The 72,089-nt window shown below is 37.0% G+C and overlaps 4 protein-coding genes across 13 annotated transcripts in view; 2 read left to right on the top strand and 2 right to left on the bottom strand.

The window, feature by feature from the left end:
* The first annotated feature begins 14,523 nt into the window (after positions 1-14,523).
* LOC111916007 (protein PIN-LIKES 3) lies at positions 14,524-17,860 on the top strand. 6 transcript variants are annotated; one of them, XM_023911644.3, is made up of 11 exons: positions 14,524-14,894; positions 15,544-15,691; positions 15,762-15,841; positions 15,928-16,052; positions 16,118-16,239; positions 16,374-16,535; positions 16,622-16,711; positions 16,802-16,902; positions 17,095-17,147; positions 17,237-17,425; positions 17,502-17,860. In XM_023911644.3, exons 1-11 carry the CDS (start codon positions 14,545-14,547, stop codon positions 17,624-17,626), a joined length of 1,545 nt encoding a protein of 514 aa, XP_023767412.1. In that variant the 5' UTR covers positions 14,524-14,544; the 3' UTR covers positions 17,627-17,860. The 6 variants fall into 6 exon arrangements, with proteins under 6 accessions (XP_023767412.1, XP_023767411.1, XP_023767413.1 ...); XM_023911643.3 differs by having other exon boundaries at positions 15,541-15,691; XM_023911645.3 differs by having other exon boundaries at positions 14,525-14,723; positions 15,541-15,691.
* Positions 17,861-37,841: 19,981 nt separating this feature from the next.
* On the top strand, positions 37,842-40,882 carry LOC111916009 (protein PIN-LIKES 3). Of its 3 annotated transcripts, none has more exons than XM_023911649.3 (11): positions 37,842-37,975; positions 38,144-38,291; positions 38,587-38,666; positions 38,777-38,901; positions 38,968-39,089; positions 39,175-39,339; positions 39,409-39,498; positions 39,585-39,685; positions 39,800-39,852; positions 39,945-40,133; positions 40,219-40,882. In XM_023911649.3, the coding sequence occupies exons 2-11, from the start codon at positions 38,157-38,159 to the stop codon at positions 40,341-40,343; spliced, it is 1,185 nt and encodes a 394-aa protein (XP_023767417.1). In that variant the 5' UTR covers positions 37,842-37,975; positions 38,144-38,156; the 3' UTR covers positions 40,344-40,882. The 3 variants fall into 3 exon arrangements, with proteins under 3 accessions (XP_023767417.1, XP_023767416.1, XP_042755171.1); XM_023911648.3 differs by having other exon boundaries at positions 37,877-38,010; XM_042899237.2 differs by lacking the exon at positions 37,842-37,975 and having other exon boundaries at positions 38,017-38,291.
* Positions 40,883-48,715: 7,833 nt separating this feature from the next.
* On the bottom strand, positions 48,716-49,950 carry LOC111916010 (protein SRC2). Its single transcript, XM_023911650.3, has one exon. The coding sequence runs from the start codon at positions 49,687-49,689 to the stop codon at positions 48,877-48,879; it is 813 nt and encodes a 270-aa protein (XP_023767418.1). The 5' UTR covers positions 49,690-49,950; the 3' UTR covers positions 48,716-48,876.
* A 20,918-nt stretch (positions 49,951-70,868) lies between these two features.
* Positions 70,869-72,089, bottom strand: part of LOC111916011 (diacylglycerol O-acyltransferase 2D) — a 5,832-nt gene continuing 4,611 nt past the window's right edge. For all 3 annotated transcript variants that reach the window (XM_023911652.3, XM_023911653.2, XM_052768477.1), the window contains exons 6-10: positions 71,866-72,021; positions 71,668-71,754; positions 71,415-71,512; positions 71,236-71,323; positions 70,869-71,155 (exon numbers count right to left, since the gene is read on the bottom strand). In XM_023911652.3, coding sequence (XP_023767420.1) covers positions 71,054-71,155; positions 71,236-71,323; positions 71,415-71,512; positions 71,668-71,754; positions 71,866-72,021 — 531 coding nt within the window. In that variant the 3' untranslated portion in view covers positions 70,869-71,053. The remainder of the gene's footprint in view (positions 71,156-71,235; positions 71,324-71,414; positions 71,513-71,667; positions 71,755-71,865; positions 72,022-72,089) is intronic.

Raw genomic sequence — 72,089 nt, 5'->3', positions numbered from 1 at the left:
GCTCACGCTGCCTGACGACCTCCTGTAACTCTAACAGTGTGTCACATTGCTGGGTAGCAACAAACTAACGGATTTCAGTCTTGAGCATGCTCAGATAACGTGTCATCCGAGCCTGCTCAGAAGCAAACTTCAGGAAAAACATCACCCTCTCCATGAACATACGGGTGATCTTAGTCACGGTCTCACCATCCTGTCTCAACTCCAAAAACTCATGGGCTAGCTTCTCCTGCTCGACTTGTGGAATATAGTGAGCGCGGAAAATATCCTTGAACTACTCCCAAGTAACCGCAACTCTCTGGTCATCCGAATAAGACGCAATCATTAGCTCCACCAATCCTTTGCCTTGGACCTTAGCAGGTTCATGGCACATCTGATGGTCAGTACGACATGAGCACGTGAAGAAATAGCCCTCCACATCAGGCAACCACCTCATGGCTCTGATCGGATCCTGAGTACCATCAAATGTCGAGGGCTTTGTGTTATCGAAGTCCCGGTATTGAAAAGCTCGGCTAGCTCCTCCTCCTGCCGCGGTTACAGCTGATGTAGCTGTTGCGGCAGTCGTCTCGGCTAGGGCTGCATATCTGTCATCAAAATACTCCATTATGGCGGTCTTAATAGACCCAAATATCTCCGGAATCTGACCCTGGATAATCTCTACCACCTCCTTGAGGATGTTCTCCCTGACACGATCCTCTGTCACTGCTGGCCCACCCTGGGCGATAGCCTCGGGCTCTGTTGGAGAACCCTGATCGCCATGCCCTGATCCCGATCCGGATCCGGTCAGAAAACGCCTCGTAACCACCATTCTGAAAATATACCAGGAATATATCAGATAATCCGCATAATAACAAGGAACCAACTCCCAACTAAACCCTAGGGATTGGGACTTCCTTGCTACGCATATGGGTCCTGTGTTTTCAGTAGTACGGGCCCATACTACCTTCCACACCTACCCATATTTGTCTCAAGTATCACCACAATGCCCTAAAAACATACATATGCATGGTGGTCGCTCATTTCTCACTCCTAGTGGAAAGCTAACTATCTCGCAACTGACCTACCAGTCTTACACAACCCACCCATGAAACATCCACCAACCCTGCAACACTCGTGTATGCTAGCCACACATAACGCTAGACCCTATAGACTTTCAAATACCTGATCCTACCCTAAGCCCTTCATCAAACAAGAACAGAAAATAAGGCTAAACCAAACATTCTCAGGCTATAAGATCTTAATTATGTACAGCCGTGATGCATACACAAGTAACTACAGTAATCATGTCAATTTCATATAGGAAAACCCTAGGCTATCACACATCATGTAATCAGACAATTCAATCATGCAATTCCTGAAGATTCCTAGCCTAGTACTAGCATGTTGTTCTAACATATCACAATATCAAATAACTGTATGGTATTTTGGGGTCTACTTACTAGCTCCGGCTAATCGTACACCATGCATCCTCCTTTGATATTTTGAAAACTTTTTTGAAAATAATTTTGAAAATCTTTTCCTTAGTTTGAGACTAGATTCACACAAGTGTTCCTCCAATTCACTCAAACCAAGGCTCTGATACCAACTTGTAATACCCATAAAAAAATCATGCTAAATTTAAACTTTTAAAAACATTTCAAAACCATTAATCATTACAAAACTTGTTTTCAAAATAGTATAATATCAGAGTATCCCAGAAAAAAAGTCATAAACATGAGGAGTTGTACGATCATGCCTTTGCCTTCCCGCGATCATCTGATGTACCATAAACAAAACTGAAACTGTAAGCCCAAAGCTTAGCGAGTCCCCCCAAAATACCGATACATAACTAACAGTTACCTAATAACAACATGTAATGGGTCTACAACTCTACAGACTGGATTTTCCCCTGGGCTCACAGTGTGAGTCTGGTTTGCCTTCTGGGCTCACAACTCACGTCTGGCTTGCCTCCGAGCCCACAACATAAGTCTGGTTTGCTTTCGAGCCCACAGCTTATGACTGGCTTTCCTCCTCTTCAGTCCTAAAACTGAAACATAACTGACCTGCCCTCAGTACGAGTCTGGCATACCACTTGGTCCTCAGCTCGTATCTGGTATGCTAGTGAGTCCTCAGTATGAGTCTGGTTTGCCTTCCTGGCCCTCCGCTCATATCTGGCATACTCCCGGGTTTGTTGGTCACTACACGAGATAGTCCAACCTCAACCCTACCCACACAACATGTCTACATATACATCTAATTGCACATACAGATAATCAAATGGTAACACAGGTAGTCCTACAGATCTACCTAACTTGCATAGCAAACTAGCATGTATAACTATCTCATACTCAACACATCATCAACTACTGGGATATCAAATCCAACGGGCAAGCCTTGGTGCCTTAGACCCCCTAGTATAGTAAGGATAACTCACATCTCAATTGTAGAATCGAAGTGATAATATCAAACTCTCGAACCACGGCCACAAACTCCACCACCTATATTTACCATAGGACCATTTCCATGAATTTCCAATTTACTAAAATACCCCAGAAGTTAATTAGTCAACCTTTTATCAAAGTCCAAGTCAATGGTCAAGGTCAACAGTCCATGTTGACCCGACTCGTCGTGTCCTTCCTGAACTCGGGAAGTCGTGAAATCCCCCGTTGACTCGTCGAGTTTCCCTGCAACTTGCCGAGTTTATGCACGTCCAAATGTCGGGAAAACCCTAGCCGACTTGCCAAGTCATCCTACTGACTCGCCTAGTCTGTGCAGAAATCCTTGCACGACAATCTTTATCGGACTCGCCGAGTTGTCCATGCAACTCATCGAGTCCCTTCAGTCCTTTCTCCATCAAGACGATTTTTAGCCACTTTAAAGCTCCATAATGCAAATACAAGCTCCTAAGGCATACTTCTTACGTAAAGTTGCAAACTTTACCTACATGCAAGGTGATAATGGCCCAAATCAAGATAAAGAAAGGTTCTAAGGGATGAAGAAGGTATTAACTCACAAAAGGCTGAAACTTTATGATCTTGCAGACCAAGATAAGCCTAGATCTGAAGTTGCAACTTCAGATCACGCGTAATACCCAAAACAACATATCAACATGGCCAAAATGGCCCTAATCTCATACATGCATAGATCTAGATAGAAGAAGGTCAAGGTAACAACTTGTTACCTAAAAAATGATGCTAAGATGAGGAAGAACTTGGATCTACAGCCTTCCTCTTGTTCCAAGCTTGAGTACTTCATGATCTTCCTTCCACAATCCACCACAAGGCTTAATATCACAAAACAAGAGAGAAAAACAGAAATTTAGGGGTTTCTGGACTCACAAGGGGCTGTAAAGGAGGCTAAGAGAGGCTAATAACCCTTTAAATAGGGTGCAAAACCCTGGAAAATAGGGTTTCATCCTCCAGCTCCAACTCATCGAGTCACGCCTCCGACTCGCCGAATTGGTCACTTAAACACGGGGCGAACGTACGTGGTGTGCTACAATGCCTAGTATGCCCAACGTACGCGGCTAACTCAAAATCGTCCTAAGTTTAAATGGTCGTAACTTCTTCGTTCCAACTCCGTTTTCGATGTTCTTTATATCCAAGAAAAGGTGTTGAAGAGCCCTACAGTATTATTTAGACATCTTGGACTAAAAACATTTCGAACAAAAATCCATATTTCATGCAAGAACCCGACCTATGACTTTCCCCTTTCTACCTTTTAGCCCAAAACACAATTCAAGGGTAAAATCTTTTAACTATCATAACCTCCTTACACAATGACTAAAATTCACCTCCTTAAGTACCAAACCTTACACGATCGACTTCTGGCCCACGACTCAAAAATGGCAGGAAACAGGATGTTACATTTCTTCCCCACTTAAATTAGATTTCGTCCTTGAAATTAGCTCTCGCTTCCGCTTCACGATGGAACCCCTAACCGAAAACCCATAGAGTTTATCGGCTCTAACCTCCTTGGCCAATCTCCGTCATGCTAATCTCGCACATAAGTGCACCATCGCGACGGGAAATAACTGGTCACATACCAAACTAGGTCATGCTCCTACTCGACTCCGATATCCCTGCTTAGCTATCTACTGACAACACTCATGCTTACCCCTGATCCACTAATCGACAACAACACTTGGGCTTACCCCCAATCCACTAACGGATGACAATACTCGGGATTACCCCTGATACACTAACCGATGACAACACTCGAGCCCAATAAGAGTTAACTAACCTTACCAGGTCTTCAGGTTGTGACTCAGACCTCCATGCCCTAATCAAACAAGAACATACAAGGAAGCCCACGTCACATTTCTCAACCTAGGCTCCTAACATCCTAGAGTCTAAAGCACAATCCCGCCCTACAGATGCAATCACAACTAAAACTAATAGGACTCAAGGGGAAATCGAATAGTTGACAATGATCTTGACGCGAAACCGGAAGATTCAACAATTATGCGGAAGTCTTGAGCTTGTAGAAATCCTACTGAGAATCGAACGTTGGCACAAGGTCTTCTTGATACGAGATTCCTCTCTCCCTCAATTGAAGTATTCTAGAATCTGACAACTTCACAGTCCTTTGATACCCAGACCCACTTGAACTCTACTACTTGATCCCAACCACTGATATCCACATACACAGGAGAATCTGAACCCACACAACATTTACAAATTCCAAAACACATTCAATCGAGGACAAAGATAATTAATACGTTAATAATAAAAATTCAATTAGAATAGATCTAATAAGGAAATTATGTTCGATTGATTATCCAAGGTTACAACTAAACTTCAAAACATAAACAGAATATACATATGAATACCAAAATTGGAACAACCGACTAAATAGAAGAACTTAAAACTCAAACCTCGTCCATCGGAACTCTCATTGTCCTATGACAACCATCGGGTAATTGCCAAGCTATGGGTGTAGGGTCCAGCACCTCACCAAAAACAAGAAAGGGAAAACGAGCTCTGATTGGCCCTCCTAGCCGCAATGGAAACAAATTCGTGCACTTCGCCTCCAAACTCTACAAAAATGACCCTCCCTGCTACACTTGTTACATACAAAAGATCTGCACCTCCCTTCATTTGATCTCGTACTCCGTTCGACAGACTTGAACCGCTTTGTTGCAGGTTGGTCTTGAACCAGAGCCTGACAATGCTCCTTTGTCTAGGTATCTATCTCAATCTCTCGCCTCCTCACGACATCCTGAAGCTCAAAGAGGGTAATGTATCATTGGGTGGACACAAACTGTCAAATATCTGTCTTGAGCATGCTCAAGTATCGATTTATCTGAGACTGCTTTGAAGCAGCGGAATCAAGACAGAGCAAATCCCTCTTAGTGAACATCTTGGTGATCTCCGTCACCGACTCAGTCGTCTGTATCAGATCTAGGTACTCCTTAGCCAATCACTCCCGCTCCATAAGTGGAATATACTACGCTCAAAACATGTATAGAAACTACTCCCAAGTTAATGCAGCTCACTCGGCTTGTGAAAATCCCTGGGTCACAAACTCCTCTCAATCCTTCACACCCCAACGAAGAAGATTCAACGCAAACTTCACCTTCTGGCCCTCAGGACATGAACACGTGAAGAAACATCCCTCCACATCAAAAATACACCTTGAAGTGATGATTAAGTCCCTGTTGTCAATGAACTTTAGAAGCTTCATATAACTGAACTATAGGTATTGCATCACCTCGCCTGTCTGAGATCCTGAAATAGTGATTGTTAATGTTGCTGCGACAACTATCTACGTGATAGCGGCATAGCGCCGGTCAAACTCGTCGATCAACATGGTCTTGACCAACCAAAACAACTCTAGAATTTCCTCCTTGAATGGCTTAACCACTTCAGCAGCAATGATCCGACGAATCTCCTCCTCACCCAGACCTACTCTCCTAGAGTCACCGGTTTCTGATCCCGAACCTTCAAAAGCCGCCATACTAAAAATATACCAAGGAAAGATCAGACATCAAAAACATAGTGCTCAAAACACCATGCCACACTCCTATTAGTTCCTTAGTAACCTAGAGATTCCTCCCGAACCTCATACGGATCTTGTGCTTTCAGTAGTAAGGGCTCATACTACCTTCCACACCTATCCATAATCGATTCAGAATTCGTCCCAAGTTCCTAAGTCACTAAACCAACTACTCCTAGGTTTGCTAACACCTACTTCTCCTACGAGACACCACTAACTTCCTAGGCATTCTTCCTAGGATTATCCTTGTTCTCGCACCACCGATTGCTTTTATGCATTCTTGTTGTACACAATACGAGATCAGATAGACTGTCGAATAATCGAATCTGCCCTAAGTCCACAACCAAACACGGAACAGGAAGTAAGGCTAAGTCGACCATTCTAAGGCTATTCAATCCCGAACATATACAACTAATCAACATATACGTAGCAATCATAAAATCAAGTAACATATAGCAAGCAATTCCCTATAAGATAAGGCAATACCAAACTCAGGTACTTCTATCCAACAGTTTCTAAAAGAACCTTATCCACTAGCATGCTTTTCTAACAATCCATATATCAGCAAAATCAAAACTCCGAAAACATAAAAGTATGAGTACTTTGGGAACCACTTTCCAGTTTGGGCTCCGACTGATTGTACACACCGCATCTTCCTGTAAAACCAAAGTTAAGTAAAGGTCCATGTTCCCGATCCCAAGCTAACAATCAAAAAAGAAAATGAAGAGAGACCGAACCTATGTTCCTAACTGTTGATGTATCCCACCAAGAATACGTCAAAAATAACGGAACCATAAGACGGTTTAAGCAAAGACTGGCGTACGCCTAACGTCGGGCCCCTGTTCTCGCCCTCGTTCTCACGACCCCAAACTCATTCCTTGGTGGCCAATCATCAAATATGGTGTCAAGAAAAAATAGTACTAGTGGTCTCCCTGATTGATAGGTGTGCCACGTAGAATGTTGCTTCTGGCAGCCCTGCACCAATGGTAAGAAACTACACGCGGAACACGATCTACCAATCAAGGACCATTTTCCCCTACCACTTTCGAAAAGGTAAAAGATTCTGTCGGGGATTTTTTCCCCTAATCACAGGTATAAAAAGGTACCTTCTCCTCCTAGAGAAGGGACTGAAAAAGAAAATTTTCTAGTCCTTTCATAAAACCTTCACATTCTCTCTAAGAAATCGACTAACTTGGTCGTGGAAGCTTCGTTTCGGGACCACCACCCGGATGAGGACTGACGAGCTTAATTCCTTTAATGTGATTCTCAGGCACTCCATCACATCCATCAGAGAGACGGAGTTAAGCCGGAGACCTATCATAACAATTGGCGCCATCCAGGCATGCACCCAGTACAACACAACACGATAAAGAACAATACGTGTCTGTGACGAAAAATACAAAGCTCGCAGCACCACAAAACGATAGCATTGGTTCTACCAGGAAAACACTGCCAGCTAGCAGAATTGGCTATCTGGCGACAAGTGTTAGGCCGACCAGCACCGTCATAGAATTTGCGACGAGTATAGGCTCCCCGCTGACCACCTTTATGGCCAACAAAAAGCCGACATCAGAAAAACAACATCGCGGACACGGAGTGTTTACAATCAATAGACCATAAAAGAAACGTGACCAGCACGAGGCAAACCACAACATCAAAGCACTGACCCGACATGTCAAGAACATCAACTTCTCCACTCAGGACCCGAAACCGCAAGGATGGAACTGCAGGGACCTGATCCTTATAACCGCGTGCATACGCCACAAACAAATCCATCATTTCTACATAGATAATGGAAGCAGAATGGATATCATGTACGAACATTGTTTCCGGCAATTACCAGAGTCCTGGAAAGCGGAATTGAAGCCCCCGATAGGTGGACCTCTAATCGGCTTCATGGGACACAACCTATGGCCCTTCGGAACAATACATCTCCCACTAACTATAGTCGGCCACGATGGAAGAGAGAGCATGACACGAACAATTGAATTCTCTATAATACGCCACCCAACAGAACAAAACATACTATTAGGGCGCCCAACACTCTTCGAGCTGCAAGTCGTGCCGTCTACAATTCACGACACACTAAAATTTGGCACACAACTCGGCTCAACTACCATTGTCGCCGACACCCCGCACAGGCTGACGTGACACCAAATAATGGCAGCACCCCAAAGAAATCTAAAGAAGACCATCCACTAGAAAAGCACACAATACACAGAGAACACCCTAAACTTGAAATAACATCAGAGTTAATCTACTCACGGAAACCAAAGTTCAATCAATCTTGCTGCTAACATGCTTTGATGGGGTATTCACATGGCAACCTGCATACATGACTGGAGTAGACCAAACAATCATCAAACACAGCCTAAACATCATCCCGTGCAACGCTCCGATAAATCAAAAAAAGGAGGGGGCATGCAAGTGATAGAAACAAGGCAATCAATGGTGAGGTCTCGAAGCTCATAAACGCATACATACTTCGAGAAGCAATGTTCCCCATATAGATTGCAAACCCAATAATGGTTAAGAAACACGATGACTCATGGTGAATGTGCATCGACTATTCCAACCTAAATAATGCATGCTCAAAATACCATTTGTTAGGGTGCAAAGTCATGCTTGGATGTAGTGTTTTAGGCTTTCCTCTTTGTATGTGTAAATGGGTTGAGTCTTTCCTATAAATAGGAAGTGAGTGACTCCCATTAGGTAAGTAAACCATTTGGAGTGTTAGACTAGAGAGAGAAATTGTATACAAACCCATTTGTATCATCGTTCTAGATCTAATAAGAGATTACAAAGATTTATTTACTCCATGTGTTCTTGATTTTACATGATGAATCACGAGATCTTTTCTAATTCCGCACATGCCATCATAATCAACACCACTACAATTGGTATCAGAGCGGGTGTTCTTGATTTTCATCAAGAATTTATCCTTGATGGCTTTCTTGATTTGGTGATTCTTATTGTTCATTGATCTTCGTGATTAGAGAGGTTTGTGTGTTCTAGAAGTCGAATTTTTCCTTGATTTTATCCATAATTCGACTTTCTCTCTCTAGAATACTTGTTTGTATCACTTTCTCTCTCTAGAAAACCCATTCAAAATCACTTTCTCTCTCTAGAATTCTTCAAGTTTTTGTGATCATGGTGAATTTGCCATACAATTCTTGGATTTTGATCATTGAAGGTATCAAATACAAAGTCAATAAAGATCAATATTATGGGTTTGTGTTAAACAAGAAGATATATTAGGGAACTATGGTTTCTTATGGAGGATTGAAGGATGATCATGGAAGCTTGATATTTCAACCACTTTGTGAGATCAAATGGTTGGCTGATATTACATGTTCCATAATATCACGTAGTAGTTATAAGATTGGAGAAGAAAAAGATTTGTTCGATAAGAAATACGTTTCTCTTATTGAATACCCAAATGATCTTCGTGCTCTTAAGGTAGTTGAAGTTCTTGACAATGGAGTTCAATGTGATGTTCTTGATGTTCAAGAAAAAGGAGTTCAAGTTGATGTTCAAGATGAAATTTTTTTTTGCTCGATTGGAGTTCAAACCGATGATATTTTGTGTTCTTGTGATTCGTTTGAAGGAACGATTCCTTATCGAAAGCCGGTGGTTCAAGAAATTCACAAATATCAAACTCCAAAAGATTTGATTCAAACTCAAAATGTTCATGTTGTTGAAAGTGGGTTTGTTCATGAAGCCAAATCTTCAAGATGCAAAAAGATGAGAAAGAAAAAGAAGAAGAAGATGAATCGGAAGAATAAGCAGGTTTACTCACAAAAATCGTCATATGTTGTGAAGCCAAAATCCGTGAAGCAAATTTGGGTTCCAAAGCAAAAATCTCCAAAGGTTGAATTGAATTTGAAGTCAAAACCCAAATGTGTTGGTGGTTCTTTTGAAGATGTTCTTGGATCGTTGAAGAACACGAAGAACAAGTTGTACATCTCGCATGGTGGGTGGTACAATGTTCGATTTGGAGATTTTCTCATTCCGAAAAAAGAACCAAGATCTTCCAAATTTGATTCGTTCGTTGAAAACGGAACTCGATTCGTCAAAAAGGTATCTCAAATTCTCAAATGGATTCCAAAACATCCATGATTTCGATTCGTATTTTACGTTTTTCATTTTTGATCGATTTGCCTCATTGGATCTAATTTGTTTCAACCCCATTGTTGATCCAATTATCTTTTGTGTAGATCAATTCAAAATCAAAATCTTATTCTAATTTTTTTTTCTGTTCATCACGTGCCCAATCAATTTCAATAAATTCATTTTGTTCAATCAATTTACTGTTCATCCGATTAGAAGCCCATTTAATTGAACTGTTACTGTTCATATCGAATCATTGAGCCCAAATTCAAACTGCTCGTACACAATAAGATAGATCTGATGAACTGCTCCTTCATAATATCTCGATTCCTGAGTCGCATGATCTGTATCGTTGTTGGTATTGATTCCATTTGTTTCATAGATTTATAAAACTCGACATTATTTCTTCGATTTCATCTCGTGTTAATGAATTTAGAACCGATCGAAAGTAAAGATCGACTTGTTCTTTGACGTATCCAGTTGTACCATCGGACATTCATGTCTCGTTCTTGATTTTTTGTGGCTTTTTAGTGATTTTTTGTGGCTTTTTAGTGATTGTTTTTTCGTGCAAGATTTTTGGTGATTCATTTTGGTACACATCAAGGGGGAGTATTGTGAAGTTTATTCCTCGGGCGCTTCTCATCCTTAATGGGTTTTATAATCAATTTTTGATTATAAAAAGGGGGAGAATTATGGGTATTTGAAGCTTCTCGGGTTTGTCGAATATTCATTTGCGGATTTGAAGACCGGTGTTACTTCGAGGGGGAGTTTGGTCTTGATCGCGCTAGCTCATTGGAGATTAAAGTCGGACATCCAATCCTAACTTTGAGGGGGGAATGTTAGGGTGTAAATTCATGCTTGGATGTAGTGTTTTAGGCTTTCCTCTTTGTATGTGTAAATGGGTTGAGTCTTTCCTATAAATAGGAAGTGAGTGACTCCCATTAGGTAAGTGAACCATTTGGAGTGTTAGACTAGAGAGAGAAATTGTATACAAACCCATTTGTATAATCTTTCAAGATCTAATAAGAGCTTACAAACATTTATTTACTCCATGTGTTCTTGATTTTACATGATGAATCACTAGATCTTTCCTAATTCCGCACATGTCATCATAATCAACACCACTACAATAATTATCTCCTCCCGGAAATAAACCAAAAGTTCGAATATCTGGAACGCTTCCGACTCAAATATTTTCTTGAGGCCTACAAAGGCTATCATCAAGTCCAGATACATCGGGAAGACAAGGAAAAGACGGCCTGCCACACTAATCTAGGCACGCTCTGCTACCAAAAAATGCTATTCGACCTTAAAAACACTGGTGCGACATACCAGTGCTTGATGGATAAAGTCTTTGCATAATAGATCGGAAAGAATGTGGAAGTATATGTCGACGACATGGTCATTAAAAGTCGCAGCGAAGCAATGTTGCTCCAAGACGTTGAGGAGACCCTCCAAACCTTGGCGTGAGCACAAATGAAACTCAACCTGGGAAAATGCACTTTCGGGGTAGAAGAAGGCCAGTTCCTAAGATATCGGATAATTGAAGAAGGGATCAAACCAAACCAAGTCAAGATTCAGGAATTTCTCGATTCCAAAACCCCACACAACTTAAAAGGGGTGCAAGAAACCAAAGGGAGGCTGAGCGCGCTAGGCAAGTTCATTGCCAAATCGGCAGCGAAAGCTCTACCACTCTTCCACACCTTGAATGGTTGTATCGACAAGAGTCACTTCAAATGGACGAAAGAAGCAGATGCATCTTTCCAATGCCTAAAGGAAGCCTTTCGCCGGCTACCAACAATGGCGATCCCCCTCCCAGGAGAAACCTTACAAATATACCTTGCAACGGCCGATCAATCCATTTCATTGGTACTAACAGTAGAAAGAAATGAGAAGGAGTTACCAATACATTTCGTAAGCAGGGCATTACAAGGCCTTGAAATTAACTACACGGTCCTGGAAAAATTGGTGTTGGCCCTAATCTACACGGCCAGACGCCTGCGACGCTTTTTCAAGCACATAAAATCGAAGTGCTAACCAGCTTGCCAATAAAACAGGTCCTTCTAAGGCCTGAAAAGTTAGGACAACTAGCGAAATGGGCGATAGAGCTGGGGGACAACGATATAGATTGCCGCCCCTGGAATAGTATCAAGGCGCAAGCACTAGCAGAATTTTCGGTAGAATTACCAGACACACTTAGAGGAATACCGGAAGCCTTACCAGCAAATTCGATAGAGCCCGACGCAAGCAAAGAAATATGGGAACTACACACTGACGACGCAACAAGTAAGGAGGGCTCGGGTGCAGGCCTTATCCTTAAAAACCCCAAGGGAGACGAAATCACATACGCCTTGATATTCGACTTTCAAGTTTCAAACAATGAGGCAGAGTACCGAAGCCAAATATTCGACGCAAAACATCTACGGGTTTTTAGTGATTCGTTGATGATAACCAACCATGTTAATGGCACACACGAAGCCAAATACCGAAGAATGCAAAAATATCGTGAAAAGACATGACAATTGGTGCATTCGTTCAATATCTTCAAAATCAAACAAATACCCCGGGGGGGGGGGGGGGTCAATACAAGGGCTGACGCTCTTAGCAAGTTGGCCTCGATGTCCTTTGACCACTTAACCAAGAAGGTACTAGTAGAGGTTATGGGAGAAAGAAGCATCGACAACAAGCAAGTCGATGTCATCGTAGAATCACCGGACTGGACCAAGCCATACCTAGACTATCCATATCACAGGTTCTTTCCGAATGATCTGGAAGAGGCCAAGACGATAACAATCAAGGCCCCCCAATTTGCTGTAAAAAGGATGCAAATGTATAAAACCGCCCCTGTTTATAGGGCCATTATAAGAAGGAACATGATTGATTGTCATAGATAATAAATTACAAATTTGGTTACTTCTATCATCGGAAGACCCATTGTCACCTGAACAATTTTCCTAAGAAATTGTTGAATACCACTTTCCATAACATTATTAAGAACGAACAATTAAATTGTGTTATGAGGCATACTACTAACAAAACTAAGAAATATCTAAAAGCACTATCATCAAGAATCTGCATAACTATATTTGATCCAGGACATTGAAAAGATGGATATATTTGATTAATGTGTAACCTGGACTTGAAAGCAACCAATATGATTAACTCAATGAAGTTGATATCATTATTTATATCTACACCAAAGCATGTGTAGTTTAGAACAATATAATGCATAGATCACTCGATACGCTGTCATTACTCTCCACTACAAACAGACACAAAAAAATTTATATACATACTCATTCTTTTAGATTACGAAACATATCCAAAAACACTGCTTGTAGACGAATTGGGGAACAAAGACACAAAAATACATGTAACTTGTGGCTTGTAGGTGAACAAAGAACACAACCACCCTATTTTAACCACCTCGAAATGTTCATACATTCTTGTGTACATTTAGAATACACTTTTTTGTCCGAAAATGTACGGGTGTCAAATTTCGACCGTGAATACTATCAACCACCACCAACTTCAGAATTAGCATAATACTTTGGAATATTGTATTCCGGAAAATATAGTCCAGAACGTACGATTGTCAGATTCTGAGCCTGATATCTACCAACCACCACAACTCCAATATATATATATATATATATATATATATATATATATATATATATATATATATATATATATATATATATATATATATATATATATATTATTAGTAAAATACTCGTTTATATAAATTAGTTTCTTCGTAAAAATAAGAATATAGAAGTAAAAATAAGAATATAGAAGTGTTACGAAACAAGTGGCATTTAGGCAGGACCGGTCCTGAAAAATGAAATATTCTTAAAGGTCTAGGACGAACAAGGAAAAAATGGCCCTTATCTTTGTTATAATTTTGTATTTATAAATAAAAATATATAATAAAAAAAAATTGACACTTGTGTAGCTGCCCACTTTGCCCCGCTTTAAGTAACCGATAAAGAAGTCTCCTAAGGTCCGGTATTTGTACATGATCTCGTCTATTTTCCATTTAACTATTTTTATACTCGCATAAAGATATAAAATATAAGAATTCGTCAAACAACACGCTACGAAACCCCTTTTTAAATCGATTAATAAAATAATATCGATCGAATTGACAGCTTACTTTCTTGAAGCAGAATCTTGATAGGGTTTGTTTATTTCTTCTTACTGATTTGTAGTTTGTGTGAACTCTATTATAAAACTAAAAAATATATTAAATATAATTTAACTTTTATATTTAGATTTCCTAACCTCGTCAAATCAAGAATCTCGTTTTACTAATAAAAATATTAACTCATGAATCTCGTTATATTGTTGCTATTATTTGATAATATTATATACATTATTAATGTTAAGAATATTGTTTTATTTTTATATATAAAAATAAAACTTGCGGATATAAACCCGCCGTTCTCCCAGTTTTCCATGTTCAGGCTTCTCGTCATCAATATTTACTCCACCCATTTTCTTCCATATTTTGAAGCAATCGACCGAGATAAAGCTTTCAGAAGCCATACACAGGAGCAAACAAGCTTCCAGCTTCAAATATCGTTTTCCGGCGACACCCTCCCTTCTTCGCTCGGTGGCTTCTCGTATTCTACCGGGTACTTCTTGTTTTCCGGTGACTCCCTTCTTATTTTTCCGGCGAAGAGTCCATTCACACCGGTGTTTGCTTCTTTCTGTGTGTTTTCAATTTTCATCCAAGTAAAAAAATATTTTCACTTTCTCGAGTTCTTCAAATTATCCATCAACGGTAACATTCGGTGTAAAAAAAGGTAAGCCACAAAAAAAACACCGAAAATTAATGTGGTTATCATTTTTGAATAAAATAAAGAGGAAATTTCGAAAACATAAATTAAGTGGGACCCACTGCATGAATTGTAGCTAATTCATAAATGTTCAAGGTCCACGCCTCCTATCATGAACCAAAATCCCCATTAATCGAGATTAAACTCTTGGGCAATTTTGAACAAAGCATGGACCATTAATTTATTGAAGATAGTTGATATTTTCATGCTTTGAAGGTTATCAATGGAATAAGATAGCTTACTTTCTTCACGTCTGAATCTTAATAACTTAACTGGACTTCTTACTTCATTAATTTTCTGTTTAATAGCTAGTTGGAGTAAGTTCTAATCTTAAAAGGGTTTGTTTTCTTGCTAAAATTAAATGAGAAAATAAATTGGGTAGTAGTTGTGTATCTATCGTTCTATCTACTATTGTAATCAAATGTGTTTCTCGTGTATTTGTTTTGTTGATATTTTTTTTTATGATGATCCATGGTCCCTACAACTACAGACTTCAGTTCATCATATTTCATTATCCCCCATTGCTTGTTGTCTTTAAATTGCTATATATATACTAGTCGTATACTTCACAATCTGAACGTTTTTTTTTTTTTTTTATTTTAATTTCTTGAAGCAGTTTTGTTTTAAAGATGGGGTTTCTTGAGCTGTTTTCTGCTGCTTCTACGCCTATTCTCAAAGTTCTGATAATCACTGCAATTGGCTCATTTCTTGCTTTTGATTCTGTTGATATCTTGGGACCAATAGCAAGGAAACACGTCAATAATGTAAGTTTTTTGATTTTCTATATAGGAAATCGCTAAGTTTGATTAAAGATTCGATTTTGAATGTGAACAGGGTGTGTTCTTTGTGTCGAATCCAGCACTTGTGGGAAGCAATCTTGCTGAAACAATCACTCTCGAAAGCATGATTTCTATGTATGTTTTCTTTAATAAGTTTATCTATATATTTTGTTGATTCCTATGAAAATGTTTGAAGATTAAAAGTTAGTTAAAAACTTCAGGTGGTTTATGCCTGTGAACATTCTTATTACGTTCATAATTGGAGCAGCACTTGGATGGTTGCTTTTGATCATTACAAAACCATCTCCACATCTTAAAGGCCTCATCTTAGGCGTCTGTTCAGCAGGTAAATTACCTAAAATACCCCCGTATAAGTTGAAAAAAATTTAAAATTTCGATTGTGAATTACAGGAAACCTCGGAAATTTGCTTTTGATTATCGTTCCAGCTGTATGCAAAGAGAAAGGAAGTCCATTTGGTGATCCTGATGTTTGTCATGGGTATGCCATGGCGTATGCTTCAGTATCTATGGCAGTATGTACTTTTTTGTATAACTATTTACAATAGTAATCCTCCAACTATTCTATATTTACATATAAGGCCCAATAGTTTCAACTCGTTTAGTTAGTGCGATATTTATTTATCTCACCTAACCACATGTTCATCAGATGGGATCATTATTTGTGTGGACTTTTGTGTACAACCTACTAAGGGCATTTTCTGAAGATTCTGGTAACAATGTTGTCAAAGAAACAGTAACCACACATGAGGATTTGACTGAAAACTTGCTTCCATCATCTACATCTACTGAAAAAAAACCGAAACTGAAGGTTGTTTTTTTCACTTTCAATGGAGTATTATTCAATTATTCTTCCATGACTGATGAATTTAGTTACTTATAAATCGTATCCATCAGGTGATGTTAGATAAAATGAAGCAACAATTGGGGAACTTTTCAAAAGCTGTTAATTTGAAGGATATATTGGCACCATCAACCACCGCAGCTGTACATTGCTTTTTTCAACCCTTAATCAATACGTATTATTTACCCTGAAATGTATACATACAAATAACGAATTTTCATTTATAAAAAAAGATTATAGGCCTCATAGTTGGAATGATTGGGCCTCTGCGTAGGCTACTAATAGGCACCACAGCTCCTCTTCATGTGATCCAAGATTCTGCATCTTTAATCGGGTATGATGATGATGATCCTTTGTACCATGTCTAGATTTTTCATTATTATTTTGTGGGTCCCGCCCACAAGTCTAACACAAATAATGAATGTAAAATATATGTGGAGTCCAAGATTGTCTTTCCAAAAGACACTTATACGACTTTGTCACACCGATATAAGATACACTAACAGGACTTTCCATGTTGTTTCAGGGATGCCGCAATTCCAACTATGACATTGATTTTGGGTGCTAACCTCTTACGAGGTAACTAAACTTAGATTAGTTATAATTATAAATCGAGTTTTTATGTTTTCAATTGGTTGAAATTAGTAGACATAATTTGCATTTTGTAGGTTTGAAAGGATCATCTCGTGTCTCGTTACCAATTGTGTTTGGAATCGTAGCAGTTCGATTAGTTTTGTTGCCAATTATTGGCATTTTTATTGTGAAAGGAGCGATTTACTTGGGCTTAGTGCATGCAGACCCTCTTTATGTTTACGTTCTTTTACTACAATTTGCAGTTCCACCCTCCATGAACATTGGTATGAGAGTACAAATTGTGAAATTTATTGTAACAAGTTGTGAAATTTATTGATATGATATGATATTGTTGTATAGGTACAATAACACAATTATTTGGAGCTGGTGAAAGTGAATGTTCGGTGATTATGATGTGGTCGTATGGTTTGGCGTCGGTTTCACTTACCGTATGGTCCATGTTCTTTATGTGGCTCGTGGCTTGAATTGTTTCCATTAGACACATCAAATATACAAATATCAAAGGGCCCCACCCAACTAGGTAATGGGGTTATTTTGCGGGAATTCAAATCAGAATTATCATTTATCATCATTTATATAATCTTTTGATTTATATTTTTTTAATAGAGAATAAAGTTAGCTCAATTTGAATTCTTATCGAGTTTCATTGGCTCTATGTAAGTATTAGTATTTATGTAATATCAAGGTTTGTGGAGTTATTGATGTGTTCATTAGCGCTTTGTTATTATATAGAGGCTAGAAGAATAAGCGTTTGAGTCAGAAGCTAAATATCAACATCACAGGAACAAACTTACAATAAATGGTAGAAACACAGTTCCAGAATCCAGACAAACCGGGACCAAAAGCCAAATATCATCATTAAAGGATTGAACTGGCAACCAGAGACATCAACATCATAGGAGCAAAACACTACCCAAAAACACCAAACATCCCACAATGAAAGATCCAATATAGCACACGATTTTAATCCATCATACACATACAAATATTCTACCTACCCACACGGCAAAAAAAAAAAAAAAAAAAAAAAAAAAAAAAAAAAAAAAAAAAAAAAAGAAAAGAAAAGAAAAACTCTACCTACTCACACGGCAAATGAAAAGAAAAAAAAAATCTCGGATTGTCTATTATTATTATTATTGTAGAGAAAATCAAAGGCTAATCTTATTTAACGTTTTTCAAGATTTAATAAAAAAACTAGAAGGTTTCTAAAAATAGTCATAGATCAATTTCGCAAATGATATGTACGAAATTAGCGCTGTGATAAGTTAACATTTTGTTTGAAAAAATTATAATTATTTTAGAATGTCATGCAAAATGACACCTAATATTGTGAAATTCTTACGGGGTGTTTGGATTAGATTTTTAGCTTATTGCTTATAGCTTATTTGTGGTGTGAATAAGCAATAAACAATAAGCATGGAGAGGAATGCTTATTAAAATTAGCTTATTTAGCCTAATAAGCTGGATTTTATCCAAACACTTAAATTAGCTTATTGTGGGAATAAGCAATAAACAACTCTTTTTTTCCTATCCAAACACCCCCTTAATATTTTCGTTATTTCATAGATTGATCTATGAAATTGTCATAAAAATAGTTTTTTTAGTGCGATTATAATTATCTATACAATATTAATGTCTTTCAAAACAAAGGACAATATTGCTTTCCATCTATCTTTTTTAAGTGTACTATATAAATAAAGTGTTTTAATCATAACATTTTAATATTCAATGACATGAATTCGTATGAATTTAGTGTTTGACATTGAGAATATGAAGATTGTTATTTTTGTTCCGATATTAATCCATTTCTTGATGGTCTAAAATTAATCACTGCCAGCTAAGATGTCTGATTACATATTCAAAGTGATGACGTAAGTTGAAGAAGCCAACCAAAGGGACTCGGAAGAGAGTTAGGTACTTAAACCTACATACGTTCTTTAAGTAGAGGTGCAAGAAAAGCTAGAATGAGTAGTTGATACTAAGAAAACAATTAAAAAAATGAAAAAAATTGGATTGGTGTTGTGAATTTATAAGCTTAAGGCAGAATTGAGTCATCTTGTTGGGTGTTATTATAATTAAAGAATGTTTTATTGACCGCGAAAAAGCAATGTATCCTTTGCAATTTTCCAATGTGCACTTGTAATCAATGTAATCAACGCAAGTAATGGAAATGAAAAATATTGGCATTCATAAAATTGTAGGTCGTTGGGCGAAAAATGTAAAACGTAATCAACGCAAGTAATGAAAATAAAGAATATTATTTCATAATAGTAGTGATATAATCAAAAGTTTTAAATGATTTGGGGGAAGGAGACCTGGTTGTGGCTTATTTAGCAACGACTTATTTTAGCAACAGATTCTCTCCTAATTGGTTTAAATCAGCTTATGATTAGGAACTGCTGGCTTTAGTAATGGAAGTACAAAAGTGGAGTCATTACCTACTTGGCCGGCATTTTCTCGTCCGCAACGATCGTTACACCTTGAAATTCTTACTTGAGCAGCAGATTACAACTACAGAATAGCATCGTTTACTACTGAAACTTATGCCTTATGACTTCTTTATTATTCAAAAAACAGGGAAAGAGAATAGAAGGTCAAATGTCTTATCTCGACGACCCCATTCTGGTGAACTATTGGTACTTATGGTACCCTATTGTGTAGAGGTGGCTAACATCAAACTGGGACTCTAAAATGAGCCAGTTACCAACAATATATTAAACAAATTACAAGTTGATCCATCATTGGTTGCTATCTTTTCCATTGTTAATAAATTTTTATTCTATAAACGACGCTTCATGATACCAGAGGTACCTGATCTCAAGCATAAATTGTTATAGGAGGCACTGCACACCCTGTCTAGAGGTTATTTATGTGACGTCCCAATTTTCAAACTATATTTTTTTCATTTATGAATAAAATTATTTATTCAAATTACAACTTCAAAGATCTAGATAGAACCATTCGATTCAAAAACATTTATCAGAGTAACGTAAAAAATTATTATATGCGGATCTCTCCAATGGATGTGATGCAGTCGAGCCGTGGTCCTCCTTTAATATAAGAAAAACCTGAAAAATATTTAAACCACAAATCGTAAGCACAAAACTTAGTGAGTTTTCTCAAATACCACATACAATACAAATCAGTGGGCCCAACCCTGGGGTATGTTTCAACCCAATACACGTCAGTGGGCCCAGCCTCATGGTATATTTCAACCCAATACACATCAGTGGGTCCAGCCATGGGGTATATTTCAACCCAATACACATCAGTGGGCCCAGTCCTAAGGTCCAACCCTAAGGTGTATTCCAACCCAACATACAGTATTGGGCCATGTAACGTCTCGAAAATCATGGCATAAAATTTCTTGTTTTTAGATTAATATACGTTAATAAAGCTTATTTCCATAAAACTAGGGTAACTAATATTTAGCAACACATCATCAAATCAGAGTAATTCAGAGAATGCGGAAACATGTGGTGTGTGCTCTGCAATCATTCTGAGCTCTCCCATTTGAAAACCAAAGTACCTGAAACATAAACTGAAAACCGTAAGCACAAAGCTTAGTGAGTTCCCCAAAATACCATACAACATACAACCACAGATTAACATGGAACATACATATAGTTGCCATGGGCTCCCCCATGGTCTAATAGCCAAGTGTCACGGGCTACCCCCGGGGTCTTCCATGCAAGTATCACAAAGATAAGTAACGTACCACATAACACGTAATGGGTCGGCATTGGTGCCTTCGACCCATGGATATAATGAGAAGACTCACCTCGCAGTCTGAAAGAATAGTTGCACTGATCACTGCTCTAAAAGCTATATCTACCGGTCACCTATACAATTAACAGGAACCCAAATCTCAACTATAAATCAAATTACCAAAAATTCCCTTAGGTTAAACTTGGTCAAACCTGGTCAAAGTCAACAATCAAGGTCCAAAATTCAATATTTCTTCTCAGCGAAGTATGCCTTGCGTACCAAGAGAATACGCCCTGCGTACTCTGATGTTGACCAAAAGCGGGTCGATGACTGCGTACACGCAGCGTACCACCAGGTATGCGCAGCGTACGCAGCCCAATCCCACAACCCCATTAAGAGCTTATTCCATTAATTCATACATCCAAAACTCATATCCAAGCCCAAAATGATGTCCTAAGTCATAAAGTTTCCAACTTTATGACTTTGCATGGCTATAAAGTGCTTAATGTTCAAAACCCTAAGTTCTTAACCCAATAAGACATCACAACTCTTGCATGGAAGGAACAAAAGGGCCAAGATCACATTTTTATGGTTCATGAGAGCTTTATAATGGATAAATTTTCTAACTTTATCCATTAGAATGGTCCCAACAAACAAGATCTAGTATTTAAGTCTCAAAGGGACCCCAAAAATTCGTATTTTTTAACTTAATCCATTAAGTACAAGTCTCTAACCTTCATATTTGAATCCAAAAGATATTTAGATGGATAAAGTTTCCAACTTTATCCATAACAAGGTTACAAACTTTCAAGATTTAAACTTTATGCACTAAAACAACCAAAAGCTCATAACCTCAAAAACTAGCCAGATCTAAGAAATGCATCATCAAGACTCAAACTTTATACCTCTAGAAGATAGATCAAGGCGAACAAAGTCCAGATATACAAGCTCCAATGCAACCAACACTTCTCCAAGAAGTTCCTTCTTCTCTAAGTTCTATCATGCATACTCAAAAGCACTTAAAAACACCTCCTTTTAGCTTATAAGGCTCAACTAGGGTTAGGATTTCATGGAAGGGGGTGTTGAAGGGGTAGAGTCTAAGAATGGAGTGGGCTTGGGGGAATTAAGGAGCTTAAACAGAACTCAAACCATGAAAATAGGGTTTGGGTGATGGGTTTTTAGCCATAAGAACATCCTATGTGCTCATGCAACCTTAATGCTTGGATCTAGGTTTCTCTATTGTACATACAATTCATCCAAGACTTTAAACTCTAGTTCTAGCATACAATTAATCATATTAACATGTTGAATGGTTTTTAGATCTTACCTTGATTGTTATGTAGCAATAACAATCTCAAATCCTCCTTGTAATGACTTTAGAAAGCTTAGAGTCACAAGTGTCACTCCTCTAATGGTTCACAAACACCAAGAGCAAGAGGATGAAGAATAAGGAGAGAGGAGGCTGCCCAAAACATGTGGAAACCCTAGTGGAACTCTTAGCCACGTTTTTGGGGCTTAAGGGTACTATATATACATGTAGGCTATTAGGGTTTTCAACTAGGAAACCCTAATTTGACTTCTTAAGCCCTAAGCAGCCCATGGACCCTTTTAGAATAACCCTTTGACGATTTCTAATGGGTTTCCCTATAGAATTCGTCCAACCTATTATTCCAAGGTAATCCATAGCCCAAATGCAATTATCTTATAATTACAGTTCCAGTCCCTTAAGTTTAATTAATCTCTTTTAGCCACAAAATTAATTATCAATTAATTCTTGACTAATATTAATTAAACAATATGATTTCTCCTTTAATATATTATTCTCATAATATATTAATAAATCATAATTAATATTCTCTCTCCATAATTCATCCTATCAAGTTGCTTTGGTGAAGGCAACCCAAAAGGACCATGCACCATCGGGTCAAGTACATACCAAAATACTTATGGACTTAGACAATAATCCAACAGTCTCCCACTTGGATAAGTCTAATAACTATTCTGCGTATGACTTCAGATCCCGATCTGCAATCGTAGCTTTCAAAAGCCACTGTCAACTCTGATCTTATCATATATACGTCCTTTAGATAAGGGATCATATATTCCTCCATTCTAGATATCGTATAGACTGAGACATGGATTTAAATCATTCTCTCTGTCTATGTGTTGTTTCCCGATTTCCGATTTATGACGACTGACAACAGACTATAATTGAACACATCAATTTAGTCCCGGCTTAGCCAAGCGCTTATGTGTCATCACTAAATCATCGAGGGGCCCACAGATATCGCTTTCATCCCACTTTGCATAAAAGGAACGGATAAACTTTGATTCAATGCTTGCTTGCACTCACTCACCGAATCACACACAACAATATGTTTTATGACACCAAGTTACTGGTGCGGTTACATATTATCAATCTGTAACCGACTCGCAAGATACAACTCACACATCTCGGTTTCAAGAATATAAGATATTATCCACTCACCAATCACTCGTGATAAAATCCATGAAGTGATCCAAGTGATCGTGGGTTTAATCCAATGCTCAAACTCATATTCATAAGCACTCATGAACGTTGCAGCAAACATTTGCTTATGTCTAATACACTTTATCCAAGACATCACAACTTTCCACATTTGATGAATGTTATAAACCTTCTTAAGACTTGTCACTCAATGTCACAATCTTAACTATAAGTCTTGTTTTTGGAACGAAGTATGATTGACTTCTTGATTTAACCATTTTTTCAATTCTTGATTCCTCTTCTCAGGCATACAATTGTACTAAGACTCATTTAGATGATCAATTGAGATATGGTTCTTAATCATTAAGACCTATCATAAAACATAATAAAAGGTACTCTCCCTTCTTCTTAGAATAGAGAAACTTTTATCTTTCTGCCTACTTGATTCTTCTTTATTCGTTCTGCTATTGATTGAAACTCTTCCAATCAACTAAGAATTACACTTAATCTCATAAGTATAATCATATTTACTTAACCTTAGTAAATCATGACGAATATCTTTGTTACTCTTGTGGTGGACTTGATCAACACACAACCTTGTGTGCTTGATCTCCTAGTCCTTCACTTGACACTTTGTCAAAGAATTAGTCTAATTTCCATATATGAAATTTCTCATTCATCATGCAACCAAGTTGTATGATTCCAAGTTTCTGTCCAATTGAAACTTGGGCGATGAGAAACTTTCCCCATTTGGTAAATTCTTGACCTTTCCACATAATTAAGAATCAAATCCATTATTGCTAATAATAGAAACTTACAAACATCAATTTTTCATATACGCCATTGCAAGGATAAATAAATAATATAAAATCAAAATTTATTTTATTGCGGAAAAAATTTGTCCTTACAATGCAATTTAATTGAAAAATTATGTTAATACATATTTCTTAGCAATCTTATTCTAACTCCAAGTAGTAGCTCAAGATTCTAATCTTCAAGTAATGCGATCGAAATCCATTTCTTCACGATTAGATTCCGCTCACTTCTTCCCTTAAGCTTCCTCTCTTTTCTTTGATCCTACAAAACATCGAAATGCATTCTTATCACATCATGTATTAAGAATCTAGAATAGGAACTTAAAAGAGTTAGTTAATGGAATTTACCTAAAGTAGAGCCATATGTTTTGACTCTCCCATCTCTTAGATCTCTTAGGTAAATAAGGTAGCTTCGTCTCCAATGCCCCTTCTCTTGGCAATAAAAGCAAATTGACTCTTTTGGAACAGCACATGGAACTACTTCCGACTTTTCCTTTCTCTTATGATCAAACTTTTCGATCATGGCATGCCTTTCGTTGCCATTGGCTATATCCATATAGGTCTGGAAGGCAGATCCACCAATCAACTCTGCTTTTCTAGTGCGCCAAATCATTGCTGATTCAACAGCAATAAGCATATAGGTGAGATCAATGAGTGTTACGTCGTGGTTTATCATACAATACTCTCTTACGAACTCACTATATTGAGTCAGGAAGTGATTGAAGAACCCAGTCAACAGCCAACTCCTCACAGACAACAGATCCCAACATTCTTAATCTATCAATGTGTGACTTCATCTCTAGGATGTGTGCACACACTGACTTTCCTTCTTCATGTTTACTTGCCAAAAGGGCTTGAGTGAGTTTGAACTTTTCAATCTTTTGAACTTGTGGGTTAGGGAGAATAATAGGAGGAGGTTGAGGAAGTGAAGCATGATCTCGTGTTCCTCGATCGAATCGTGGAATATCATCTTCATGTGAAAGGCTTGTTCCACGGGATTTGGGAAGACCACAGTTGTCATACTTTGACATCTACAAAACGGGAGAAAAATTAAATTCAAGTTATTTAAATTGATTGAGTCCTTAATAAATCACCCAAATGAGATATTAAGGGTAGGACCCAACACAATACTCTACAACCTAGAAAAGGGATGTCATAATCTAGTTGCAGAATATTTGAAGGTAAGTGAATGACGATTCACTAATTTCCACCATGAAAAACGAAAAAGAAATTTTAGTTTTAAATCTATTGAAAATTCCTAGATCTTTTGAGATTCATTGAACTTTTCAATGGCATGTTTAAATCTCGATATGCCCCTCTAGTTTGTGACTGGGATACCGAGGATCACAAAGCGGGTGTGAATAACCATGCAGACTTACATGGTGCCCCTACATGTTACAGTCACCTATTCGATGTGCCAGTTAACCACACACGCTCCACCGAACTATGACAAACATTGAGTCACCCTTTGCTACCTTTGCTTAGAACCATTTAGTGTGCCGGTTAACCAAACACGCTCCACTAATGTCTTCGCAAGGGCACAAAGTGTAATTTCATGGAATTGCATCAATTCACTTTTGCCTAAAGTAACTCAAATTGGGAATTTGTAAAAGCATTTGGTTACTTTTGTACTTCATTATACTTATAATGGAAGGTTTCTGTCCTATCCTACCCGTTCGGCTAACGACCCTCCACTAGTCAAGAGTGCGGTGGGTAAGAGTGGATACCCATTCAATCGCCATTTTATAGGCAATTTCCTTAAACACCCCTTATAGACCAACTTCGTGAATGAGGCCTACTAACGGTAAAACTGACTTTTACTCATACATATATATTAGACTTTTAATGTTATATATAGTATAGGGTGTATTTTACACTTTTAAAATACTAGGTGTTCTAATTTAATAAATTATACTTTTAATTTAATTAAATGTAAACCAAAACTTTATGGGTTTATTAAGTCTCTTTTAATTATACACTTTAATCAATTAATAGAACCATAAGGGCGTGAGTTGAACTTTTCAAAACAATACTAGGGTTTTAGAATTTAACATTTCTAAATTAAACTATTAATCAACTTTTAAATTCCAAAACTTGAGGGCAAGTTTTGAAACATTTCAAAACATTAGGGTTTAACTTATTTAAATTTCAAAACAAAAACTTTTAAGTTCAAATTTAAACTATAAAACCTAAAGGGATTAATTTGAAACTTTTCCAAACTTTATCAAGAATATTCTAGATCACATAATTCAAATAAGGCAATTAACAATTAATTGGTAGTTATCTAATTAGATCTAGTTCAAATTCTTGCAAGATAATGATCAAATAATTCAAATAATTTAACATTTATCAAATAAGGTAACAATTATCTAATTAGATGACCAAAATCTTTTATTTTGACAAAGATAATCATAAGGAATCAATAAAATTCGAATTTTGTTAGTTTTAAACAATTATGGAAATTATCCTAAGTCAAAATAGGTAAAAATCCCGAAAATTCGCCTGTCTGACAGCTAAACTCGTCGAGTCCCCTTATGGACTCGCCGAGTTCACCCTACTCAACGAGTCCACATTGGAACTCGACGAGTTTGTCTGGCAGATGGCCAAAAACACGATCTTGCAACATGAATGAATGTACTAGGCATCAATACAATAGAAACCAATCAAGGCTCTGATATCACTGATGGGTTTTTAGCCATAAGAACATCCTATGTGCTCATGCAACCCTAATGCTTGGATCTAGGTTTCTCTATTGTACATACAATTCATCCAAGACTTTAAACCCTAGTTCTAGCATACAATTAATCATATTAACATGTGAAAGGGTTTTTAGATCTTACCTTGATTGTTATGTAGCAATAACAATCTCAAATCCTCCTTGTAATGACTTTAGAAAGCTTAGAGTCACAAGTGTCACTCCTCTAATGGTTCACAAACACCAAGAGCAAGAGGATGAATAATAAGGAGAGAGGAGGCTACCCAAAATGTGTGGAAACCCTAGTGGAACTCTTAGCCATGTTTTTGGGGCTTAAGGGTACTATATATACATGTAGGCTATTAGGGTTTTCAACTAGGAAATCCTAATTTGACTGCTGAAGACCTAAGCAGCCCATAGACCCTTTTAGAATAACCCTTGGACAATTTCTAATGGGTTTCCCTATAGAATTCGCCCAACCTATTATTCCAAGGTAATCCATAGCCCAAATGCAATTATCTTATAATTACAGTTCCAGTCCCTTAAGTTTAATTAATCTCTTTTAGCCACAAAATTAATTATCAATTAATTCTTGACTAATATTAATTAAACAATATGATTTCTCCTTTAATATATTATTCTCATAATATATTAATAAATCATAATTAATATTCTCTCTCCATAATTCATCCTATCAAGTTGCTTTGGTGAAGGCAACCCAAAAGGACCATGCACCATCGGGTCAAGTACATACCAAAATACTTATGGACTTAGACAATAATCCAACAGTCTCCCACTTGGATAAGTCTAATAACTATTCTGCGTATGACTTCAGATCCCGATCTGCAATCGTAGCTTTCAAAAGCCACTGTCAACTCTGATCTTATCATATATACGTCCTTTAGATAAGGGATCATATATTCCTCCATTCTAGATATCGTATAGACTGAGACATGGATTTAAATCATTCTCTCTGTCTATGTGTTGTTTCCCGATTTCCGATTTATGACGACTGACAACAGACTATAATTGAACACATCAATTTAGTCCCGGCTTAGCCAAGCGCTTATGTGTCATCACTAAATCATCGAGGGGCCCACAGATATCGCTTTCATCCCACTTTTCATAAAAGGAACGGATAAAATTTGATTCAATGCTTGCTTGCACTCACTCACCGAATCACACACAACAATATGTTTTATGACACCAAGTTACTGGTGCGTTTACGTATTATCAATGTGTAACCGACTCGCAAGATACAACTCATACATCTCGGTTTCAAGAATATAAGATATTATCCACTCACCAATCACTCGTGATAAAATCCATGAAGTGATCCAAGTGATCGTGGGTTTAATCCAATGCTCAAACTCATATTCATAAGCACTCATGAATGTTGCAGCAAACATTTTCTTATGTCTAATACACTTTAGACAATCCACACACCAATTCACGACAGTCTTCATTCATACCTACTTCCAACATATGAACGACTGTGGTCCGTTCAAATAATTTGAATTTTCTGAATCAATTTACTTATTCAGGAAGTCAAAACATGCAAAGTGAAACACAAGAATAATACTAATCCCATATGGCCCCAAACTCTGGGTATAAATAAAACATTTTATCATCATATTGATTACTCATTATTTGTTGTTTCGGGTAATCAACTTCTTACTTGAATTATTACCACACTTGTCCCATGCTCTCAGCATGCACATAATGTTTACCTACGGTCCTTACTTTGTGAAATAGATCAAATGAACATATTTCCAATCATACTCATTTCACAACTCCCAATCCTTATCATAAGTATAAGAATATCAAATTCTTGTTACTTATGTTAGATTCTAACATTTTATGCAATGATTCTTTCGTAAAGTCATAGCTCAAAATCATCAAGACTTGGCTAATCTCTATCAGAAACAATTCTATAGATATGATGTCTCTCACTCAAAGTACATTCCTTTGAACATCCTTCTTGCATAATAGTTTCTAATCTAGATATAGATTCTCAATATCTAACTCCCAATATGGAAACATTTCCATATTTTGCGATACGACAACTTATTCTTAATAGAATCTTATCTATTCATAATAATGTCGATATGGTTCATCCAATACCATACTTCCAACTACTCACAATCGACTAATCCTCAGTGAGCTTTGGATCGTCTTTTGATAGTTGTTTAATTATTTTAGTCAAAACCGATTCTTGTCATTTTTCCCTCAAAATGCGCTAGACATTTGGAAAATTTTAGAATGGTCAAATATTATAGCATTTGCAATCGATCCTATACCCGAAGCGTATGGGACACGATGCATAATGTCTTACATGAAGATCTGATACTTTATCAATCTTCTGCCATAATATTTTATGTGCCATGTTCTCACAATTCGAACTATGCCATAATCATAGTCGGAATTTGAGAACACACTATGTATCCTTGACTAAATTTATTAACATTCCACAACCTAATCCTTTAGATTTGAAATGAAGCATAATATTCTCTCCCTTAATTATAGCAAAACAATTATTTAACGCTTACGACTTTGCAAAGTATAACTCTTGTTTTCTATAATTAATATTGCTAACTTGCAATACTTGCCTTAATAATCATACAAGCACAACATTTATGCTCCCACTATCATGATGATTATTGTCATATAAGCATAACACTTATGCTCCCACTAGCTTTGACATATATTCAGAAAACAACTAAACTTCCAGAAAAAAATACTTATTTAATTTTTTAAGTTCATATTTCTAATACCTAATGCTTTAATAATCCTTTATCTAAGCTTCTTAAACTTATACACCTTTGCCTTAGATAGCTCATATGTGTGTCTAAACAATTCAGACTAATTGCCAAATCTCATAATTCGAATTATGGTAAGGGATACTGTAACCATAACCGAATTCGAGAATACAATTTCACAATCACTATCTTCTTAAAATCTCTCTTAGTGAAAGCATTTCCTCATAGTCATTTTCATGAAGGATGGAATCTTATGACACTTAGATTTTAATGGTGTATGTGTTCATATCCATGCGAATTTGTCAAAACCAAACTTTGCGACAAACCCAAACTCATGTGGACCGAACCTTCTCAATCTTGATTTCTTGCCTTATGGTAACACGGCTGTCCACCATGTCTTCCAAGTAGTTAAGTAGCTCATCCTTTCTTATCAATGTACTTTTCATTGAATACCCCCCAGAAATCTCAAAGAGCTCAATATTCTCGAGCACTTTCCATTAATCCACTATAAGTCCTTTGTGACTTTATCAGATGACGAAGAACAAAATATCAACTATCCAAATGGGTACCCAACCAATTCTACGACCTACTTGCACTAGAGTAATTCCCATGTGAAGATGCAACTGACCACACTTCAAAGGTATGAACTTGACAATTACCAATCTTACACCCACGATCAAACCAATTCCTCATTGCCCCGTATTCCCGAATGACTCATACAATTCCTGAATTCAAACCCAACATGCCCACCTTGAGGATTCCTTGAGTTCTTATGTTGGCAACTAAAAACCATAACCCTTGCCCTAAACTATCAAATCTTCATTCCAACTCCCACTCTTGATGAATTAATGAATCCTACTCGACTGCAACTTGAGCGAATATAAAACTGTTGGGTTTTGAGCACTATAACATCCCTATGGTGCACATACAACCCTAATGCTTTGGATCTAAGTTTTCTCTAATTATACATGGAATTTCATTTTTCCAAAGCATGAAACCTAACTAGCACACAACTTTGATAATTAAAACATAAAAACTAGTTAGATGATTACCTCTTTGTTGTAGCTTCTTCTTAGAATGCACATGTGTCGATTTTAGGGCTTAGGGGGTTACATATATAGTGTAGAATTACAAATGTCATTTGTAAACCCTAATCCATTCACTTAGGCTCTTGATCCAATAATTCATTTGGACTAACACTTCATGAACTTTCACATAAGTTTAGCCCATCACTAATCAATCATGGATCATTAGCCCAAACTATATATATCATTGATTTACATAATCAGTCCCCGTTAATTTAATTAGTCTCTTTTGATCACTAAATTAATTCCAAATTATTTTTTGATCAATACCAATTAAATAATATGATTTCTCAATTAACATATTATATTTATAATATATTAATAAATCAGAAATAACCTCTTTCTCAAATATCCATCCTATCAAATTGCTTCGGTGAAGGCAACCTAAATGGACCATGCTACTATCGGGTCAAGTACAAATACCAATTATAGTTATGGGCTTAGACACCTAATCCAACAAAAACTCCCTTGACATTTCCAATGACCAAACAACTCATGCAACTGACACCAGCATCTTCCTGCTACTGCTCCTCTCCCAGCAACGATAGTGTTTGAGCCTAACAATTCTTCCATAAGCAACTGTCACTCCTACCAAAACAAATACTAAAATCAATGAACCCTGGCGAGACTGGAGAACTAGCCCACTGAATCCTAACTATAGACTTCCACACAATACCCCCGAATTGATCTTCACCAAAAACCAGAATAACGACCGAACACATTGGAACCCGTTACACGAGATACAACCCCTCAATAACCCACTAATGATTTATGACATACAACAGTCATAAAACAATTCTCGAAGATATAACCCAACAATAACAGAGAATTAATCCAACGATAACGCTTACTCAAACCAATATAATATTCCATGCGACATATATACTAATGACAACCGAAGAAAAAGCAAAAGACAACATACCTACAATATCACATGTTGGAGCATTGGCCTCCCCCTGTCTGACACTGAAATGACTGGCTTCTTTCTGTTGGGGCTTATGCCCTATCCTCATGAATATCAAAGATCCTTAAAATAGTCGAAGTAGGTGTACTCACTGCTCCTCCCCTCCTCATCGTACATACGGCCCTCTTGTGGCCCACTTGGTTGCAGAGAAAACATAACGAGCTTGCCCCATGAGGATAACCTCTATTGACATGATCAATCCTGCTACACTTGTAGCACTCCATACCCCTGGAACGTCAAGCTCCATCGTGTAATTTCCCGCATGAGCTGCACTGACCCCGACCCTGTTGGCTTCTCAAACAATGATCAGAAGTCTTGGGTCTCTTCCCGGGACCCTCCACAACTTGCACCTGATCCGGCCCCAAATCGATCTCCCGTGCTTGGGCTCTAGAAATCATATCATTCAGGGTCTTGTACCCTGAAATATTCACAAACTCTCTGATATCATCCTGTAGCATATCATGATACATCGCCTTCTTCATTTCCTCATATGTTGCATATTGTGGAACCAATAAACCCTCTCTCAGAGTTTGACAGTGATCTTTGCCACAATCTTAGTAGTCTGGTGGAGATCCTGAAACTCTCACGCCAACTACTATACCTCAATCACCGGTGCAAACTCAGCTTGGAACCTAGTCGAGAAATCATCCCAAGACATGGAATCAACTGCTTTATCACCAACCTCACGTCCTCCCTTCTCCCACCAATCCTGTGCCCCGTCCTTCAATAGGCAGGAAGAATATCTGACCTCTGCTTCCTCAGGGCAGAAACTCATCCTAAATGTGTTAACCATATCTGCTAACCACCCCTACTAGTAACAAGGTCCCTCTCCCCATAGAATGTAGGAGCTCTGCACACACGGAACTCACGGAAAGAAAGAGTGTGAGCTCCAATGATGGTCGTAACCTCAGCAAGGATCGAGCCCAAGCGCTCATCCAAGATCTCCAAAATTCTCTCCTTGACCGAACCAAAGATCACAGGAGTCTGCTCTAAAACACCACAGTAAATCTCTGACGAGATGAACTCTAGCATCTGCTCACTAATCGGCTCAGTACCTGCACTTGAACCGGAACCAAAACCATACCCTCTTTCCTGGGTGCTCATCACTAAACTTAAGTACAACCTACAAATGATCAGAACATACCCAATAATTCTCTTCCCATAAGCTTCCTAGATTCTCCAAGACTCTCCCTGATTCGAGTATGGATCCTGTGCTTTCAATAGTACAGGCCCAATACTACCTTCCCCACCTATCCATACTTTTCTCAAGAATCATCATGAATCCTCTAAGTCACCTTCTCAAACTGGTGCACCCAAAAACTCACTAAACAGCGCAACAAAACCCACTGAAGCAATCCCTAGGCTTTCCTAGATTCCCCGACCTCACCTTGCCATCAGTTGCCGAAGAACTCCTCATAATGCCAGTCACCCACCTCATGAATACATGCATATTCACTTAGTAGCTAACTCCCATTACCTAAGAGTTCCACAAAGCACAAAGCAAGCAACATTCGAGCAGTAACACTCCAATCCATAGAATGATCATAGAACATTCAGCCCACACCACAACTCATAATAGAGATTTCCACCCTTATTGTCGGGTGCCTTATGCATGCAAATTATATACAGAACAAGATCAAATAGATTGTTGAATAAAATAATCTACCCTATAACCACAACCAGACAAGGAACATGAAATAAGGCCAATCAATTATTCTAGGGCTATAAGATCCTAATCGTATACAATTTTCAAGACATACACTTAGCAATTACTGATTCCAATATATATCCCTATTCCAGCATAGCATCCAATACTCCCAAGGCGACAAGGAATGATATTGCCATATTTATACATAGTTTTAGGCAATATTGATCTACATTTTACTTACTATTTTGGTTATTTACACAGAATTATGGTACTTATAAGGATAAATTGTTATGTGCAGCCAAATAGAAGTATTTTCGAAGAAAGGGACCAGAAGTGACAATACTTGGAACTTTGGGGGGATTGAAGAAAAAAAGAACGGAAATAACCCAAAAGACGTACTCACGACGTGAAGAGTTCATGGTTCACGACGTGAGTAGAGAGTTTTAGGAGATAAGCATCCGGGTGAAGGAATCCTTGCCGAACACGATTATCTCGAGTTCACAACGTGAGACTTACATTCTCACGACGTGAACGGGAAATTTCAAGATATTATAAATACCTTTCCCTATTACGATTTGGGAGACTTTTGGCTGAAGGAAGAGGTTCCAGAGGACGATTTACAACAGAAGTAAGGTTCTGGAAGAAGGGTTATCAACACCAAAAGAGTGAAGGTCCATAATTAGTTTACTTGTTTGATACTTATGAACATGTTTTCTTATTTGAGTTGTGTTTATGTGTTAGTTGCTATTATGAGCAGCTGAATCTAGTTACTCTTGTCTAGCTAGATGAAGCTTCTAACTTATGAATAGCATAATTTTATATGGATTTATTTAGTTGGTGATTTGCTTGTGTTTGATTTATTGTTACCTAGCATGCTTATGTTTGTTGCTTTAGTTGCTTAAATTCATGTTAGGTGCAGCTTAGTGACCATTAACTGCATGAACTTGATAACCTAGTAATTTAGTGAACATTGAATTGCTAAAGCTAGGATCAACCAAAATCTTAGTTAGGAATTGAAGTAATTAATTTTGTTGTGCTAGAGAACATAGATTATGACCATAATTGTGTTTGCATGATAAATCTTACATAGCATATTCATAAACATAATTGGTTCTGTGTTTAATTGTGTGTGACCATACGTAGTTTTACATGAATTAATTAACAATTGGTAAATTTAGACTTAAATTACTAATATAATAACAACCAACTTAATAATCCATAATCATTAGCTAGCCATAAGGACGAAGTGGATTCAAACTAGATAAGAGTATTTTTAATTATTGATTGAATTTGAGTTAAGTTAGTCTGATCTTGCAAAATTAGATAACAACCCTTTTTAGCTTGTTAATAATTAGATTAATTTAGTAGTAAATAGATTAATTAATAACACCGTTCCCTGTGATCGACACCCAACTTACCCAAGCTATATTGTAATCTGACTAGGTACACTGCTTACAAGTACATAGTTAGTCTAAGTTTGTTAGGTTATAAATATTAAAATTAGTGGGTACTTCCGTGCACATCAAGGAATCACATATCAGGCCAATTTATCACTGACTAATCAGCACCAACATGCGAGTCTACCAGTTCATACAATAGACATACAAAGGCATCTCTCCTAGCATTCTATTATGCAAAAGGTAGGAGGATATTTAATTTCTCTTACTTAAAATCGCACATGGCTCTTTTTCTCCTGACCAACAACACCCATTACCAATCACTAAAGATTGGGAAATTGACTTGCAACTGAGTTCTATTATAGCTCATTGTTGGGTTTCTGAGGCTAATCAGTTGGTTCTAGAATTGTTGGTCTCTTGGTGTAATCACCCAGTAGAGGAGGCTACTTGGGAATCCTATGATCTGTTGGCAGAACAATTTCCTACATTCCGCCTTGAGGACAAGCCATTTTATCGGAGGGAAGTAATGATAAAGGCATAATTAAAGTATATGAGAGAAGAAAGAAACATGTCATAACTACAAAATATGGGCCAACTGAATTTTGTTCTTGGGCTTAAGTTGGATCCACTTGGTCAGGAAGTTAGCGGTAATTTGAAAATGTGGAGAGGAGTTACTATGCCTAATTGTTAGCATGAAGATGAAAGGATGAGGAGCTATTAAATGTCATGGGTTAATAAAAGCATGCTTTTCTCATTCTAGTTTTTCATTATCAATTGGAGACATTGCCCCTCTCAAATCGAGCTACTTATTTCAGTTCCAATCAAAATTGTCTACTTAAATTTTAGATCTTATCATAATGAATTGAGGACTTGATAGTGAAGAACCGTTGATTAGGTCAATATAAAACTCTTTTGGATTATTTAGTGCTATTGATTCTTGTAGTTAGAGCATACATTGGCGTTCTTTATATTTTTAGTCTATAGCTAATTAGCTTGGTGAACTTTGAGATGGTCTACGAACAAGGTTTTTTTGTTAAATCTAAATCTTGATTTTGATTTTTTTGAGTATTCAGATTTCAATAAGGATATGTATATGTTTTATGATTTTTAATTCAGATTTTATGTAGCTCATCGTTGGAAAGATCGTTGTCCGAAGTGGCAGTGGAGGAGTCTGGAAACAAAGAGAAGAATGGATGGGGTGGGTATATGTGTTTATGGTATGGGTATGTAGGGTGGGGGTACTTTTCTTTTGTGTAAAAATCTTTTAAAATAAAATATAAAAGACATAAAAATTATTTTATATGGGTCAATAGTCAACCAGAAACTGAAACCACCAAAACTTATGTGTAATGAAAAGAGTTATGGATAAAACAACTTATCTATCCTAATAAATAAGAATTTTTTTTTGCCACTTGTCTTCTTCTTATTCAATATGTCACATGGCTTTTTCTCATTTTTTCTATTTTTTTTCACATGGCATTTTGTGGTTTTTTTTGCATTTTAAAAACATTTATTACACATGTAAATAAGGAAAATTAGACAATAAATCATGAATTCATATCAACATTAATTGGGCAATAAATCAAGAATTATTATCAACATTAATTAGTCTTTTTCTACTTTCTCCCCTTTAAATGTAAATCCTATGAACTAATTAACATTTTTTGGCATTAAGAACACATAACTCATCTTGGAGGCTTTCACGAGACTGATGATTTTGGAAGTTATAAGGAGATTATTAATATGGAAAGCTTATGTTAAAAATAAAATATTTAATTAAAAAATAAAAGGAAAATATCCAACCATATGACATTCAATTAATGTCTTTATATGAAAGTTATTATGATAATTAATATTTTTAATATGTATGTTTTTTGTGTGTAGACAATAATTTCAAGATAAAGGAAGTAATATAATTTGTTTTTTGTTCTTTTATTGTGGAGACGTATTTTTACTTATATGTACTATTACACTGTTGTTTGCTCAAAATTTTAAATTATTTTATTTATTAAAATTTCCGTCTTTCAAAAAAACCATATAGTACTTTAATTTATATAATCAACATTCGTTTATTTTAAAATAATATAGAAACCATACTTTTATTTCAAGAATATATTAGACATATATAAAATGATTACTGTCACATTTCAAAGAAAATAATTCATTAACGATATGTTTTGCATTGAAAATAAACCAGAGTCAATGACAGTCTTCATAAAAGATGAGATTGTTTTTTAGAAAGTTGTGATTCAAGACACTTCTTTAAAATATGTCGATTATTTTTTTTATTAGTATTGATCGGAAGTATCTACTTATTTATCATTGCAACCGTATTTATTTCAAAATTTTATTTTAAAAATGTTTAATATTTTAAATCTTTATATTTAATTTTTTTAATCAACCCGTATAATACACGGGTCTCACACCTAGTCTTTACTATCTTATAAAACAAATCCCACTATTTCTAAAAATAGATTGAATAAAATAATAATTTTTTTAAGACGTCCAAATCATTAAGTTAATTGTACAACTAATCACTAATAAAATAATATTAAAATTTAAACAAACTCCTATAAATCTTCTCTTCCAAGGTTTTGGTCATTTCATGAATTTTCTTTATTTTTAATATGACATGTTTACTAACACAAACTAATGATTGATTTGAAAATAATCATTCTCCATCGAAAAGAAATTAATTGTCGAAATAAACTATTTGTCGCTCACTGCTTTGCGCGGATAAATGACTAGTGTCTAATGAAAAGAGTTATGGATAATACATACGAAATCTGAGAAACCACACGAACCATTTATATAAGTTATTATTATTATTATTATTATTATTATTATTATTATTAAGCTATACATACTCATTATACTGATTCTATCTCTCTGTAAGTTTTCCGAACGTAAAACACAAAAATAATAATAAGCAAAGCCTAAGAAAATTCAGCTATACTTTTTTCAATTTCAAAAATATTATTACTTAAGTTGATAATAGGATTCAATAGTATTTTTTATTGACCAAGAAACGTGGAGCCCTAAAATGGTTGACACTACGAATGTCATTGTCAGATTAAACCCACATGCATGTGATAGACGTGGAGCGGTCGTGTTCATTAAACTACACGTAACCGATCCTTCTTTTGGCTACCAAACTTGTTTTGGTCAAATGTTTGAATTTTCGAAGAGTGGTATCTTCCTTTTTGCTACCAAACTGGTTTTGTCAAAGATCTGAATATAGCTCCTTTTTTTTAAAATATATCGAAGATCTAATGGTATCTTCTCGTCTTGTTGCTGTTGTATTTTTATGGTGATTGTCCCTACTGCTTCAGTTTATATATATAGTCTTCCCCATTTCTTGTTGTCTTTTCTATATATATACTAGTAGCACGCTTCACAATCTTAGAAGCAGTTCGATTGTTTCTTGAGATTTCTGGAAACAGTTTTGTTTAACAGATGGGGTTTCTGGATCTGTTTTCTGCTGCTTCTACGCCTATTCTCAAAGTTCTGATAATTACTGCACTCGGCTCAATTCTTGCTTTGGATTCTGTTGATATTTTGGGACAAACTGCAAGGAAGCACGTCAATAATGTAAGCTTTTCCCTTTGTTATTACGAATGCTTACGATGATAATTCTCATTCGGTAATTCAAGTTACTCATCGTCATTGTGCGCATAGTTGACTTGTAACTTACCAATGGTCAAATGCTTAGCTTGAATTCCAGACTACCCATGGATGTTACTAATTATGGTTCGAAAGATTTGTCAAATTCGATTGATGTTCTACTTTTGCTGATTATGAACTCATATTCGTGGGTTCAAATTTAAATGCACATGTTCAAGAAAATTTTCAATTTGATTAAAGATTCGATTTTGTATGTTATCAGGGTGTGTTCTTTGTGTCTAATCCAGCACTCGTGGCTAGCAATCTTGCTCAAACAATCACTCTCGAAAGCATCATTTCAATGTAAGTTTTATTTATAGAGTTCTACGTTCTCTGTTTTTCATTTGATTTTCTCTGCTGTTGTTGTCTTTAAAAATGTTTTTCAATTTGATTAACTGTTAAAAACAATGCAGGTGGTTTATGCCTGTCAATATTCTTATTACATTCATATTAGGGGCTGCACTTGGATGGCTGCTTTTGATCATCACAAGACCACCTGAACATCTCAAGGGCCTCATCTTAGGGACCTGTTCAGCAGGTAAATTACCTAAAATACCCTCCTATAAGCTGAATAAAAATTTAAAATTTTGATTTTGAATTACAGGAAACCTGGGAAATTTGCTTTTGATTATCGTCCCAGCTGTATGCAAAGAGAAAGGAAGTCCCTTTGGTGATCCTGATGTTTGTCATGGGTATGCCATGGCGTATGCTTCACTATCTATGGCAGTATGTACTTAATTCTATGGATAATTAGCTTTTCAAACTCGTTAAATTGCCATATTTATATGTTGTAAACAATGTGTTTCATTAGATGGGATCTTTATTTGTTTGGACTTTCGTGTACAACCTACTTCGGGTATTCTCCCAAGATTCTGGTAACAATGTTGTCACAGAAGCAGTAACTGAGCAAGAGGATTTGACTGAAAGCTTGATTCCATTATCTTCATCTACTTTCAACATCAAGAAAAAAACGAAGGTATTGTTTCGCTTTCATTCATGACTGAAGAATATACTTACAAGTTTGACCTTAAATGTCATGCATCAGGTGATGTTATATACAGTGAAGCAACATTTGGGGAACTTTTCAAGAAGGATTAACTTGAAGTCGTTGTTGGCACCTTCAACCACAGCAGCGGTATGCTACTTTTGCCAACCCCTACATGCGTATTATTTAACCTGAAACGTAATACATTGCATAACAATTTTTCTATTATTGTAAAGATTGTAGGCCTCGTTGTTGGAATGGTAGGGCCAATGCGTAGGCTACTAATAGGCACAGATGCTCCTCTTCATGTGATCCAAGATTCTGCATCCTTAGTAGGGTATGATCCTTTTTAGCATGTGTAGATTTTTTGGTTTGTAGATCCTGTTATGAAATGGGACCCACATCGAAAGAAACTAGTCTAACATTAATGGATCCTATTCCCATGTCACAGAGACGCTGCAATCCCGACTATGACATTGATTTTGGGTGCTAACCTCTTACGAGGTAACTAAACTTAGATTAGTTATAAATCGAGTTTTTTTATGTATTCAATTGCTTGAAATTAGTGTTTAGTAGACATAATTTGCATTTTGTAGGTTTGAAGGGATCATCTCGTGTCTCGTTACCAATTGTGTTTGGAATCGTAGCAGTTCGGTTAGTTTTGTTGCCACTTGTTGGCATTTTAATCGTGAAAGGAGCGATTTACTTGGGCTTAGTGCATCCAGATCCTCTTTATGTCTATGTTCTTTTACTACAGTTTGCGGTTCCACCATCCATGAACATTGGTATGAGAGTAGAAGTTGTGAAATTTGTTAGACATGTTCATCTTGGATTTTTTATGACAAGTTGTGAAATTTGTTGATATTATAGGTACGATAACACAATTATTTGGAGCTGGTGAAAGTGAATGTTCGGTGATTATGATGTGGTCGTATGGTTTGGCGTCGGTCTCACTTACCGTTTGGTCGATGTTCTTCATGTGGCTCGTGGCTTGATTTGTTTCGGTTCAACAACTCAAACATAGAAATATCAAAGAGGTGCACGAAGCAATGCAATTGCGTGCATTACACCAAATCCAGTCAAAATACAAAATCTTTGATTATTTTTTTAATGGTCAATAAAATAGCTCGACTTGGAGTTCGTAAGGCTCAATTCGAATTCTTTTTTAGGTCTCTTTAACCCCATGTTATATGTAAAGCTATCTATGTAATTAAGGGTGGAAATTTTGCAAACTTTTGTCAAGTTATTGGGGCTCAATCACACTTGAGCTCGTTTCGGTTAGATTTTGTCAAGCTCCTTAAGCATGTTTGTTTAAATGAGCAACATTTAGTGAAAACTTTCAAACTATTCGAGCTCCATTGAGCTCAAATTTTGTTGGAATTTTTGTTAGTGGGCTTTATTTTGTATTGGGTTTTATATTAGCCCATTAGCTAGGAAACTCTAATTAGTTGGTCTATAAATTATGTTTTTTTCATTTATTGTATCTAGTACTTTTCATTTGATAATAATACGAAACCCAAACCGTTTTATGTTTTGTTAGTTTTCATGGTATCAAAGTTAGGTTGATCTTCTGTATTTTTTGTTTTTGGGGCGAGTGGTAGCAGACACGACGTTGCGCGGATCGAACTACTGATTGTTGCTGCTCGTTTCTGTATTCTGGTTGGTTTAATTTGTTTGTTTTGTTGATTTCAAGGGGTTTCGTTCCACATGTTGGTTTTGTTGATTTCGAGTTATTGATTATTGATGTTGTTATTTGTATTTACTGTTGTTTTGATTATTCTTGTTTGACTATTATTGAAATATGGCCCTGAGAGATGATTTTATTCGGTCCATTAGTATCCAACTTGATGATAAGAACTATGCCTATTGGAGTTATGTTATGAAGAATTTCTTGCGCGACAAGACTATGTGGGGAATTGTTACAGGTGAAAAGAAGAAACCAACAGATGAAAAATGCTGAGAATTATGCAGCCTTACTGGATTCATAGGAGATTGATAACTCCAAGATCAGTACTTGTATTAATAATTATGTTATCTAGTCTATTGGTACTCAGTTAGCGAAGTATGATACAACAAAGAAGGTTTAGGATCACTTGGCTAGGCTATATACTTAGTCTAACTTTGCAAAGCAGTATCTGATATTCGAGCCCTCCAACAGAATAATCTCAGTGTTCAGGAATTTTATGCGGCTATGTTGAATTTGTGGGATTATTTGGCTCTTACAGAACCTGATGTGTTGAAGGCTTTTAAGCCTTATATTGATAGAAGGGAAGAGAAACGTTTGGTTCAGTTCTTGATGACATTACGTTCAAATTTGAAGGCTTTCGTGGATTAATCTTGCATCGCACACCTCTTCCCACTGTTGATTCGGTTGTTCACGAGTTGATTGCTGAAGAAACTCGTATCAAGTCTCATGTTGACAAAGGTCCCAAGAAAGCTACTCCTGCTATATTTGTTGTTCCACAACAACCTCAGTCTTCAAACTCCTCAAAGTTGCATTTGACGAGTGTGCTTTCTGTAAGAAGAAGAACCATTGATCTTGGAGTTATCAGTCTCCCATGAATCCAGTAAGGCTACATAATTCTCAGCCTTTTCATCTGTTGGTTTCTTCTTTTATCTCAAACTAAGTATATTTCAGACTTGTTTGAATGCGCACAACTCACGGATAATGTTACAGTTGATACGCCTATAGAGAGTAATGCAAAGTATTCTCCAACTTATGGTGTCCCCTTATCAGATACAAACATTTATCGTACCATTGTAGGGAGTTTGGTTTACCTGACTGTCACTAGATCGGATATTGATCATGCAGTTCATGTGGTTGGCCAGTTTGTCATTGCCCCTTCTACTATTCATTAGGGAGTCGTTCTTCGTATTTTGAGATATCTTCGTGGTACTCAGTTTCTCACCCTTGTGTTTCCATCTACATCCTCTCTTGAGTTGTGTGCCTATAGTAACGCTAATTAGGATAGTGATATTTATGATCATAAGTCCACTACTAGGTATTGTGTTTTTCTTGGTGATTCATTGATATCATGGAAGAGTAAGAAACAACATGATGTCTCTTGTTCTTCTACAAAATTTGAGTATCGAGCCATGGCTATCACTACTTGTGAGATTGTTTGGTTGAGATAGCTTCTTGCAGATATGGGTGTTCACATCTCTCAGCCTACCCCTTTGTATTATGACAAAGAGAGTGCGATAATGATTTCCAAGCATTCAGTGTTTCATGAGCACACAAAACACATTGAGATTGATTGTCACTTCACACGACATCATCTCCAGAAAGGAACTATCTACATTCCTTATGTTCCTTCCACCTTGTAGATTGCTGATATTCTTACGAAGCCTTTGACTGCTCTTGGATTTCATTTTTTGTGTGACAAACTCTTAATGCTTATTATTGTTGCATTGTAAGTTGGAGGGGGATGTTAACCTAATTAGATTTTAGGCTTTATTTTGTATTTGATTTTATATTAGCCCATTAGCTAAGAAACCCTAACTATCTAGTCTATATATTATGTCTTTTCCTTTCATGTACTTCTCATTTGATAATAATATGAAACCCTAGTCGTTCTATGTTTGGTTAGTTTTCATTTTTCACAACTCAAAAATCTATCACTTACCGATCAATGAATCAACTTCCATTCAAGGCGTGTACATTTTGTAAACCAACACTCTGCAACCTCCTCCTCTCTAGTCTATGCTTCTCATTGGTCTTTTACGAGGCCAATTGTGTACAAATTCAATTTCTCTATCTTCACCACCTTGTTGTGTGTGTGTGTGTGTATGTATATATATATATATATATATATATATATATATATATATATATATATGTGTGTGTGTGTGTGTGTGTTGGATTATTCGTGAGATGAACTACATTGTATTTTGATTGTCACAATAAAGAATGCTCTTTTTCTTTCCTAACTGTGATAGGAATTCATTCAGAAAAGTAATCTCTTTGTAAACTTTTGCAATGACCATGACAAGTATTATGCTTTTATAGTTGAACGAGAAACACTTTTCTTAAATATAGACATCTAACTAATTAATGTACCCCTGATAGTGAACACATAATCTATATAATTCCCTGAATTTTAATATCCACTAAAGTGTGAATATGAAAATCTTTCCTATGCGCTTTCCTTGAATTAGACATTAACCTACTATCAATCCCCGCCACATAAGAAATGTCTAGCCTCGTATATACCACAACATACATCAAGTTGCCTATTGCCAATGCAAAAGGAAGTCTAGTCATCTCTTCATTGTCCTCTTTTGTTTGTGATAATTATTTTTTAGGCTTAAGTTAACTTCCCAGAGGTTTATTTATGGCTTTAGCATGTCATGTTGAGTTTATCAAACACTTTCTTGATGTACTTCTCTTGAGAAAGTTTTATAGCGTCTCAGACACTATCTTTAACTACAATCATGTGAAGTATTTGTCTAGCTCATCTCAAGTTCTTGAGAGAAATATATCTTCAACCTGTTGAGTTCTTGCATGTCTATTAAGCCATAAATATGTCATTAACGTGTAGCAACGAGATAATATTGGAGGAAGCAAACTTCTTCACAAGCAATCATGATCCTTCTCAAATCTCCTATAACCATTCCTCTAAGTACCATGATCTTGGTTCTCTCTCAATAATCTATATAGGATTTTCATTGGTTTTCATACCATAATTTCCTTTCCAATTATCTAACAAATTTATGGTTATTCCATACACATGTCTTTACGAAGATCTTCATATAAGATAACTTTCATTACATCTTGAAGTTGTTGATCTAGATGTAGGTCTTATGCAACCACAATACTCAAGATTGATTTAATTGTTGTCATCTTCATGACTGAAGATAATATCTCATTGTAATCAACATTAATTTTATGATGAAAATCCATAACCACCAATTTGGACTTGTATCTCTTGCTTCCATCAAGCTTATTCTTTACCTTGAATACCCACTTGTTCTATGGTATTTTCTTTCCTACTAGTAAGTGTGTCAAGGATCAAGTCTGATTCCTATCAAATTAACACATCTCATTCTCCATAATTTTCTTCCTTAAATCCTATGGATAAGACCATGGCTCACCATTCTTAATTAATAACAAATAATTTATTGATAGATAGTATCTAGATAGAGACGCTCTCTCTCTCTCTCTCTCTCTCTCTATCTCTCTCTCTCTTTCTCTCATGGATATTCTAATAGTATGGTATCTTGAATCTACTTCATATGCAGCCTCGACATCTTACCTCCCACTATCCTATGTTATCCCACTAGCTACATAACTCACTGAAAATAGATAAAGATCTTACTGAAGATCTCTCTCATTTGTCATATCTCTCTTTAACATTGACACCAAAGATTGCACTAAATCACGCTCATACTCCCAACTTCCTCTATCCCTCTCTATGTATCGGTTTTTATCTCTACTCTTGCCATTTCGGTGCATTCTTATTATCAAAATGGGAACCTAAGACCAAAAGGTACACTCCCCATACTTTCATTCTACCAACTCAACGCCATGTTATTTCGCACCACTCTTCCCTCACCTATGAAATAGTCTCCCCTCAATACATCTCAATTTTAATACTAAATACTACTATATTAAATAACTGAAAAAAAAACACAAAAGGAAAAGTAGGAAGGGTTTGGGTGTAATGGAATTCTACAAGTAGGGGAAAAGTGTGGTGAATTTAAAGGACGGAATGGTGTTACTATAACCACCACGATGGTGCCACATCACCCATACCGCACCTCATGGTGTCCTTGGAAATAGGTGTACAATGTCATAACTAATTGGTATAACTTTGGGAATAATAACAAAGTTCTTTTAGGGTTGGCCTCAAGAGCTAAAAGAGTTAGAATATATATTAAGGGAAGAGATATATAGTTTATTAATTTTTCGTAGGTTGATAAATTAATTTGAAAATAATTTGGGTTGATTTGGAATTAATTACAATTAATTTGGTATTAATTAGAAGTACATGGACTGAATGTTAATTATTTAAAAGTTAAATAACTAGAATATTATGAACCCTAGGAGAGGACGGAAATCTGCTAGGGATTATCCCTAGTGATTTTTGAATTCTTCCATTTGTGGAAGGAGGTGGAAATTGTTTTGAATTGAATAAAATAAGGATTCAAATTTGGTATTTATCCTTATTAGGTTTCTTTTCCACCAAGTCACCTTTAGCTATAAAAACCCCTCCAGCTTCCTCATATTTCCATCCATTGCCTCCTCATATTTCCATCCATTGTCTGCTCAATTTCGATATTGGCTTTTATCTTTTCTCTTCTTGAAATATAGTGGACTACTCTTAGGACCATCAATTTCAAGTTCTAGCATTTAACCTTTTGGGTATGACACTTTAGAGGCATTCTACTTTGCATGCTTATCCTTCCTAAAGCTTCAAGAAATTCAACAACCATAAGGTTTCTTCAAGAAAATTCGATTTTGCAAAAGGTTAGTATTTCTTGACTATATTTTTTTTCATATTATTAGACTATAGATCCTTGTATGGTTTAGATCTTAACTTGCCTTAGAATAAATTTTGTAGTTTACGCTACTTATGGATTTGTTCTTTGTTAGGATTAATGAAACTCAATAGGTGCATGTATGTTGTTTGTTCTAATCCCAGAATACCAAAATATCAATGTTTTAAAAACCAGTTCGAATCGGCCGATCGAATCAGGAATCGGAAATGAGAGTAGTTCAAAAACGACTAGTTTTATGCCAATTTTTAGAATGGATCGAACCGAATGGTTTCTTCAAAAACCAGATTGAACCAGTGTGAAAGAATCGGTAAAAACTCGTTTGAATCGGATTATTGGACATTGATAGTTGGATTCCACTGAGCATGTTAAAAACAACGCATTTCCAAAGCAAATTGAAAAGCTCGATCGATGAGATTATCTAGAGTGTACACAACTCGAAGGGTGATGATGCACACCAGTAGTACCTAGTAGTACCCGATACAAGTTCGATGCACACTAGAATATGACGTTGATCTTCTCAACTTGAAGACTCATACTATTGAAAATAGGTATCCAATGTCATAACGGATTGATATAACTTTGAGAATAATAACAAAGTCATTTTTGGATTGCCCTTAAAAGCTAAAATAGTTAGAAAAGAATTTGAGAGAATGAGACTAATAGTTTATTAATTCATTACAAGTTAATAAATTAATTAGAAACTAGTTGAAATAATTAGAACTAATTTGGAATTATTTGGATTCATTTAAAAGGTACAAATGTTGAATGTTAATTGTTCAATAGTTGAGCAAAACGAACATTCTGGATAATCCATAGATGTGGACGGTTTTGAGTGCTTCTAAAAGGCTTCCAGAATCTTTCCATGTAACAGATAAGGATAAGGATTTGAATCAGGATTAAATTTGATTATTTAATCGATTCAAATCAGGTTTATCTATAAGTTACCAAAACTATATAAAGACCCCTCTAGGCTACCAAAAATCGGATCCTACTCTCCCCAAGGTTGGAATTATCGGATTTCATAACCGTTCTCCTCTCTCTTAAAATTTCTAGGGCTTTAATCTTTTGGATATGAGCCATTAGAGGCATTCCTACTTTGGGTACTAGATCTTCCAAGAGTGACAAGGGAACTCAAGATCTTCAAGGATTCACAAGTATATACGATTATACTTGAAATGTTAGTAAATCTCTCCCTTTTGATAGTTTAAATTCATAGTTTTGAAAGTACGTTGTTATAATATTAAAATCTAGATCTATGGTGCATGTACATTTAGGGTTTATACTGAATGCTCCATTGCCTAGTCTTCGTGTATAGATGCTTAGAAAACCCATCACATATTTCTCAACTCTTATGTATATGACTTTATAATATAGTTGATTGTGATAAGGATTTATATTTGTGAATGTGTAATTCTTGGTTATATATATATATATATATATATATATATATATATATATATATATATATATATATATATATATATATATATATATATATATATATAAAATCAGGTTGAACCGATTATTCTCTAATTGTGAAGTTCTAGATGAATCATATAAACTTATTGTCGTTTGATTTGTGGATATTGCACGTTTTCCCATATTCTAGGTTAAATGAAATCAAGGTGTTAGATTGTTCTCCTAATAAAATCTTATCTTTAATGAGGTATTAGTAGGAAAACATATTAGGTTACCTTTCGGGTCAATAGTAACAATTTCAATGTAGGTTAGGCTATCGGGATTGGGAGGGGGAGTGGTCTGACGTGGCCACCTTCAACCTCACCACCACGTTAACCATGCTCCTCAACCACCACCACATGCGTGGTTTTAACGTACGAGAGAGAGAGAGAGAGAGAGAGAGAGAGAGAGAGAGAGAGAGAAAAGTGATGCAACGTAGCCGAAACCACGAAACTTCACATTGACGCTCATGATGCCTAGCCGAGGATGGTGTTCGCACACTCCGTTTCCACGTTCACTCCAATTAGCCTTTACTAACTTACAAATAGCATCTATTCAAAGTGAGATGTCTTTTCCAAAGCAATCCTATTCTTAGCTGAGGACCAAAAATACTGTTTGCAAACAAACAAGAGTTTGATAAAAAAAAAGATGTGGAAAAGTTTATGGTATTACAATCACAATTTTCTATTATCAGTGGACCATAAAATGAAATAATAAGAACATTTATAATCATGAAAATGATGAACATGTGTAATCAATGGAAGATAAACACAATTCATATATTTCTTAAATTTGAGTACATAGATGATGTTAATTTTACTATATTTATACCCAAACTTCCCTAAGTTCACTCTTTATGTATGACAAGATATTTAAAGTCATGCAACGATTTATTCAACTGGAAGTATTCTTAGTTGAAAATATTTGAAACCGATTTGAGGACGAGAAAAATGATCATTTTAGAGTAATTAATATTTGTTTTGTTGTTATTACTATTTAAATGTTAAATAAAATAAATATTTACTGTTAAATTGACTATTGTATTTATTAATAATATTTTGTTTCTATTAAGACAAATTTAAACTAATAAATAGAAGTTATATAAGGTGATATGACATAGGATCAATATCATTACATTCCTATCAATTGTCTTACTATTTACTATACTTTGACATAATAAGTTAATAACCAACAATTTTGTTGTTTTTGTTTACCCTATAATGTAAAAAGGCATAGGTTAAGGAATAAATACGCTAAATATTACTCATTTATGAATTTTAAAATCTATAAAAAGATTTGAGTATTCTATAAAGTTAAAATAAATTGGTTTATATCTTTATCATGTACCACATGAATTATATCATTCAAGGAAAACGTAATCACATTGTAACACTACTAAGATTAGGTATTTTACTTCTATAAAATATTAAATTGATTTATATCTTGTAGTGAAACGAATTAATGAATTTAAGCCATTTACAATCAAGAGGGCAACAAACAAACCATACATAGTTACATACTAATATTATAGAAAAAAAATAAATAAATCCCAATATCAGGAAAGTAACATCAAAAACCGCCACAACCGCCTCCACCACATCCTCCACCGCCACATCCACCGCCACCATCCGACACGATATCGCCGATCAAAAGTCCACCCAGTGCTCCACCTAGCAAACCGGCTCCTAACCCCATACCAAGTTTATTCTTCTTCGGAGGCTGCTGAACTGCCGCCGGATACCCATATCCCTGCTGCGGAGGATATCCACCGTACCCTGGCGGCGGTGGCGGAGGGTAACCACCATAACCCGGTTGTTGCTGGTGTTGGTACGCATATCCAGGATATCCAGTAGCGGCAGGGGCCTGCTGGTAATACCGACCTGCTGCCTCATACGGCGGCGCATACGCGGCACTAGATCCAACCGCCATACCGGGAGGATAAGCCATGACGGGCTCCTCCGCCTTACCGGAAAACTTCTCCCCAAATTTATACGAAAAACTAAGAAACCCATTCGGCTTCCCGGAATGCTTCCTCACCTGATAAGTACTCACAAGCTGCTGAGTCGACGCGCCTTCCAAGAGCTCTTTAACCGGCACACGAACTTCTCCCAAATTCTTATCACTGAACGTCCCGACGGCCTTGATCTCGACGACGAGTGTCAGGCGGTTCTGTAAGCCGGCGGCTTCGTCGACTGTAAACTTCATGGGGAAGTTCCAGGTAGGGTTGGAACCTCCATCTTTGTCAACATGGGTTTTAAGCTTTTGTTTGTTGGTGGTGCCGGAGATGTAAGCTACGGCGTAGACGTCTGGTTTCCCGGTGAGAGAAGGTTTCTTGATCCCCTTTGCTGAGATGAGTGTCAGGTCTAAAGTTCTGTAATTCATGGTTGATTGTTGGAAGTAGAGATTGGGGTGGGGTGGATTTATATAGGGTTTGTGTAAACCGACTTTGGGAGAAAGGAAACAGCAAGGAAGGTGACGAAAGAATGATCTTAGCGATTAAGTATATAATAACTGTCAACTGCGAACCTTGTTCGCATGAAACTGCAATAAACGGTTCAACTGTTCCAACTAGGATTTGAAACCGAGTTGAGGCCGTGTGGGTTTTGTTTTGATGGAAATTAGTAACTTTAGGGAAAATTCAGAAAAAGCTTTACATTTTCGGTCTTTTCATTTCACTAGTTTTATAGTTTTATAGAGTAGATTACAAAAATAGTCATAGGTATGTTGATTTTTGTGGCTTACAGGACAAATATCTTCGTATAAATGGTAACGTGTATCTACCTTTTTAATGAATATTTTACATTTTTTATTATTTATTCTAATAGTTTTATAATTAGAAAAAAAGACTCACTCATCAGCACCCACCATTGCCGGTGATTCTCTTCCCGGGCCAGACAAACTATCATCTTCGGTTACTCTCAATTCAAGAATTTGAAGAACTATTTTGACATATACATACCAAAATCAAAATTGAATAGAAAGGATTTAGTGTTTGATTGTTTTTTCCGAGGTAAAATATATGTAGTCTGCGGATTACATCTTCAAACTTTTACAATAGAAGAGAACCAATCGTCTAGAGTTTGTAAGAAGAAAATTATTTGTTTTTTAACGTTTGTTGGTTACTAAATACTGATTTTTAAACTTAAAAGAGTTTTTCAGTATTAAATTTTAAATACTTCTAGTTTTATAATATTGAAAGGTTTTATCAAAATCAAATTTCTTTAAATTTCAATTCATATAAGAGATTCAATATTTAAATTATACGGGCCTTTTACTTTAGTCAATATTTTCTCTAAAAAAAAATCTTTTTCTTAATTTATTTTTATTACTTTATTATAAATAGGTAGCAAATCTAGATGAAATTTTATTTATTATCATATAACATTTTTATTTTTCATAACCAACTTCTTATATTTTTTATTGTGACATTATATTGTGATTAATGTGTCTCCTAAATTATTTTGTATTTTAATGACAATAGGATAATATAGGTCATATTTTAAACAGTATGTCGTAATATAAAAGAATGAAAGTAAATTGTATGAATTAACAGATACATTTGATATTTATTTTATTTCGTTGTAGTTAAAATGGAGAAATAAAAAAAAAAAAACATTCGATCAAAAAGTGTTATTATCCGAAGAGGTTAGAAAAAAGGGGCATTGTAACAAAAAAAAAAATATTAATGTTTGAAGAGGTTACAAGAAACAAGCATTCAAACAATAAAAAGAGACATTCGATTTTTGTTAAGAAATTGTGTTTTTTAAGTTAAAAGATGTCTGAAGAGGTTAAAAGACTCTAGTTAACATTTGCGTCAAAAGCTAATGTATGTGCTTAGTATGTGCGACGCAAACAAAACATGTCAAAAAGATATGTAGACAAAAAAGATAGCTTAGCCATAGGGAGTTTATGTCGGTGATGAACAAGAAGAAAGAAGATAAAGTGGGAAGGAAAATGTAGAGACACTTCGACTTGGAAGATCCATCCTCATTCCAAATTGGTGATCAACTAGAGAGAGATGGTGTGATGAAGCAGCTTTAACTTTAGGTTTTCAGATCTGTAACTAGTTTAGGGAAGGTAAACATAGATGGAGATTCGTTACAAATCAAGTGTTGGTGAAGGGATGAGGAGTGAAGGGTGGTCGACGACGTTAATGACCAAAGGAGTAGAGAAGGGTGGTCAGGGGAAGGAAGGATGGTTAACAGTGTTGGTGATCAGATGAGGACGTAAGGGTGTTCAATGTTGTCTACAATCCCATAAAAGTAATAATGTTAGGTTTTAGTGAAGGAGTGATCAGAAGAGAGAGAGAGAGAGAGAGAGAGAGAGAGAGAGAGAGTATTACGACGAAGAGGGGGTGGGTTGGGGTTGTGAATAGTATATATTTTTTCTAATTATTAAATTAATGGAATAAATATTTAAAATGTAAATATTAATTTAAAAGTGTATGATAGTTATCGCAGGATCTTAACCAAAAGCAAACCACGTAAAAAAGACTATTTTTACAAGTTAAAATATTTTTGGATTGTACCCACTAAAACAATAAACCATATGGACCATTTTGCAATTTGCTCGATTTTTAACTATAAAACTGATTACAAGGTTACAAGTGTTTATAATAATTTTTTACAAACATAAGGTTACCGATTCTCACAGTCATCGTCATGTTGTGGATCACATCAAAATTCTTTGTGGTTTTCATCATCTCACCTTTTTTACGCTTTCCCATATTTTCTTCGACCACTACTTGAAACGTCTTAATTTTCAAGGCAAAACTTTTAATTTTTATCTTAAGTAAAAGTAGCCATTTTCATAAAGTAATATCATAAAACCATTTGTTCCAAAAGTTTACACCCCAAAATTCAAAGTATGATCATTAATGTGGAATCACAAAATACAAAAGTTGTCGATGTGTGTACAGTCACACATTCGCCCTCGATGATCATCTGAAGTACTTGAAACATTTAATCCACAAATGTAAGCTAAAGATTAGTCAGTTCCCCAAAATACCATACATCACAATATACATACAAGCATACAAACATTGGCCTTCAATCCATGACTGGTCCTCCCAACTCGCCTGTAGCATAAAGTTGGTTCGCATCTGGCCTTCAGTGTAATGTTGGTTTGCTCAAGTATCTTGGCCTACCATACAAAGAAAGACCACCCTCAACCCACCACAAGATATGTTGACATATACAAAAAACAGACAAACAAACAATCCAACATCACAAGCAACTTTCTAAACTAGTCCACACGTCTAACAGCTTACTACAACATGTTCACATCATATAAGGGGCTAATACTCTACTTTACGCTACAACTAGCATATCACCAAATGTGTAACGACATGATTTTTCAAATAAATTTTTTATTTTTAATTAAACAAACCACATGTCATTTTATATAAAACACCATAATAGTCAACAAAGTTTTCTAAACATCATATCAAATCCAGGATCCACAATCATAGATCAATGTCCCGAGTGTATGTCAATCACGTCGGTGCCTTCCCGCGATCCTTTGAGGTACCTGAAACACATAACACATAACACGGTAAACACGAATGCTTAGTGAGTTCCTCAAAAGACCACATGCATATAAATTAGCCACTCGAGGCTATAGATCTATGATGCCTTCCGGCCAATGTGTCTCAGTGGACCTTCCGGCTCCACAACTCGGGTAGACCTTCCGGCCCTACCCTGATGACCTTCCGGTCCTGCTCTGTTGACCTTCCGGCCCAACTCTGTTGCCTTCCGGCCCAACTCTGTTGACCTTCCAGTCCAAGCCCTCTCGACCTTCCGGTCCGAACCAGGCAACTCATAACATAGCATATCACATCAAACATATATCACATATCATACATAAGCACATACGACCTTCCGATCACATATAATTACCACTCTAGGTAAGGTATAGTGAGAAGACTCACCTCAAACTATCTCGGAATAATCTCGAACTCTAATCTCTGGTCTAGCCTCCGTCTAATACACATAAACAAAAATTCTTACTGAATAACAGCACTCATTAAGCTAGACCACCCCCTAGGCTCTCACAGAAGGGTAAAAGACCATTTTACCCCTTCTTGAATCCAAAAGTCCCTTTGTTGACCGGACCCTAAAAGTCAACAAAAGTCAACGTCTGCGAGTACGCTGCGCGTACCAGATTCCTACGCTGGGCGTACTCGTCCACTACGCTGATATCGGGCTGATTGAACCCTACGCCCCGCGTATTGGGATTTACGCTCAACGTACATCCCAATTTCACTATTTCTTCACTTATGGTCTTAATCAGTTATGAACTTGGCTCAAAATGCAGATCTGGACCCCTTACAGCCTCCTAATCCATAAAGTCGAAGGCTTTACGCCTTTGCATGGCTGGTTTGACTTTAAACATTCAAAACCTCCATCCATTTCCTTTCTCAAGTCCATATCCCATGCATGGTTAGTTCTTAATGACCAATATTGGATTTTATGACTTTACAACATGAAATACACTAGCAAGGGACAGATCTAGGTTCTTAGAGTTCATCAACTCACAAAGACATTAACTTTTGGGACAAAAACCCTAAAACATCCCATATAAGAACACACAACAGAAAAGGAAGAAAGTTTGAAGCTTTATACCTCCAAATGAAGCTTCTCACACTGCTAAGCTCAGATCCACGTGCTTGGGCTCTTACTCCTTCTTCTCCAAGGCTTTCTTTCCACTCTTATGGCTCAAGAACACACCAAAAAGCTCTCAAGGGCACTCTCAAGCTCCAAGAACGAGGGTTAGGGTTTTGGATGGGCAAGTCTCTAGAAATGGTGGCCACAAATGAGGCCATAACATTCTTTAAATAGGGGGCTCGCTAAGAATTAGGGTTTCATTCTGGGTCTGGTACGCCCCGCGTACTAGGCAGCCTCCGCGTCTTGAATACACTCACGAGTACGCGCGGCGTACTCTATATCACGCCCATCGTACTCGATCATCACACAAACTATACAAGGGCTAAAACTGACAACTTCAGGAAAGAAGAAGGGCCAAGGAGGTATACCTGATTTCAGGATGTTACAAAATGAATGCCCAGTTTTATGTAATTAGATATAAGATAGACAGTCGAACAGATGATCATACTCTAAATCCACAACCAAACAAGGAACATGCAAGAAAGTCTAGACTAAGAGTTCTCATAACTCAACAACAACCGAACAGCTAATGTAAGCTACCTAATGTCAAACCAAAACCATCCCTTAGTCATAATACCAAATTCTACTCAAGTTTGACTAAAATTCAAACTCTACAAAATTCAATGGTCAACCAGCACGGTTCATTGCGTAGCGGCCAAAGCACTTGACCGAGTCGTGGTCACGAAAGGACAAAATTTCAGCTACCACCGCATCGCGGCCTAGGAGGCATGTTGCCCTGTAGCCAAACTTAACTTCTAAAAATGAATTAATCCCTTAAGTCCAGCCCTCTAACTCTCAAATTTGGATCCTACAAGTGTCTTAATGGACAAATTTTCCAACTTTATCCATTCCAAGGCTCTAAACAACCAAGATCTAAACCCCTAGATTCAAGAATGCACCTTTTTTCAAGTTTGGAGTAAATAGAGCTCATTCATGCACTCTAAACTCCACCACAAAATTAGATCTGAAGTCTAATATGATTCTAAGTTTTTTGATTTGTCCAAACTCCCAAGATCAAACCATCCATGGGGCCAAAACATCATATAATGGACCAGGACACTAAATATTCCTAGATACCAAGATGAAAACCAATAAAAAAATGAACTTTGGACTTACAAACGTCCATAAGTGTAAAGATGGTTGAATCTTCACTTGTAATGACACCAAATACCAAACTTTTTTAGTCTTCTTCACTCTAGAGCACAAGCATCACCAAAAGAGCACCAAAATTCGGTTTAGGATAGAGGTGGAGCTTTCAACACTCAAAAGGGGCTAGGGTTTCTGTAAGGTCACATCTTATGATCTGATGAGTCAAACACACGATACACTGATAGATCAGCATCAACGTCTACTACATCTACAGTGCCAACGTATCAAGCTTATCAACGTCAGCTTATAGTACAGTTATCTGATTGTAATCTTTTGTATATTAGGTAATGATATAGATAAGTATAGAATAGATCACAGATCTGGTATCTTTGTGATAAGATCGATTCTTAGTATAGATTAGACACAATCCCTTGAATCATGGGATATAAATGTATAGATTAGTATATATACAACATTAGGGCAAACCCTAATGTTGTGATCATGGCTTTGTGTCAATCGTCTTTGTGACAAACCTGTCTTCTTGGTGAAGAAAAAACTTTTTCGTTGTGAAAGAACAATGTGTAGAACTTTTGTTTTATTTACTTTCAGTTTATTGTTTTACTTAGATTAGTTTTATGGTTGTTCTTAATACTTGAAGTGTATTCGATTGATAAAAACCTTCAACTAGTATCAGAGAAGGTTTTTGATACACTCAATTAATGATCTCAACCTATTTTACTCCAAAATAAACAGTTTGCAACAAGATTTTGTCATTTGATAAACATAACTTCTCTGCATGAAAATCAAAGGCCATGGAAGCTCTTGAGTTCATGGACCTTGATATGATCGATGTGACATCCCCAAATTTCTCGGCCAGAAAAGACCGATTTAGTTTATGTTTTTAAAATAAAATCAGAGTAATCTTCCAAAAGGTGTTGCGGAATTTGTTCCCAAAACAAAATATGATAAAAATTTATCAAAGCATTTCTTAAAGAAATGTATTTTCATTATATTACAAAACCTCGGGATGTCATGTTCCAAGACATACCAAAAGCATAAATAGTACGATATAAGCCTTACAACAGTTATTTACATCTACTGGCCTATAATCCAAAATCCCTCGTCATCATCCAACTATGCTCTTGTTCCACTACCAGTAATATAAAATGCTGAGTGGATCAGGCTTTGGAGCCTGGTGAGCATATAGGGTTTTCAACCCACGATAAATAAATCTATTATGTTTAAACATCAAACAATCAACTCAATTTTCCATCCCCATTATCCTCTTTATTGCCCCACTCTATCGATCCTCACAACGACACGATCTATACTCTTAGATCTAAAATCAACCTCTTTACCTAATACATACTCCCGGATCGGGTATGTTTGATCCATACTCCTGGATCAATAATTGTGCCCATTCCATACTCTTGGACTAGGGATGATTAACTATGTCTTAATCCATACTTCCGGATTAATAAAAAATAACCATGTCTTAATCCATACTCCCAGATTAATAACAAATTACCATGTCTTAATCCATACTCCCGAATTAATAACAAATAACTATGTCTTAATTATTTCTTAAGGATTTACCCTAAGAATCATCTATCACTCATTCCTAAGGATACATCCTAAGGAATAGTCACGAAGTACATCGTCGTCAGGGTTTATACAACAGGCACTAAATCCATAGTTGTTAGGGTTTATACAACAGGCACTAAGTCCATAGCTGCCAGGGTTTATACAACATGTGCTAAGTCCATAGCTCTCATTTATCGACAATATTATTCACAAGAATCCACCTGCAATACATGTCAATGGGTTTTTAGAGTACATCTGATGAACATATAGTTCACAACATGTATAGGTTGCGAGCCTGCTAGTGTTCCATGGACCGTCTAGAATAGTCCATGGTTGTCATCCATACTTTGTTGAATGATGGGGGCCAACATTTAGGTAAGGGCTTTTCTCATATTTCACCCATCACCCTAATCTCATGATCTATATCACCAATCATCTCATTTATCTAACTTATCTTTCATCTCATACCAACTATTTCATCTACCCATGTTTTACCAACATTTTTGTCGATATAAAATACATATACATTTTAAATAATTTAAAACCTGTATAAATCATTCATTCAACATCCATCTCAATAAATAAACAATATATATTCACATAGCATGTATTTTATACAAACTACTTCATATCTATGTGTAAGATGAAAGTGACTATACACTCATGTGATTTAACGATAATCGGGCAACACATCTTTTCTTAAAACGATCGTTTCTGATAAAACCAGGATGTTTTCCCAAAAACCGGGCTTCATGCGGACAGAGTTTCGGCTTGAAAACTCTTGTTCTCGAGATATTCGGGCTCTCCAGAGCTTGCTTTCGATGCTAGGATGATATAATAGTCTTGGGGGTATTTATTGTAACAAAAAGGAAAGTAGAAGGTGAGAGGAGTGAAATTTCGTAACCAAAAATCGGCTGGCCTCTATCACTATTTATAGGGGCTGAACACCCGAGTTACGTTGGGTGTAACTTTAGAGTACGTTGGGCGTACTCCTTCTTCAACTAGTATGTTGGGCGTACATCGAGTACACTGGGCATATGAGGGGATCATATCGGACGCGTCAAGGCTATGACACATGTCTCGCATTCTAAGAAATAGGGCTACGTGGCCAATCTCGGACCGTTAACACGAGTACACTGTGCGTACTTCGAATTTTTAAACTTCAAAAATTCGTAACGTTCGCATACAAGCTCCATTTTTACATTCTTTATATTCACGCGTAGGTGAGATTATGCTCTACAAGTTTCATTTAGACTATGTCTGCTAATTTTGAGTTTATTATTAAAGTTATATTTTTAACAGGTCGGGACATGAAAAGTTTGGTAAAAATTCATAACTTCTTCATCTGACGTCTGTTTTCGTCTGTCTTGTTACAGTTAAACTACCATCGATGAGATCTTCGATTCTCGTTTAAGTTGTTTCGGCTAAAGATCACTCGATCTAAAATTTGAGTTTTAGGTTACATACCGCTAAGCTGAAACTTAGACAAATCATAACTTCCTCATATGAAGTCAGATTTGGGCGTTTATTTTATTCACGCTCTTGGTTTAATGAACACTACGACTTTCGTTTATATTACTAATGCTAAAAAGCACTTTACTGTAAATTCATTTTTTAAGTCAGACAACGTCGTGCCGGTTCTGTCGCAAAACTTCGACAGGTCATAACTTCTTCATTATAACTCGGATTTTGGTATTCTTTATATCTTCGAAATCCATTTTTCAACCACTATAACTTTCTTCATAGATATCAGGTTCATCTAATATTTATTTTCGACGCTTATTTTTATCCTTAACTTATTAAATCATAATAATTAAGTATAAAACACATAATACTCAAATAATACATCTTATTATTTCAAAACAAATTACAAAGGTTGATATACATTATTATATCATCATTAATGCCTAACCTAGAAACACGAGCATTACAATCGATGTCTTCAATAAAGGTCATATCGTTGTTATGCATCAATCATCCATTGATGGTGCATCTGGTAGCAAGCTAAAAGGGAAACCTCACGAAAAGGTAGTATCTAATCATACCATCGATGACATCCCTTGTTCCAGAACTCTCAAATTAAATTCAGCAGTTAAAAAGAAATCAAAATCTAATTTTAATGGAAAGAATTTTAGAATCAAAGGTTGTTATCGATGTGGTGATGCCTCTCACAAAGTCAGCGAGTGCACTTTTGAAAAGGAATTCGTTCGCACTGACAATATCAGAACTCATAATGATAAGTGAATCAAAAAGGGAAACTCGTTGAACTGTCTCCCTAATGGTTGTTGTAATATCTTTTAGTGAGTGACCATTTGCAAATAGGTGTCAGTGAGTAGTATATGCATTCGTTTTGTGTTTTATGTCTTATTATATATATTAGTTTCAGGGAAAAGAGCATATTTGGTATTTAAACAGCGGTTGTTCAAGGCATATGATAGGATTCAAGTCTATCTTGGAAGATTTCATAAAGAATGATGGTCCGACTTTTACATGTGGAGATAATGGAAAAGGGGCTACAAAAGGGATATGGATCTATTATAGCTTATTTTATTTCCTTATTTTTATTAGTTTATTTTAGATTTTTAGATCTTTTTATCATTAATGCATTGTATTTTATTTATTTTTCTTTAGTATGGATCGTATCGGGTGCTTGTTATGTTGCATGAGATATTTTGTAGTTTTTCGGTGCTTGTTGCGGTTACGGGTTGATTGGAGACGGGCTTAGTGGGCTCCCGAGGCATTATTGGGCTTGGCGGAATCAAAGAGGAAGAATTGGGCTTTGAAAGTTATTGGCTTGGATTATTTGGGCTTGTGAAGATGGATCATAAAATTCAAATTTTGGGCTTGGAGCATCCATTTGGTGGCTAAATGATGATTGGTGCATTTCAAATCACATGGACAAGGAGGGGGACCAAAGGAATCTTTGGTAGTGGAAGGGTGGAGTGGCTTGGTGGACCAATAGCATTACAGCAACATTTGCGCGGGTGGAATTTTCGTCGTGCGGGTACCCGCGCAACTGCCCAGTTTTGGGCATTTTGGTCATTTGGCACACCATAAGCCTTGGGGATCAGATCTAGAGGCTCATTCACGTTTTTCCACCATTGGAGACCTGCAAGAGGCGATTTTGGGAGATAGAAATCATTTCCTTTCATCTTTCCAAATCTTAGGTAGTTTCTTTATGCAATTAGATTATTGTTCTTGTTACTTTGTTGCCATGAGTGGCTAATACTCTCATTTGGTTGACTTTGGCTGAAAACCAATGAATGTTTGTGGGTTTTGAAGGATTTATGTTGATTATCAATTTATTCCATGTTTATGATTCTAGTTTGCAATTATTATGCTTATTTGATGCTTTGATCATGAGCTTAGTATTTGATTGAGCAATGGTTGATTTATTTCATTGATTTTGCATTGGATCATTGAATTTATCTAGAACAAAGGCTTTATGATGGTAGAAATCATCTCTAGCTTATGAATCATATCTCCTTTATGGATGTGTAAGCATTTGACATCCTCTAGGAATTGGGGATTCCTTCATTCTTAAGGCTAATTGATTTCTTGGGATTAATTGCTTCAATTGACCCTTGATCTTAATTAAGAAGGTGTGGTGTGGGCTTCCCCAACCTCCATACTACCTATGAGGAATCTTGGCATATCATGCTTCATGATTGCTATAACCAATTTGGGATGAAGGATAAGCTTTGTATTAGATCCTAATGATAAACACACAAATGTTCATTGTGTTGAATTGCCTTAGTTAACCAATTATTTCCAACATTTGAGCATCTCATCAACTTGCTTAATTGCAAGGTTTTTAGTTTTCAAGTAATATTTTAGTTTAATTGTAGTTAATTAGTTTAATTTCACTAGTTCTATTGAATTGCATTGGTGATTGAATACAACCATTTCCCCGAGGATCGATACCCCTTTTTACCATTATATTACGTTTATTTACCAATCAAAGGGTGTAATTTGCTTGGTGGGCTTGACATCCCATCAATCCATCAAATAGAATTTTGTTGTTTTCAAGAATGTCTCTTACGTGAAACGTCTTCAGCATAATCTCATTTCTATCAGCTAACTATGTGACGCTTGTTATGAAGTTTTATTTAACAAGAGATAAGGAAAGGTTGTTGATCAAAAGAATATCATTGTTCTTACTACAAATCGACAAAACAATATTTATGTTCTGGATATGATTTCTGTTGACAACTCTCTTCGTCATTGTTTCTTCTCTCGTGTTCAGTCTGATCTAAACTGGTTGTGGCACAGGAGGCTATCACATCTGAATTTCAAGAACATTTTGAAGATTGCATGGAATCAACTTGTAAGAGTAATTGTAACGACCCAATTTTTATCAAGATTTTTTTTCATTTTTAATTACTCAAACAATTCCCATAATTCATAATTTCCAAACCATTTGTTTCCCAAATCACAATTATTACAATTTCAATGTACTTTTGAAAACATCAGATAGTCCCATCACACAAAAAGAGAGGTAGAGTGCACGCCACATCATCACGCCTTGCCTTTGCCCTTCGGCTCTGAAGTACCTGAAACAATCAACAACCTGTAAGCGAAATGCTTAGTGAGTTTCCAAGAGCATACCACACACACACAAACCACATATCATATATCCTGTTAGCTATAAAAGCTACACATATATCACGTAAGCCATGCATACATGAAACCTGTGAAAGTGTCATGGGCTACCCCACATGGTCTTTGCCTAGGACTGCCATGGGCTCCCCCATATGGCCTTACATACAATGCCATGGGCTACCCCACATGGTCTTCACCTAGGACTGCCATGGGCTACCCCACATGGTATTACATCCAATGCCACGGGCTCCCCCGGGGTCTTCATACATAACATGCAATCACGTAACAGCACACAGAAAATCTACCACATATGTCATAAACACATAATGGGCCGGCCTTGGTGCCTTAGACCCATGGGTATGGTGAGAAGACTCACCTGTCACGAATGTTGAACTGACACTTTGCGACCAAATGTACCCCACAGGCTGCTCCACGCAACTGCCTAAAAAGTGTCATACAATATCCAGTCATTTCCCCAAAGTCCATCCTGGTCAACCACAGCCAAGGTCAAGTCAACGGTCCATATTGACCATAACTCGCCGAGTGCAACTAGTGACTCGCCGAGTTTCCCAGAATAACATCTACTCGCCGACTCATCGAGGCGACTCGTCGAGTTCATACAGTCTTGATTGATAATCTAAGGTCATTCGTCGAGTTCCCTTGCTTGACACTCGACACGTCTACGAACATCCAACCATTGGGAAATCTTACTCGGCTCGCCGAGTTGTTCCTTCAACTCGCCGAGTTCTAGGTAACCTTCATCCAACTCGCCGAGTTGTTCATCCAACTCGCCAAGTTCTAGGCAAAATTCATCGGGCTCGCCGAGTTGTTCATCCAACTCGTCGAGTCCATGCCTACCTTCAAATGACTCGCCGAGTCACCCCCTGTGACTCGCCGAGTCCTTCCAGATCCCAAGCCATACAGACCCTTTTGAGCCATGCAAAGCTTCCAAACTACAGATCTAGGCTCCTGAGGCATACTTTCCACGTGAAGTTGCAAACTTTACGTGCATGCAGGGCTTTAAGGCCCTAAAATAGCAAATCTAAGCTTGGAATGGGGTCATACACTTGAGGGAAGGTACATGCTAAGCTCAACTGATAACTTTATGCATCTTAAGGCCAAAAGGAGTTCAGATCTGAAGTTACAAGAGGGTTTTGGGTGGAAATGAGCCAAGAGACAACTTAATACCTTCAGAAAGTGCTCCATAGAAGTAGATCTAGAATCCCCATGAGCCCTTGCTTCTTCTAGCTTGATTCCTCAAGTAATTCCTTCACCAAATCCCTCCTTCAAGCTTCAAAATCACTAAGAACAAAATCACACTCGAATCAGGGTTTTAAGGAGGTATAGAGTTGTAAAGGGGAGGCCAAGGGAGGCTAATGACTCTTTAAATAGGGTGCAAGGCCTTGGAATCTAGGGTTTCATCTGCCATCATCTACTCGTCGATTACCATAATGGACTCGGCTAGTAGATCATTAATCCCCCGCGTCCAAACCCGCTACTACTCGGCGAGTAGGGAAGCCAACTCGCCGAGTAGGTCCTCCAAAAATCCAAACCGAAATGTCATTATCAATACCTGAGGATCAGGGTGTTACAAGAATTCCTAAAATATAGTTTGTCAAGGATAAGCTGTGCTCAGCGTGTGAAAAGGGAAGAAAATAAAGTCTTCCTTCAAGCCAAAACCATGTTCCTCTATTATCAAACCTCTTCATCTCCTTCACATGAATCTGTTTGGACCTGTTCCAGTTAAGTCAAGAGCTGGATGAAATACACCCTCGTCATTGTGGATAAATTTTCAAGGTTTACATGGGTAGTCTTCTTAAGGAAGAAAAGTCATGTTGCTAATGAAATCATTACTCTCATCAAACAGTGGGAAGTTCTCTATGATCACAAAGTAAGGCAATTATGTAGTGATCATGGAACCTAATTCAGAAAGAAGAAACAAAACTCTCATTGAAGCTGAAAGAACTATGGTCATTGAAGCTGGTCTTTCCTTGTCATTTTGGGCTGAAGTTGTCAATACAACGTGTTATGCCCAAAACCGGTCAATTATTGTTAAGCGTCATGGAAAAATTGCTTATGAACTACTGAAAGGAAGGAAACTAGACATCTCTTATTTTCATGTGTTTGGATGTGTTTGTTACATCTTGAATCAAAGAGATCAGTGTTCGAAGTTTGAAGCTAAAGTTGATGAAGGAGTGTTTGTAGGATATTCTAGCGTATCCAAGGATTTCAAAGTATTTAATCTTTCAAGGCAAATTGTTGAAGAAGCAGTTCATGTCACTTTTGACGAGGACTCATTCATTCATGATCGAATTGATCATCCCTCATCAATTCTAAATGAATTTACGTACAGTCCTTCATACCTTGTTCCTAAGATCTTATCAAATGACGTTGATCCCATTATTCCCAATGTTGATCAATTAATAAATTCACAACCTGTCCCTAAAGATCATCATGTTATCCCTGAAAAAGATGAACGGTCCAATTAGGAAGACTCTGCCCACAGCAATGCAAATGAAAGTTCTTATCCAAGAATCATTCGAGATCATCCTTAGTCCCAAATCATTGGAGATGTAAATTCTTAGATTCTCACTCACAGCAGAGTCAGCAGCAACTTCTGCATGTTTGTAAACTCTGTATCAATGATTGAACCGTTGATGCCTTGAAAGAAACTGACTGGATTAAATCCATGTAGGATGAGCTGAATGAATTCAAACGTCATTGTGTGTAGACTCTTGTTCCCAAACCTCAAGGAAATACTATAATTGCACTCGCAGGGTTTTTACGAACAAAATGGATGAAGATGGAATCACCATAAGAAACAAAGCTAGGCTTGTGGCTCAAGGGTTCTGTCAGCTTGAAGGGTTAGACTATGATGAAACATTTGCTCCTATTGTAAGACTTGAAGCAATTCACCTATTCCTAGATTTTTCCTCCATCAAGAACTTCAGAGTCTACTAAATGGACGTCAAGACTGCCTTTCTACATGGAAATCTTCAAGAAGAAGTCTTTCTATAACAACCGTCAGGGTTTGAAAATGAAGAGTTTCCAGATCATGTGTATCGTCTTGAGAAAGTTGTCTATGGCTTAAATCAAGCTCCTAAATCATGGTATGACATGTTAGCAAGATATCTTCTCTCAAGTGGATACAAACAAGGAAAGATCGATAACACTATGTTCATAATGCAATCAGGATCTCATTTCATTCTTGCTCAAGTGTATGTGGACGATATCATAATCGGATCCACTAATGAAAAGCTAAGTTCAGAATTTGTGGAGGTCATGGCCAAGAAGTTCGAGATGAGCATGATGGGTGAACTAACTTTTTTTTGGGCTTGCAGGTCAAACAACTAACTGATGGTATTTTTGTTTGTCAATTTAAATAAATTGCAAATATCCTGAAGAAATATGGTTTCTCTGATTGCAAATTGGCAAAGACTCTGATGTCCTCATCAACGTCTATTGGCACTGATCCAAGTGCCACTGATGTGAATGCAACTCTGTTTTGAGGAATGATAGACTCTCTACTCTATCTTATAGCTAGTCGCCTTGACGTTATGTTTGCTAGTGTATTGTATGCTCGTTATCAAGCAAGTCCTAAGGAAACTCATCTTTATGTTGTATGGCATCCCCATTTCCACGACCAGAAAAGACCGATTTTTTATGCTTTGTTTAAAAATCAGAGTAACATTTTAAATAAAAGTGTTGCGGAATTTGTTCCCAAAATAAAATATGATAAAGATTTATCAAAGCATTTCCATAGAAATGTATTTCATTAAAAACCTCGGGATGTCATGTTCGATACAGATCAAAAGCATAAACAATACAATATAAGCCTTACTATCTTTATTCATATCTACAGGCCTATATCCGTAATCCCTCATCCAAAACATCACATCTATGCTCGAACGCCACTACTTGTAATACATGAAACTGAGTGGGTCAGGCATGGGAGCCTGGTGAGCACATAGGGTTTTCAACCCACAATAAATAAGTTATTTAATTTCATCAACCAACAATAACCCGATTATCCATTCCCGTTATCCTCACTTTACGTCCCTAAACACCTATCATAAGGGACCTAGCCTAAGGATCATCATCGGGATGGACACTACTGTAAAGGGGATTCCTCAGCAAGAAATGTCCTTAAGGCAACCATGAGGGGGATGGAGTACACCGGTGAACACATCGTTCACAAACACCTACATGTTGCGAGCCTGCTAGTGTTCCACTGGACTGTCTAGAAGAGTCTGTGGTCGTCATCCATACTCCGCTAGATGACAGAATCAACAACAACAACATCGAGGCCTCTCATCATTTTATCACACATCGTCTATTACATCTACCCATGTTTTACCCCAACATTTTTGGAGATATTGTAACATCCTGGAATCAGGTATATTTCCTTGGCCCTTCTTCTTTTCTTAAGTTGTCAACTTTAGCCCTCGAGTAACAGCTCACACTTTTCTTTGATTTTTAAAACATCAACATGTGACCCAGTCACATCATGTAACAAGAATCTCATAATAGAAACTTAATAGAGTTAGATAGTGGTCTTTACCTGAAGTAGAGTCAAACTTCTTGACTGGATCAACCTTATGATCCTTCAGGTAGATAGGCAGCTTCGCAATCAATGCCCCTTCCTTTGGCAAGAGAAACATATGGACTCTTTGTAAATGGTACATGGGACTATCGCAAACTTGCCTTTCTCTTTACCATTTGGTCAACCTAATTGACTATGGTTAATCCCTTTCCTTGGGAAGAGAAGACTTTTCTAAATATCCAATGTTACCATTGTCAATGACCATGGTAGATTGGGAAGTTGATCTACTAATCAAATTTACTTTACCAAAGCTCCAAATCATTGCTAATTCAGCAGCATCAAGCAAATAGATAAGATCATTAAGGGTCATGTCATAGTCTATTTAATAGCAGTCCCAAAGGAACTCACTATGTGACTTAGAAAGTGATTGAACATCCAACTTTCTTAAGACTTTGACACCCAACTCTCCTGGCTTGTCAATATGTGACTTCATCTCCAAGATGTGATCACACATAGACCTTGATTGCCAATAGGGCTTGAGTGAACTTGACCTTGTGGGTCAGGGAGAAGAATTGGAGGAGGTGGAGGAAGTGAGGTTCAGTATTGTGATGCTACTTTGTGATAATAACCTGTGGAACTATATGTTATCTTTGATTGATGGTTATCACCTATGGAGTGCCCTTAGGAACCGTCGGTGGTCATGTAGGAGAGCTTGGAAACTCTAGAGTAGCATCTTGTTCCAATAATGGAATCATGCGTGGTAGAGTTTTAGTATTGTGATGCTTGTTTGGTGATGTGAGGTACGTTAGTTAGGCCCTTCGGGCAGCGGAGGAAAGTGGGTACCTTCAGGCCCGAAGGAATAGGCCACTAACGAGAAGACGATAGCGTCAATAGATTATCGGAATCAGTAAGGAATGAGGGGAGTATCAGTTAGATACCATAATGAATCCATGGAAATGTTTGCCTCGTATTCCTGCATATTCGCAAGTTGTTGTTAGGGAGCGGATGTAATGTGGAAGTTCTTGGTTGATCACCTTCTTTCGTCGCTCCGGAGATTAGTAACGGCATAGTTAAGAGTTAGAGTTTATACTAAGGTTTTGGGTATCATATGGATTCGGATTGTGAAAGGTTCTCTATTGACCTGTTGAGGGTATTCTCTGCATGATTGTGGTAGTTTCAGTCAGAAACTTGGGGTGGATTCATGGACAACCATCTCGGGATGACTTATAGTTGAAACTTGCATTGGGGATCGCAAGTGTATCTGTGTGAGGCATGCACTCCGGAGGTCAGTAAGGTAAATGGGGGAAACTTTTGGTTTGTGGGGTGAATCGCGAGTTACAGGAGAAAAGTATAATGTCGTCAACGGGAAGTCGAGGGTTGTTGGGTTAGAATGTCCCTGTCTGTCAGGTTCTGAGAATCGGGTTAGATCTGGCTCCTAATTATATATGGCAACACATTGTGTTAGGAGGGTTGAGGCGGTCCTGCTCGATGCAGTAGGCCAAGATACCCGGTGTGGGCTGATTGTAAGTCGTAGGCATGGAGACTCGATAGGAGCAGTAGGGTTGCAACAATAGGCCAAGATACCTGGTGCGGGCCGATTATAAGTCATAGGCCCAAAGGCCAGGAGGAGCGGTAGGGTTGAGGCGGTAGGCTGACAAACCCTGAGCATTACAATTCGGTGGTTGATTGGATTCGATATATTAATATTCCAACCAGAGGCTGATCGGGCCAGTCATAGATGTTTGTGGTTATGCGCTAGCAGCTGGCTGTTACTGTATGTAGATTTGGGAGCTGAAGGAAGCATTATCATGTCAGCACAATAAGGGTTCTTCTCCTAGTTTGCCTCCCGTAGTCTGTGTTACCCCTAAAAATTCGGCCATTGGATGAGTTTCCCTTGAGAGAATGTGTAATCTCTTCTCCAGCAAAGAATTATCGGTAGCCACGTAGGATCTATGATTGTGTTTTGGCAAGAACTCCATGTTTTCAGGGTGTGATCCTCTTCAGCAAGAAAGGAATTTGGATTCCCGATATGTCGGGCCATTTCAGGTTTGCCAAGGTTGGCAAGGCAGCGTATCGACTGGTTCGTGGCATCATTGAGTGATCTTCAGGACGATGAACGCCTTAACTATGTCGAGAGGCCGGTGGCCGTCTTAGAACGAGAGGTAAATGTTCTGCGTAGAAAAGAGGTACTTTTGGTAAAGGTACAAGTGGCAGCATCGGAAGAGATCCGAGTGAGTTTGGGAGCCGGAGGCTGGAATGCAAGAGGACGAAGCCTAGTTCAAGTGGGGGAGAGTTGTAACATCCCGATTTCCGAGAATGAGATTTAGGGATTTCGTGCAATTAAGGAAGTCTACTCGACAAGTTGGAGGACCCAACTCGTCGTGTAGAGTTTTAGTCACCCTGCGTGATTTATGAGGTCTACTCGATGAGTCGGAGGACCCCAACTCGACGAGTAGGAGCTACACAATGAAACCCTAATTTCCAGGGTTTTTCACCCTATTTAAAGGGTCATTAGCCTCCCTCAGTCTCCCTTACTGTCCCTCTTGAGCTCAGAAAACCCTAATCTCGCCTACTTTCCATTTTTGTGTGTAAAGAAGGTTGGAAGGTGGATTTTGTGAAGAAGGCTTGAAGTCTAAGGAGCTTGGAGCAAAGAAAAGCTTGTGGATCTGACTCTACTTCATCTTGACATCATTTAAAGGTAACAAGTCATTACCTTGACTTATCTTTAGCTAGATCTCTTCATGCAAAGGTTTAGGGCCATTTTCTAGTTGGTTGTGGGTTATTTGGGTATTGGGCATGATCTGAAGTTGTAACTTCAGATCTGGATTCCTCTAAGTCCCTATAGTCATAAATTTATCAGATTTAGCAAGTATTGGCCCTTCTCTTTGGGTTAAAACTTTACCTTATCTTGGTTTTGGCATTTAGGACCATGCATGTATGTAAAGTTTGCAACTTTACGTGGAAACCATGCCCTAGGAGGTTAGATATGCAATTTGGAGCTTTAGGGTAGCTTAAAAACGTCTGAATGAGAAATAAACTGAAGGGACTCGACGAGTTGCATGGTCAACTCGACGAGTCTGATGAAGATTTGTTGTTTTGGGTTTCTGCATGGACTCGGCGAGTCAGTGGGACGACTTGATGAGTCAGTTAGGGTTTTCCCGACATTCGGACACGCATGGACTCGACGAGTTGTCTGGAAACTCGGAGAGTCAACTGGGGTTTTCACGATTTCTCGAGTTCTGGAAGGACTCGACGAGTTAGTGAGCTGCACTCGACAAGTTGGGTCAACATGAACTGTTGACCTTGACCATTGACTTTGATTTTGACCAAGGATTGACCATCTTGACTTCTGGGGGTATTTTTGTAATTTGAGAATTTATGGAAGTGGATCATTGGTGGATGTAGGTGTTGGAGTTGGAGCTGTATTTGGAAGAGTTTGACATTATCATCCCGAGCTACTTGTGAGGTGAGTTGTCCTCACTATACTAATAGGGTCGAAGGCACCAATGCCGACCCTTTTCAGATTTGTATTCGGGTTTATTTCATGATATTCTTATTGATTTGCATCTTGGTAGTTAGGATGGTCATATGCTTAGTGACCTGGTTAGGTCGGTATCCTGATATATAGGATAATTATATGTTAGTGACCGGTTAGGTCAGTATCCTAGTATATAGGATAATGTTATGTTAGTGATCGGTTAGGTCGGTATCCTGGTTATAGGATGTTGTTATGATTAGTTATCTGTTAGATCGGTTTGACTGTTATATACATGCTAGCGTATGATATTTATGTGCACATGATTGTTTGATTGGGGTTGGGTTGAGGCGGACCTGCTTTGTGCTGAAGACCAACATACCTTGGGCGGACCAGATAGACTGCAGACCCGGGAGGGCATATTAGTCAGGCCGAAGGCCCGGCGAGCGGTCCAAACGTACCGAAGGCTCGGAGAGCGGTCCAGATAGACTAATGTCCTGCGAGGCGGTCTAGTCAGGCTGGTGGCTCATTATGCATGTTGTTTGTTTATATGATATGATTATGATTGTATGGCGTTGGTATTTTGGGGAAACTCACTAAGCTTCGGTTTACAGTTGTTGATTTTGTTTCAGGTACTTCTGATGATCGCGGGAAGGCGTCATCGTGCATCTCCTTATATTTTTATGATTTGATTCTGGGATACTGTGACATTCATTTTGAAAACATTAAACATATTTGAAATAATTATCGGTTTTTGAATGATTTAAAATTTTTTAAATTGGCTTGATTTTTATGAGTGTTACAAAATGATATTGAGAACATGCAAATTTCTCTATTTCTTTCCATGTCCCTTTGGGCATAAGATATCGACATATGTTGATATTTGCCGAAAACAGAGAAGCGTTCAAGAAATCTAATGATGACGGAAATCTAATTTAGAAATAATATTTTTTGGCACACATCATTCAACTTTAGGATTTCACTTTTAACTCCCATGTTCAACGAATTATTTGTTGACAAGTTCATTAAAATGTTGTATTTTCGCCTATTGCCAAACGATGACATAAGTATACAAACAGACAATCTAAAGGAAAGTGATTTGTACACAACAATTTTTTGTCATACACAACAATTCATGCATTATATAGTTGTACAATACAACATTTTAAATCACCAATTGTTGTGTACAGAAAAAAAAAATTGTTGTTTACGGATCAGCTCCCAATCTAAAATGGTTTGTAACCTTTCCAAAGCACTAAAACCATACAATGGCTTAGTTCCGGGGACATCCTTACATACAAAGTACAACTATGAACTACATATACTTGTCACTTTAGATTCTTATCAAAATGAGTGTGCTTATTCTCTTACAAACTTTGTACAAGTATATCCACATTTTCAGGGTCTTACATGTATAACTATCTCTTAATGATTTTACAAAAAGTAGAATAACAATCACCGCGCTCGAGACATGCACACCTAATTGCGGCTTAGAATACACTATATGCAAATTGTGTATAGTCATTAGTTACTGTTTCAAAATCAAGATGCATTTGTCACCGCTAATTAAGGTAACGCACTAAAAATATCCTGCTAAATCGGATGATCCAAAAGCCAACCAATGATTTTGGAAACAAATTGTACAACATAATTATTTATTGTGTTCCAACTAATTTCCTCATAATTTAATTCCTTCATAACTTTATTCTTTAACCTGCTTCTATCTATGGGTAAGAACTAATCTAGACATAAACAAGAACACGTAAAAATACACAAATGCAGCATGTATCACATCATTCTTAGCTTAAGATCAGGATAACCAGCACGTGCCTTATGTGTATCAAATAAATTTTGCAGCGCTTCCACAAACTGACTATGTACCTCAGAAATCTACAAAATATAAAAATCAAATCAGAATTATATTTCATGTACTCAAAGGATATATATTATGAGATTAATAACTTGAATACCTCATCTATGGTGGGTGTACAATTTTTCTTGAAATATATTGGTTTACCAACTACCACAACAACTGGTCGCCTGAAGGGTATAGGAGACCTGCATATAGAATTTATATAACCAACAAAAACTGTTATTTGATGATAATAAGGTTGTCTTTAAATGTTGAATGATATTGTTTTGAACATACCAAAAGGTACCCCAAAAGACAATGGGTGTGAACTTAATAGCTCGAGAGAGTTTGAGAAAGAACTGTCCACGTGGCTTCCACCAGTTGTAAACATAGGACTGCAGTAGATAAGACATGCATGTTGTAATCATAGTTATGGAAACAAGTTTGAGGAATGAAAATAAGTGGTAGTTTATATATATAGGGATTAGGAGAAGTCAAGTATATATTATGCGATATTTGATACAAATTCTTGGGTTGAATTAAAAAATACCTGGCCAAAGGCAAAAACAGGAACCAAAGGGGAATTGGTCTCCATCGCAAGGCGTATGAATCCTTTTCTTGCCTTTAAAAAGGCAACCTATAGATATAAAAAATAAATATGTTTAACTTAAACCCGTGTTAATTTTTTCATCAAATGGAATATTACATATTACATAAAATATTATATATAAAATGATGAAAAAGAAACCTCGGAATCATGGTTCATGTGAAATGCCTCTTGTACTCCACCTGGGATGACTATGCAGCTACACCCTGATTTTAAAAGAGATGAAAAGTTTTTCCTTGTTGCTGCCGACAATCCCATCCATGTCCATAAATGCCTCAGAAATGGCGTGTAAAAAACCTGATTAATTAAAATTTTAATATTATTGGATATATTAATATTTTGTGGTGGGTATTTTCGGGCTAATT

This window comes from Lactuca sativa, chromosome 2 (genome assembly GCF_002870075.4).
Source record: "Lactuca sativa cultivar Salinas chromosome 2, Lsat_Salinas_v11, whole genome shotgun sequence".
NCBI classification, from domain to species: domain Eukaryota; kingdom Viridiplantae; phylum Streptophyta; class Magnoliopsida; order Asterales; family Asteraceae; genus Lactuca; species Lactuca sativa.
The sequence above is the reverse complement of the archived record's forward strand: the minus strand, read 5'-3'. Positions and strand labels throughout refer to the sequence as shown.

Excerpts from the sequence above, each read along its gene's own strand:
- LOC111916007 (XM_023911643.3), top strand. The coding sequence starts at position 14,545 with ATGTTCAGGCTTCTCGTCATCAATATTTACTCCACCCATTTTCTTCCA. Across the intron at positions 15,842-15,927 it reads CTCGAAAGCATGATTTCTAT|GTGGTTTATGCCTGTGAACA; the intron begins GTATGTTTTCTT and ends TAAAAACTTCAG. Across the intron at positions 17,426-17,501 it reads TCCACCCTCCATGAACATTG|GTACAATAACACAATTATTT; the intron begins GTATGAGAGTAC and ends ATTGTTGTATAG.
- LOC111916009 (XM_023911649.3), top strand. The coding sequence starts at position 38,157 with ATGGGGTTTCTGGATCTGTTTTCTGCTGCTTCTACGCCTATTCTCAAA. Across the intron at positions 38,667-38,776 it reads CTCGAAAGCATCATTTCAAT|GTGGTTTATGCCTGTCAATA; the intron begins GTAAGTTTTATT and ends AAAACAATGCAG. Across the intron at positions 39,853-39,944 it reads GGGTGCTAACCTCTTACGAG|GTTTGAAGGGATCATCTCGT; the intron begins GTAACTAAACTT and ends TGCATTTTGTAG.
- LOC111916010 (XM_023911650.3), bottom strand. The coding sequence starts at position 49,689 with ATGAATTACAGAACTTTAGACCTGACACTCATCTCAGCAAAGGGGATC.